Here is a 71574-nt window from a genome sequence, read left to right as displayed (position 1 = left end):
GCAGGCAGATTCTTTACTGCTGGGCCACCAGGGAAGCCCAAGAATTAATTTTTATTACATACCCTTTTGTATGTTTTTTAGCAATTATTAATATCTTTCTTTTTTAGTTTTTATTTTAGATGTGATGTTCTATATGACATAAAGAGTTATAATTGTGTCTGTGTCTGTGTGTGTGTGCGCTGAGTGGTATCTAACTCTTTGTGACCCCCATGGACTGTACCCCGCCAGGCTTCTCTGTCTATAGGATTTTCCGGGCAAGAATACTGGAATGGGTTGCCATTTCCTTCTCCAGGGGGGGTCCTCTGGAACCAGAGATTGAAACGGCGTCTCTTGCCTGCCCTGCAATAGCAGGTGGATTTTTTACCACTAAGACACCTAGGAAGCCCTTCCCTCATAGCTCGGCTGCTAAAGAATCCGCCCACAATGCAGAGACCTGGGTTCGATCCGTGGGTTGGGAAGATCCCCTGGAGAAGGGAAAGGCCATCCGCTCCAGTATCCTGGTCTGGAGAGGTTCACGGGCTGTATAGTCCATGGGTCTCAAAGAGTCAGACACGACCCAGTAACTTTCACTGGGAAGCCCGGTTTATCTAATTTTATGTGCGCACTATTTTATTGTGTAATAAAATAATTTAAACTGATAGCTGGACACCTGAATATATGGGGTTTTTTTTCCTTTGAAGTGACTTGTTTCTTTACTCATGAGGAAAGGAGGGAGTGTGCGTGCATGCTGGGGGTCAGTGAGAAGCAGCAGCCCCCCGTGGAGCTGAGCAGGCTCGCTGGAGAGAAAGTGCCCACAGGAGAGAAAGTGCCCACAGGAGAACTCCTGGGCAGCCAGGAGCAAGGCTGACGCAGAACCAGCAGGGGGCAGGCCAGGCAGACAGGTCCCTGAAGCAGGTCAGCGTAAGGAATTTAGTCTTTTCTCTAAGAATAATGAGAAGCCCTTGTTCTTTGCACCACATTAAGTATTTTTAGAAATCTTTTTTTGTTGCAGGCATTTGAAATTCTAAAACCACATTAGTTTATATTCCTTCTCTCCAAATTCATCCAAAATATTAATATTTTGCAATGGAATTCAAGTGAGTAAGGAATGGTATTATTTGGAGAGTAAAAAAAAACTGACAAGTTTATAGATTAATATGCATAGGCCTCCTCTTTCCAATACAGTAGCTACCAGCTCCACGCAGCTTACGGGTTACTTGAACTGGGGCTAGTCCCAGCTGAGGTATTCTGTAAGCATGAAATGCACATCAAATGTCAAAGAATTAATACCAAAAAAGACTGTAGATTATCATATTAAAATATGTTTACCTTGATCCCATGTTGAAGTATTGTTTCAGAGATATTCAGGTAAATGAAATACATTACTAAAACCTTTCCACTTGTTTCTTTTTATTTTTTTAATCTTGCTACTGGGAAATTAAAATTACCTATGTGGGTCGCTTCATATTTCTATCTTGGCAACAATGACATACTTCATGCTAGAATACACGTCACAATTTTTCAAAATCGTAAAATTCTCGGTGTATGTCTGGTACCCTTGTGCTCATGTGTTAGTGCATTTAATTATATGAATCCGGTAAGTTCGGCCCTGTGACCACCCCATTTTGCAGATTGATAAACTGAAGCACAGATGCTGCACAGAACATTCCGGAAGCGCACACAGGAAACTGTCAACAGCGGGGGCCTCCTGGGGAGGAATCAGGGGCTAAGACACGGAAATAAATGCCTCGCCCTGAGATGGCACCCCTCCTGCCGCAGCTTGGCAAACCAAAAGGTAGATGCTATTTGTACTATAAACGCCCTGCTTTACCAGGAACAAAGCGTGTGCAATCAGCCAACCCCCAAACACCAAGCCAACTCTTATTTACCTACTTCCTTGCTCCTTATTCTTTTCCCATAAAAGCTTCCTACCTTTGACCCCACTTCGCCATTCTCTGGACCCTTGGGAACACAGCCTGCATGCTTTGGGTCGTGTTAAAGTGTTTGCAGCACCTAAATTGTCTTTAACCATTTTTAACTAGGGTCAGGAATGAGAAGGAGGTTATTCCTCATTGTGTATCTCTTTGTACAGACTGAATTTATCACAGTGTGAATATGTTGTCTGTTAACCACTTTGGTATAACTATGAAAATAATAGAGACAAACTGCAAAACCACAGTGTTAAGAGCACAAACTCTAGTACATTAAGTACAATTGAGCACTTACTCAATTAGAAGTAATTGAGTGAAGACCAAGTAGAAATAAAAGCAATAAAAAACCATTAAAAAATTTGAACCTTCCAGTCTAATCACAGACATGTCTTTCTTGCTTATTACCTGTAATTTGCCAAAGTGACTGTTTCCTGAGTATCCAGTTGGTCTAAGAGCCAAAGCTTTCACACCAAGAAGCCAGGCTCAGCAATCATTTCCCAGGACTATGGTTCTCACTGAGACAAAAGGCCTGAAAAATACAAAAGCATATTGCTTCAGTTTATGCTTGCAGTCTTTAAAAAAAAAAAAAAAACTATGTAGTGTTCTTCCTTGATGCAAATGTGAATTGCAACTTCTTTTTCCTAAAAATATGGATTAGAAGTCCCATGAGCCAAGATTAGGCTCACGATGGTGCTGTTTCAACCACACTTCTACTATATTATCACCATTGTCAGTGAGACTCAGATTAAGATCTCTTCAATAACTGCTTGTAGTTACTGAAAATCCCTGCCCCCGCCCCATAGTCCTACCCTCCGTTGGCGCCTCGTGTGTATATTCCTCCGTGTGGGAGGCTCTTTTCTTGGGGCTGGGCGTGTAGCAGTGGTGGCCCAGACAGCAGCTTTTTCTCTCCTGGCTACTATTCTCCAAGAGGTGGAGAGAAAAGCAGGAATGAAAAGAGAGGTCAGACGTGGGAGGAGCTGCCAAAGTCACCGCGCCCTAGAGCCGCTGGAGCCGGCTGAGTCCGGAGAGGGAGGCGAGTCCAGGGACTGAATCCTCGCCACCGCATTAAATGTTCCTAAGCCAAAGTCACAAGTTTAGAATGTACTCTAAATTTAATTGGATGTTCAAGATTTCTATTTCAAAAGGTCCGGCACTCAAATACTGAGCCCTGGTTTAATGATGGACCGTCAAGTCACGGCCCAGAATCAGCCGGGGGCCCCCTCCCAGTATGGGTAACTCCCCAGGACTGGGCTGGAAATGCCCGACTCCTGTCAGGCCCTGCCCTAGACTGGATCCTGCGTGCCTGCAAAGTCGCTCAGTCGTGTCCGACTCTTTCCGACCTATGGACTGTAGCCCGCCAGACTTCTCTGTCCATGGGATTCTCCAGGCAAGAATACTGGAGTGGGTTGCTATGCCCTCCTCCAGGGGATCTTCCCAACCCCAGAACTGAACCCGTGTTTCTTGTGTCTCCTGCATTGGCAGACAGGCTCTTTACCTCTAGCGGCACTTGGAAAGCATTTTCATAAGCTCCCTAGGCACCCTTGGCTTCCCTGGTAGCTCAGCTGGTAAAGAATCTGCCTGCAATGCAGGAGACCTGGGTTCTATCCTTGGGTTGGGAAGATCCCCTGGAGAAGGGAACAGCTACCCACTCCAGTATTCTTTGGCTTCCCTTGTGGCTCAGTCGGTAAAGAATCTGCCTGCAATGTGGGAGACCTGGGTTTGATCCCTGCGTTGGAAAGATCCCCTGGAGAAGGGAACGGCAACCCACTCCAGTATTCTGGCCTGGAGAATCCCATGGTCTGTATGGTCCATGGGGTCACAAAAAGTCAGACACAACTGAGTGACTTTCACTTTCAGGGGATTCATGAGCAGATTAAAGCTGGAGTAGTGCTGTCTAACCTACGGATCTCAGCCTTGACTGTATTCTGGAATCACCTGGTGGGGATGTAAGAAACTGTTTGCAGCCTCTTTCCAGAGAGGCTGTTGTAACTGGTGGGAGCTGCAACCAGGGCACTTCGGACTTTGGAAACCACTCATCTCTCCAAGGTTGAAAATTACTGCCCAGAAGTCACAGTGTGTGGCCAGCAGCTGTTTTTCATGCTCAGCTGATTTCCTCCGTTCCTTTATTTTCCCTCCTAGCATTCCCCTGGGCTCCTCTCATTTCTCTGTGTTTGGGCACCAGCAAAAGTACTTCTCTCCCTGGGGGTTTTCAACTGCCCACACTGAGGAGAGCAGTCTGGTTAACCCAAGACGGACACACTGGCTTTTAATGGTAAAGATCAATTGCTTTCTCTACTAGGCCACAGGCTGTCAAATAAAACAACCCTGAACAAGATACAAAACTCAAAATGTTCCTACAAAAGTGATCCTTCGTCCAAAGTGCCAGTAGGAACCCTTAGTCTCTAGGTCATGCCTGAGTCTTTGCAACCCCACGGACTGTAGCCCACCAGGCTCCTCTGTCCATGGGATTTTCTAGGCAAGAATACTGGAGTGGGTTGCCATGCCCTTCTCCAGGGGATCTTCCCAACCCAGGGATTGAACCCACGTCTCCTGCATTTTCAGGCAGATTCTTTACCACTGAGCCAGCAGGGAAGCCCGTGTTCATTGTACTGTTCAACTGCCCAGCGGTGGCCAACTCTTGGCACGCCACGGACTGCACCATGCCACACTTCCCCGTCTTTCACCGTCTTCTGGAGCTTGCTCAAACTCATGTCCATCGCGTCGGTGATGCCATCCAACCACCTCATCCTCTGTCTTCCTCTTCCCCTCCTGCCTTCAGTCTTTCCCAGCATCAGGGTCTTTTCCAATGAGTCGGCTTTGTGCAACAGGTGGCCAAAATACTGGCACTTAAGCTTCAGCATCAGTCCTTACCATGAATTTTCATGCTTGATTTCCTTTAGGATTGCCTGGTTTGATCTCCTTGTAGTCCAACGGACCTTCAAGAGTCTTCTCCAACACCACAGTTCAAAAGCATCAACTCTTCATCACTCAGCCTTCTTTATGGTCCAACTCTCACACCTGTACATGCCTACTGCAAAAACTATAGCTTTGACTAGACGGACCTTTGTTGCAAAGTAATGCCTCTGCTTTTTAATACATTGTCTAGGTTTGTCAGAGCTTTTCTCCCAGGGAGCAAGCATCTTTTAATTTAATCAATGAAGTCACTGTCCACAGAGACTTTTGGAGCCCAAGAAAAGAAAATCTGTCACTGTTTCCCATGTTTCCCTATCTAATTTCTTATGAAGTGATGTGATCAGATACCATGATCTTAGTTTTTTGAATGTTGAGTTTTAAACCAGCTTTTTCACTCTCCCCTTTCATTTCATCAAGAGGCTCTTTAGTTCCTCTTTGCTTTCTGTCATAAGGCTGGTGTCATCTGCATATCTGAGGTTATTGGTATTTTTCCTGGCAGTTTTGATTTCAGCTTGTGATTCATCCAGCCTAGCATTTCACATGATGTACTCTGCATATAAGTTAAATAAGCAGGGTGACAAAATACAGCCTTAATATACTCCTTTCCCAATTTTGAACCAGTCCATTGTTCCATGCCAGGTTCTAACTGTTGCTTCATTGTACTCGACCTTCTTATATAAGGGACAAGAGCAGTCAAGGATTTTGATATCTGCAGGGTCCCGGGAAACCAACTCTCCCTCCCCTCCTGTAACTGAGCATCTCTGAGGAGTTGGTTCTTCCCAAATCCCACCCAGCAGAGGAATGAGGCCCCCAGGCATTTTTGGCCAGCCCTTTTCTGTCACTTCTGTGGTTAACTTCTGGAGCCAACACGTAGGGTTCCATAATCCCTAAGTTGCAGCAAAAGGGCTACAACATCTCCCCCTTCTTTAATAAAATGGTTTATTTTCATATTAGACTTCTCATATTGGGGCAAGATGAGTGTAAGGAAAAGAGAAAACAGACACTCTGATTTTTCACACAATGGTTTAGCCTCAGGGCTTCAATATAGGGCTTCAAAAGGTTTAGCTTAAATTACCTTTATAAAGGACCATTACCTAAGAGGAAACTGCCAAGAGAGCATCTCATTCTCTTTAGGTTTTCTGAACTTTCAGCCTCAACAAGTAGTTATTATTTAAATGTACTGCTTGACAACTTGTTAGCAAAAGCATTGAAACTATCAATGATGAATCAGAGTAGAAGGACAACTTTATGAAAATGCAAACTTCACTCAAAAATAATCTAAAATAATTCATTAGAAGGGGAATGGAAATTTTAGACACCTTTTCCTTACTAATGATGATTATGAATATTTACTGACCAATACTGTTACCTGAAAAAGGGAGTTCGCCTCTTGGTAGGCGTCAAAAAACACAGTAAAAGACACAAGTCAAAGATCAGGTCTCATTACTTACAGCAAGTAAGAAGGCTGCTGGGGAATCTTTCCTAAAGCAATGTTTCCCCAACAGCAAAATTGGGGAAGTTTTCAGCTAAGGGTATGTGAATATTCATGAAGGGACTTCAGCAGAAGAGAATTCAGCATAGAATTGGGCAAAGGTTGCCAAGGTCCAACCTTTAGTTGATTGAACTCTTGAGGATCAGAAAGGTCAACATCAGCATCTCTTAGGTTCAGACCTGTGTGAGGTCTCAAGTTGCAGTTACCCTCCTCCACCTGCTGAACACCAAAGAATTGATGCTTTTGGACTGTGATGTTGGAGAAGACTCTTGAGAGTCCCTTGGACTGCAAGGAGATCAAACCAGTCAGTCCTAAAGGAGGAAATCAACCCTGCGTATTCACTGGAAGGACTGATGTTGAAGCTGAAGCTCTGATGAGAAGAGCCGACTCATTGGAAAAGACTCTGATGATGGGAAGGATTGAAGGCAGGAGGAGAAAGGGACTAGATTATGAGACGGTTGGATGGCATCACTGAGTTGAGCAAGCTCAGGGAGCTGGTGAAGGGCAGGAAAGCCTGGTGTGCTGCAGTCCACGGGTTGCAACTGAACGTGTCTGACTCAGCAACAGCAACACCTCAGCGCAGGCGTTAGGTCCTGCAGAACTGGAAGGTACATATCAGATTGCTATGTATATCCTCTTAAAGAGGAACTAGGACTCTCCTTTATCACTGAACTATTATTTATTGATTGCTTTTCCTTTATCGGCTTTCCTGGTGGCTCATGGGTAAGGAATCCATCTGCCAAGCAAGAGATTCAAGTTCGATCCCTGGGTCAGGAAGTTCTCCTGGAGAAGGAAATGGCAACCCACTCAGTATTCTTGCCTGGGAAATCCCACGGACAGAGGAGCCTGGAAGGCTACAGTCCATGGATTCACAAAGCCATGAGTAAACAAACTTTTCCTTTGTTCCTTCATCCACTTAAGGTCATTAATTATTGAGACCTATTCCAGGGAAAGCACTGCGGCCAGGCTTAGATCACAAAATCGCTTAGGCCAAGAATGGTTTCTCTTATCTCAAGAATGCCATTCCTGATTCTCTTTTTCTGGGGACCCCCTACTCTATCTGCTTATAATACTTGCAAGAGAACTAAAATATTCTTCATGAAATATTTTTGCAGCGCTTCTTCAGGACTACTTCAAAATGAGAAGGGGGTTGTTATGAGCCATTGCCTTTTTAATAGTGATGTTATAGCCTGCCTTCTTCCTAACGTTCCATCAGTGAAAAAATACCTACTCTTTGAGTCCATTTGGATGGTGTTCTTATGTTAACTGTGAGTCTAGGCCAAAAATAATTGGAATTAATCCAGGAATTAGGTTTACTTCTTCTGTAACATCTGGGCCTTTGTCAGCTAGCCTTGCTTATTCTTGCAGTCACGGTGCAGTCGTCAGCACCACTCTTGGATACTTTGAATTTAATTGCTCTCAGAACTAGTTTTTCTACTATTAGTACTGTCAGTTTAAGCATATGTAACACAATCGGTGACTTTATTCAGTTCAGTTCAATCACTCAGTCCGGTACGACTCTTTGCAACCCCATGGACTGCAGCCCGCCAGGCTTCCCTGTCCATCACCAACTCCCAGAGCTTGCTCAAACTCATGTCCATCGAGTCAGTGATGCCATCCAACCATCTCATCGTCTGTCATCCCCTTTCCTCCTGCCTTCAATCTTTCCCAGCATCAGGGTCCTTTCTAATGAGCCGGTTCTTTGAATCAGGTGGCCAAAGTATTGGAGCTCCAGCCGCAGCACCAGTCCTCCCAGTGACCTCATTCCACGTGCATTATGTTTCCATGTTTGTCCCCCATCAAGATGATTTCTGCCCTAGGGCCTGAGCATGAGCTCTGTCCTCTGCCCAGAATGTTCTCGCCTCTCAGGTCTTCGTATAACTGGCTGCTTGTTATTTAACTCTCAGTTATATGTGGCCTCCTCAGACAGCCTTTGCCTGACTCCTCAGTCTAAAGTAGTCCCAGACACTCTCTATCACATCATCGCTTGCTGTTCTCCCCTATGCTGGCACAGCCTGAAATGGTTTTGGCTTCTTTGTTGGTCTCTCCTTTCCCTAAAATCTGTGTGGATCACAACAAACTGTGGAAAATTCTTCAAGAGGTAGGAATAGCAGACCACCTGACCTGCCTCCTGAGAAATCTGCATGCAGGTCAGGAAGCAACAGTTAGAACTGGACATGGAGCAACAGACTGGTTCCAAATAGGGAAAGGAGTACGTCAAGGCTGCATATTGTCACCCTGCTTATTTAACTTATATGCAGAGTACATCATGAGAAACGCTGGGCTGGAGGAAGCACAAGCTGAAATCAAAATTGCCGGGAGAAATATCAATAACCTCAGACATGCAGATGACACCACCCTTGTGGCAGAAAGTGAAGAAGAACTAAAGAACCTCTTGAGGAAAGTGAAAGAGTAGAGCAAAAAAATTGGCTTAAAACTAAACATTCAGAAAACTAAGATCATGGCATCTGGTCCCATCACTTCATGGCAAATAGATGGGGAAACAGTGGAAACAGTGGCATATTTTATTTTGGGGGGCTCCAAAATCACTGCAGATGGTGACTGCAGCCATGAAATTAAAAGATGCTTACTCCTTGGAAGGAAAGTTATGACCAACCTAGACAGCATATTAAAGAGCAGAGACATTACTTTGCCAACAAAGGTCCACCTAGTCAAAGCTATGGTGTTTCCAGTGGTCATGTATGGATGTGAGAGTTGAACTATAAAGAAAGCTGAGTGCCGAAGAATTGATGCTTTTGAACTGTGGTGTTGGAGAAGACTCTTGAGAGTCCCTTGGACTGCAAGGAGATCCAACCAGTCAATCCTAAAGGAGATCAGTCCTGAATATTCATCGGAAGGACTGATGCTGAAGCTGAAACTCCAATACTTTGGTCACCTGATACAGAGAGCTGACTCATTTGAAAAGACCCTGATGCTGGGAAAGATTGAAGGAAGGAGGAGAAGGGGACGACAGAGGATGAGATGGTTGGATAGCATCACCGACTTGATGGACATGAATTTGAGCACGCTCTGGGCATTCGTGAAGGACAGGGAAGCCTGGCGTGCTGCAGTCATTGGGCTGCAAAGAGTTGGACACAACTGAGCGACTGAACTGAACTGAACTGAACTTCCCTAAAATGAAGCTTCCTGTGCTTGGGGTCTTGTCTGTCTTCTTCCTCTTCTTCTTTTTTAAAATTTATCTGGCTGCCCCAGGTCTTAGTTGCAGCATGCAGGGTCTTTGATCTTTGTTACGGCATGTGGGATCTAGTTCCTTGACCAGGGATCAAACCCAGGTCCCCTGCACTGGGAGTGCAGAGTCTTAGCCACTGGACCACCAGGGAGGTCTGCTTGTCTCTCTTTTTACAGCTTTATTCCCAGCACCTAGAATTTGTTTGAGACACTGTGGGTGCTCAGTAAATACTGCTGACTATCTTTCAGCAAAATGGTGTGGATTTGCTGTCTTCTCATCCAGTTATGGTAATTGGGATGAAACATTAGGATTCTTTACTTTTAATGCATCAGAAAGACAACAAAATTTTCACGATAGTATTGATTTTTAGAAGACCTGAAAATTACAGTTCTTCAATAATGAAACACTGAATTACAGAAGTATACTTGCAAATCTGAGGAATTCTCTTCCCTCAAAGTAAGAGGATAACAAAAAGAGATTGGATCTTTAATGCCACTTTAATTTCTGTCACTGTGACTAAAACTCAAATTGGATTCACTGTCTCAGAAAGATATCCTGGGCCATAGTGATATAAAATATAGAGAGAATCAAGAAGAGAAATCTTGGCAAGAAAGGCATCTTAATATTATTGATAACTCACAGAGCATCTCACAAATAAACTTACCTCAAAGAAAAGTTTTATTACAGTTGTGGGTCTGTAACTCATTACCAATATATATTTTGTTCCCCCTCCCCCCAAAAAATTTTTATATATGCTTTGCCTTGTAAGCACTGCTGATAACTGATAAACCATAGCAATTTTAGGAGGAAGACAAATTTGCTGTATTTTATACTGTAAGCCACTACCAGAGTTACTACACCGTGTAAGTTTTCTATAAACTACCTTCTTCTCATATTTCTCACTGTTTTAATTCTAGCTGTGTATTCCACATATATTTAAAGGAGAATTTCTTCTTTAACTGAATCTGTTTTTCACACATAACATGACTTATATGGGGCTGTTACACTCCCGAGAAAGAAAAAGAAAGCATCTGCCACTTGGGCTTTTGTTTAGCTTGTGAGGTGTTTAACTTGAGTCTAATGGAGCAGATGTCATCCAGTTGGCAAAGCAGAGCTTTCTTACCCATCTGTGTGTGCTCATCTCTGCACCTGATTCTCCAGCTGTATTGCTCTCTGCCTCCTTGTGTAAATAACAGTGTTGAAATACTTCCCAAGAAACATGCCACTTTTTCTTGGCTTCTACTTCCTTGCCCACAAAGCACGTGGGAGTCATCTGCACTCACCTCCCAGCGCCCTCAGGATCCCTCGCATGGTACCCAAAGCATCACAGGTGCAGTAATGTTGCCCCATCCGTAAGCGTAAGAGACTTCTGAAGCGGACTCAATCAGCTGGGATTGTAGCCTACTTCTGAGTTCAGCTAGGCTTCATGAAGAGCTTTGGCAAAGATGCTTCCCTTTCCTGAAGGACGCGCATAGATTATTTCTGCAAACTAAGAGCGACTCATGCTGCACCAACATCAACAAATGGTGAAAGCATGTTGAAAAGCGCTTTCCCAAAAGCCCCAAAGCCACTGAAACATTTTCATGTCATTAACAAATATTATATATCGGAATAATCTACCAGGCTTATAAATCAATTATACCAGTAGAGCTCATCACTTTGAAATTCATTATTTAGACAATATCCTTCCTATTAGTTAATATCTGCTCTACAAATGCTCAAACTGAGAAGAAAGTAACCCCTGATTCACCAGGAGAATAGGGAAGAAAAACAATTGTTTATATGATAATAGTAATAACTAATATTAATTGGATGGTTACTATGTGTCAGGCCCTGTGGAAAGAGACTTACATCCATTACCTTTTTTCCTTTTTTTGGCCACCCTGCAGAGCTTGTGAGATTTTTAGTTCCCTGACCAGGGATTGAATCTGGGCCCTTGGCAATGAGAGGGTGAACTCCTAATCACTGGACTACTAGAGAATTCCCTACATCTATTATCTTCTTAAACCTCATACGGATCCTAAGATTGGTAATATTATTACTGCCATTTAACAAAAAAGGAACCTAATAATTACTTTACCGAGGGTCACATGGTGGATGGATAAGCCATGCAGGCAAGATTCTAAACAGAATATATATAAAGAAAAAATTACTTTGAATTTTTAAAATTTCAATAAATTCAATAATTTCATAAATTAGGGTTAAGAGAGGAAAAGCTATGGATGCTGGATTTCTCTTTCCATGTTTATTTTGACAGCTTTTAAATGAACACAAATTGGTTGTTGCTGCTTTTTAGGTACTAAATTATGTCCAACTCTTGTGACCCCCATAGACTATAGCCTGCCAGGGCTCCTCTGTCCATGGGATTTCCCAGGCAAGAATATTGGAGTGGGTTGCCATTTCCTTCTCCAGGGCATCTTCCCAACCCAGGGATCAAGCCTGAGTGTCCTGCTTGGCAGGCAGATTCCTTACCCCTGAGCCACCAGGGAAGGTCACACAAAGTGGAGAGAACACAATCGCGCATTTCCCTAAGCCAAATGTATCTTACCAAATGTCACCTTCCTTCATCTATCCTTCTTTTTCCTCTTTGTATCCCTATTTTAAAACAGATCCAGGGACTTCCCTGGTGGTCCAGTGGCTAAGACTCCACGCTACCAATGCAGAGGGGCCCAGGTGGGATCCCTGGTCAGGGAGTCAGATCCCACATGCCACAACTAAGACCAGTGCAGCCAAATAGATAAGTACTTTAAATAAAAAAATCTATAAATAAACAGGTCCTAGGTATCATATTATTTTGTATCAACATATTTTAGCATGCATCCCTTTAAAATGTGGCCATTTTCTTACTCATCATTCAAAAAATGAAGATCATGGCATCCAGTCTCCTTACTTCATGGCAAATAGATGGGGAAATAATGTAAACAGTGGCAGACTTTATTTTCTTGGGCTCCCAAATCACTGCAGATGGTGACTGTAGCCATGAAATTAAAAGACACTTGCTCCTTGGAAGAAAAGCTATGACCAATTTAGATAGCATATCAAAAAGCAAAGACATTACTTTGCTGACAAAGGTCTGTTAGTCAAAGCTACGGTTTTTCCAGTGGTCATGTATGGATGTGAGAGTTGGACCATAAAGAAGACTGAGGGCCAAGGAATTGATGCTTTTGAACTGTGGTGTTGGAGAAGACCCTTGAGAGTCCCTTGGACTGCAAGGAGATCTAACCAGTCAATCCTAAAGGAAATCAGTCCTGAATATTCATCGGAAGGACTGATGCTGAAGCTGAAACTCCAATACTTTGGCCACCTGATGCGAAGAGCTGACTCACTTGAAAAGACCCTGATGCTGGGAGGGAGGAGGAGAAGGGGACAGGGGGCAGGAGGAGAAGGGGACAACAGAGGATGAGATGGTTGGATGGCATCACTGACTCAATGGACATGAGTATGAGCAAGCTCCAGGAGTTGGTGAAGGACAGGGAAGCCTGGCGTGCTGCAGTCCATGGGGCCGCAAAGAGCTGGACACAACTGAGCAACTGAACAACAATTTTCTTTCTGATTTAAATGTCAAAATCAACCAAACGAAATTAAGAATCATCTTTGATGTTTACTAATAACCAGCCCGGGCTTCCCAGGGCAGTAGTAAAGAATCTACCTGCCAGGGCAGGGCACAGGGGTTCAATCCCTGAGCTGGGAAGATTCCACATGCTGCAGAGCTGGTAAGCCTGTGAGCCACAGCTACTGAAGCCTGCGCCCTCTAGGGCCTGCAAGCCGTGACTAATGAGCTCGCATGCTGCAACGACTGAAGCCCATGCACCTGGAGCCTGTGCTCTATAGTCAAAGAAGCCACTGCAATGAGGAGCCCGTGCACTACAGCTGGAGAGGAGCCCCCAGCCTCCACAACCAGAGACAGTCCTCACGGAGCCGCAAAGACTCAGGGCGCTCAAATGAATAAATAAAAATAAATAAATCTATTAAAAACATTCCTTCTTGCATTTAGCTTGTTCAAAACGAGATCTCCGTAAGATCCACGTGGCACATTTGCTCATTTTGACTCTTGAGTCTCTCTGAGTCTAAGGTAGACTACTCCAACTTTCCCCTGTGTCTTTAATTTGTCAGGGAGAATATGCCATATTCTGGATGTGTCTGTTCCATTCCCCGTGCAATCACTTAATTTGTCTCTTTCCCACACTGTTTTTGTAAATGAAAGTGTGCCCCAGAATCTTGATTAGATTCAAGTTCACTGTTTGGGGCAGTAATACTTAGTGTGTGGGTTAAGCACCACGATGTCTGATTGTTTCTCTATATTTCTGTAGGTATATCAGTATATTTGTGCAGTAACTACTGAATCCCTCCATTGTAAACATAACCATCAGCCTTTCACCTGGTTTCATTCAATGATGTTGCTTGAATTATTACATTAGGAGCTGCAAAACACTGACTTTCCAATTCTATCATTCCTTCCATTTTCTCTACCTGTAACTTCTGCAGAGGAGAACTTTCTGATACTTACTGGGACGATTTCTTAACTTTGTCAGGCAGTCTAATCACATTCTTAACACTGTAGGAGGGAAGTGTAATTCTTTTTATCTAATTGTCAAATTTAAGATAAAAGGCTGATGTTTTAGCAAGTTCTAATGCTGTGCCGTGAGTTGAAGGGGATGAGGTTGGTGGGGACTGAGAGAGGGGCTCTGTTTCCCTCCCATCTGTTCCATTATGACTTTATCCTTCTCTGTTAATAACTATTCATTGATATCATTGATTTCAGAAGTGTCTAGTGTTCCACTGTTTGTCTAGATTAATGGTTCTCAAAATGTGTTCCCTGGACCAGCATCATCAGCATTCCTTGGGAACTTATTAGAAATGCAAATACTTCAGCTTCACTCCAGCCCTACTGAATCAGAAACTCTGTGGGTGAGGTTCAGAAAGATATGTTTTAACAAACCCTCAGGGTGGTTCTGATACCCACCAAAGTTTGAGAGTCAGTGGGCTAAATCATATTTAAATTAACCACTCATTTATTGTTGCTATTATAACCTGCTTTACTTTAGAATGACAAGCAAGCTTTATATCCTTTTCTGGTGAGGCCATAATTATGTAATGGCTGTTTTTGATGGTGGGAAGAGGTGTGGGGACTTTGCTGTTTTGTTATTGCCTACGATTTCAATGTGCTCATCTCAGGGTTTGGCAAATATTGTTTTAGTTCTCTTTTTTTCTTGTATGACTTTAAAGTAGAAACAGTATTCATATGAATCATAAAAACAAGTATCCAATTTTCATGTTAGAGAATGTAATATATTTATTTCTCAAACAGACAATAATAAGGGTGAAGGAAGTTAGAGTTCATTTGTAACTGCTGCTTTGTTTAGCAGTGGCTGGAAAAAAATGCTTCCCAAAGCAAGGTCAGTTCTTTAAAAAACATGTACATTTAAAGTCTGTTTTTTAACCAATATATTACTTGAGATCATCATCAAATCCAACAGATACTATGTATCAGAATCACTGAGAAAGACACTTGCTTTAAAACATTAAATACTACCATTGGAACTTTGCTGAATCTTATGGACAATTATGAAGATGCCATTAAATTAAAGGAAAGTAAATGTGGAGTTTACAACTAGTAAAGCCCTAATGTTAATTTTTACTAAAGCTGAAATATTCTCCCTATGAAATAGAAGGTTGTTGAAAAGATTTTTAGGTAAGATAGATTTTATTATGCATTTTTTGAAGTAAGAGGAAATCTTTCAAAAAGAAATGATGCAATATAAGATAAATATGGGGTATCACATTGCACTGTAAAGCAAGACTAGCAAAGATTAAATGGGCATGCCAGCTTGAGCCGTTAGAGATTTGGCACATTCCCCTTGGATGGAATACTCTGCACTCCAGGACTTGTTCTTTGCATTTTGTATCCCCGTGCTTAATGCAGTTCCTGGTACCTATTACCTATTTAAGAATTAAGAAAAGGAAACTCAAAATTTGATCAGAATAGTAGAAGGGCATTAAAAATAAATATACCTGTATCTTCTATCCTGTTTTTCCTATGCTCGTCACCACGATAGCCTCCCCTAAGCTCATACCACCACCAACATCACCAGCATGACTTACTCACCAAAGACCTGACTTGTCACACATACTATACATCAGTACTAACTGGAGAGCAGTTTGAGCCAGTGTCGGGATTCCTGTGGCCAGACACCCAAACATCGTCTCAGTAGCAACGAGAAGGACTAAACCAAGCCCCGGAAAATTTGTTTGCTCATCCATTCAGTCATGTATTCATTACTTAGCCAATATTTGTGTGCAAGGCTCTTAGACATGGGCTGACAATACAAAGTTAAATAACGCAGAGTCCTTTTAATCTAGGAAATCCTAATCTAGAAAATTGTTATAGAATAAGAGTCCTGCAAGATCTGCAAAAGGCAAGGAGGGAAGAATTAAATGGGGTGAAGCAATTTGTCAGATAATTAACTAGGACATTTTTATCAAGCTGGTTTTAATTTGGACCACTAAATGGACTCCAGAATTTTCACTTTTCTTTAACAAAGAAAGATACATGATGATTCTACCTTCTATGCTGACCTCAGAATTTTAACCAAAGCCTGATAGATACTTGATTACATACCTTTGGATTTATTATATATCGGGTGGGTCATGGCAGGAAATAACACCTGTCGGTGGTTGCTAAGTGCTACAATCTACTTATTTATTTATTTGGCCGTGCTCAGTCTTAGCGGAAGCACGTGGGATCCAGTTCCCCAAGCAGGCATTGAACCCAGGCCCCTGCATTGAGATTGAGGAGTCTTAGCCGCTGAAGTACGACAGAGGTCCCTGAGCTGCCATCTTTAAAGTCCAGGACACGTCTCCCTTCCGTGTTCTCTTTGGTTCAAACCTGGTGTTAATCATACCACCATCTTCCTGGTACCCATATTTAAACTTCACTTTTATAAATAATTTCAGCCCCCCAATATTCCACAACATTCAATCCCCCAATATTTTTAAAACTAATTTCAATCCCCCAATAAGTTCCCATGGGATTTTACCTCATCATGCTTCACAGAATCTTCCTTGTCTCTCCAGTTCCACCAACAAAAGCTTCATTCGGGTCTTCGTGGTCTCTGTAAAAGAATCCCACACTCCTTCCTCACCAGAGTAATTTTCATAAAGCACAATTCCCATCATACCTGTCTGAGAAACACAGCTGTGCTCATCATTAAATTCCCGTCAGTGCTGACCCAGAAGCAGTCAACAAATGTTTGTTAGAATTGACCCCTGGCTTCACTAATGAAGTTACCGAGGTAAGCAGAAGGGATTTAATATTCACAGTATCTGCTTCACTGCAGTATCAAGAATGTTTATGTCCAGTAGCTGGAGTTTCTATCTCCTTTGGACAGTTGTAAATAAATTGAAGAACTGACACATTCTTTTTCTCTACTCACTCTTTGGTTTATAACAGGACATGACTGCACTGCCTCTCTGCATTTGTATCCATTTCAAATCAGGTTATAATTTTGAAGTTTACAGATTTTTTTACATTTTTTTTGAATTTCAGGTTGGCTACTTTCTAATGATTTAAAGGGCCAATATTTGTCTGAAAATTGCCTTTGAATCATATCAAATGAGTTATCATACCTGTATATTCTTGCATGCTTTAAAAAAAAAAGGTATTTACCATAAGAATTTTTGTATCCTTTTACCAAACTCATAGCTAGGTCATCTTACTTGTGAATCAGAATGGTTTTCACTGCCTATATAGAATATTCAATCTGTGCAAACAAGCTAATCACATTTGGTATTGTGTGGACTAATATAAGGGTCATGCGGGTTGAATGCTGTCAACTAATCTCTTTAAAACTAGCTCTAGGGACTTCCCTGGTGGTACAGTACATAAGAATCTGCCCGCCAATGCAGGGGACCCGGGTTCGATCCCTGAGAGGAAAAGATTCCACATGCTTCGGGCCATTAAATCCTGTGAGCCACAACTACTGTGCCCACAAGCCACACCTAATGAGTCCACATGCTGCAACTACTGAAGCCCAGGCGCCTAGAGCCCGTGCTTTGCAGAGAGAGAGAAGCCACAGCAATAAAACAAAGCAGCACCATGAGAGTGCCCTGCTCACTGCAACTAGAGAAAGCCCGCGTGCCGCAATGAGGACGCAACGCAACCAACAATAAAGTAAAATAAATTAACAAATACAACTAACTCTACGCATAGGCAACAGAGAAGGCAACGGCACCCCACTCCAGTGCTCTTGTCTGGAAATCCCATGGACGGAGGAGCCTGGTAGGCTGCAGCCCTTGGGGTCGCTAAAGTCAGACACGACTGAGTGACTTCACTTTCACTTTTCACTTTCATGCATTGGAGAAGGAAATGACAGCCCACTCCAGTGTTCCTGCCTGGAGAATCCCAGGGACGGGGGAGCCTGGTGGGCTGCAGTCTATGGGGTCGCACAGAGTCGGACACGACTGAAGCGGCTTAGCAGCAGCCCACATAGGCAATGTGGAAAACTTCCCGGATATGTCCTACACAAGGCTGTACTGACTCCAGTGTATTTCTACCACTATTCTGTGATTATTGCTAACTGACTATAGTAGTGCAGCTCCTTAGAATTGAGGAACTAAAAATAAACCTTAGGCCGGGATCAGTTCAGCTCAGTTCAGCCGATCAGTCACGTTCGACTCTTTGCCACCCCATGGACTGCAGCATGCCAGGCCTCCCTGTCCATCACCAGCTCCCGGAGTTTACTCAAACTCATGTCTATCAAGTTGGTGATGCCATCCAACCATCTCATCCTCAGGCGTCCCCTTCTCCTCCCACCATCAGTCTTTCACAGCGTTGGGGTTTTTTTCCAATGAGTCAATTCATCGCATCAGGTGACTAAAGTGTTGGAGTTTCAGCTTCAGCATCAGTCCTTCCAATGAATTCAGGACTGATTTCCTTTAAGATTGACTGGCTGGATCTCCTGGCAGTCCAAGGGACTCTAAAGAGTCTTCTCCAACACCACAGTTCAAAAGCATCAATTCTTTGGCGCTCTGCTTTCTTTATAGTTCAGCTCTCATATCCATACATGATTACTGGAAAAACCATAGCTTTAACTAGACAAAGTAATGTCTTTGTTGGCAAAGTAATGTCCCTGCTTTTTGATATACTTGTTGGTCATAACTTTTCTTCCAAGGAGTAAGCGTCTTTTAATTTCATGGCTTCAGTCACCATCTGCAGTGATTTTGGAGCCCAAGAAAATAAAGTCTGTCACTGTTTCTACTGTTTCCCCATCTATTTGCCATGAAGTGATGGGACCAGATGCCATGATCTCAGTTTTCTGAATGTTGAGTTTTAAGTCAACTTTTTCACTCGCCTCTTTCACTTTCATCAAGAAGCTCTTTAGTTCTTCTTCGCTTTCTGCCATAAGGGTGGTGTCATCTGCATATCTGAGGTTATTGATATTTCTCCCTGCAATCTTGATTCCAGCTTGTGCTTCCTCCAGCCCAGCGTTTCTCATGATGTACTCTGCATATAAGTTAAATAAGCAGGGTGACAATATACAACCTTGACGTACTCCTTTTCCTATTTGGAACCAGTCTGTTTTTCCATGTCCAGTTATAACTGCTGCTTCCTGACCTGCATACAGGTTTCTCAGCAGGCAGGTCAGGTGGTCTGGTATTCCTATCTCTTTCAGAATTTTCCACAGTTTATTGTGATCCACACAGTCAAAGACTTTGGCATAGACAATAAAGCAGAATTAGATGTTTCCCTGGCACTCTCTTGCCTTTTTGATGATACAATGGATGCTGGCAATTTGATCTCTGGTTCCTCTGCCTTTTCTAAATCCAGCTTGAACATCTGGAAGTTCACGGTTCATGGACTGTTGAAGCCTGGCTTGGAGAATTTTGAGTGTTACTTTCCTAGCACGTGAGATAAGTGCAATTGTGTGGTAGTTTAAGCACTGTTTGGCATATCCTTTCTTTGGGATTGGAATGAACACTGACCTTTTCCAGTCCTGTGGCCACTGCTGAGTTTTCCAAATTTGCTGGCATATGAGTGCAGCACTTTCACAGCATCATCTTTTAGGAACTGAAATAGCCCAACTTGAATTCCATCACCTCTACTAGCTTTGTTCATAGTGATGCTTCCTAAGGCCCACTTGACTTCACATTCCAGGATGTTAGCTCTAGATGAGTGATCACACCATCATGATTATCTGGGTTGTAAAGATCTTTTTTGAATAGTTCTTCCATGTAGTCTTGCCACCTCTTCTTAATATCTTCTGCTTCTGTTAGGTCCATACCATTTCTGTCCTTTATTGTGCCCATGGCTAGCAGTTACTTTATTGAACGTTATATTATATAAGGGGGCTTCCCAGGTGGCCCAGTCCACCTGCAATGCTGGAGAGTTGAGTTTAATCCCTGGGAAGCTCCCTTGCAGAAGGAAATGACAACCCACTCCAGTATTCTTGCCTGCAGAATCCCCTAAACTGAGGAGCTTGGTGGGCTACAGTCCATAAGGTCGCAAAGAGTTGGACACGACTAAAGTGACTGAGGATGCACATATGCAAGTTTCCTGGAGCCATTTGCTCCAGAGTGGGAGTGGGGTGCAGGTGGAGTTGTTTCCCACATCAACAAGTTATTCCCTGAAACCAGCTGGGTGTCCTACAATTCAACTCAATTCTGACACTATGTTACCAGAGAGACTTTCAGATCCCACAGTCCCACAGGACTCCCCCCTACCCGCTACTTCAGATGCCAGTCACAAGGGCAGGCTATCACCTGCATGTTTGACCAACCAGCTAGAGATTGGAGGTTAGAGCAATCACCTCCTCGTGTTCCATTAATGTATGAGAGCAGCTCACAGAACTCAGAGAAACATTTTACTTACTAGATCTCTGGTTTATTACAAAAGGATATAACTCAGGAACAGCCAGATGGAAAGGGGGCCTAGAGCAAGGCATGGGGAGGAGGTACAAGCTTCCAGGTCCTCTGCAAGGGTGTCACTCCCCCAGCGCCGCACAAGTCCAACACTTGATTAAATCAGTGGCTATTGGTGAAAAATTCAATCTCCACTCCCTTTCTCCTCCCCAGAAGTCAGGTGGGAGGGGAGGGAGATCCAGGAAGTTTCAGTCCTCCAATTCTCCAGTTGGTTCCCTTGGCAACCAACCCCCACCCCTAAGTACTTTTCAAAAATCACTTCCTTAACTTAAGAAAAGATGCCTTTACTGATCTACCAATTCAGAAACTTCAACAGTTTTAGAAGCTCTGGATAAAAAAGGGGGGAATGAAGACCAAATACACACAACTGATTTTTCTTTTACTACAGATTGTATGTCTCTGGCTAACTGGAGAGCCTCTTTTGGAGATCTTTCAGACATCTAAATGTGAGGCTCTTTGAGAATGTGAAAGCTGGATATCTTGGTTTTCTTTATGGGGGCCACAAAAAATCAGTGGAGCCAAAAAGAAGATTATAACCTGGGGACAGCCCCTTGGAAATCTCTAAGAACTGTTTTACCCTAGAGATCAAAGCACAAGTATGTAAGTTTCTGAGACAAATGGCTGTACATTGAATAATGTATTATTGACAGCTTGCACAATCCAGATCTACACATACAAAGCCAGTAGTGGGTAATGGGTCATTGTGGCCCTATACAAGATTAAGAAGGAAGGTTATCTCCTAAGGAGTTGTGACCCTTGATGAGATTAAGAAGGAATGTTATCTCCTAAGGAGGTTTGGTGAATGTGGATGCACACTAAAGGTGAGGGAGTAGGCCTGAACAGACGGAAAAAATGTTATGCTTAAATTTTTTTCATATTGCCATAAAATATGAATTTTATTTCATTAATGGTAACACCTGGTCTTATTTATCATGAACATTTTAATTATTTGAGGAAAAATATACTGTTTATTTTTGCTTATATTATTTTTTCTATGAGTGATTAACCATCAAAAATGCTCTTGTTTTTAAAAATTTATTTAGAGACTCAGAGGCTTGCTGTGTAATTTCTATTTTGTCAGGAATCAAAAGTGAATTCACATATAGACAGGTACTGTTCATGACTGTGTGGAGCACAATAAACTGGAAAATTCTGAAAGAGATGGGAATGTCAGACCACCTTACCCGCCTCCAGAAAAACCTATACACAGGTCAAGAAGCAACAGTTAGAACTGAACATGGAGCAACAGACTGGCTCCAAACCTGGAAAGGAGTACATCAAGGCTGTATTTTGTCACCTTGCTTATTTAACTTATAGACAGAGTACGCCATGGGAAATGCTGGGCTGGATGAAGCATAAGCTGGAATCAAGATTGCCAGGAGAAATATCAATAACCTCAGATATGCAGATGACACCACCCTTATGGCAGAAAGTCAAGAAGACCTAAAGGGCTGCTTGATGAAAGTGAAAGAGGAAAGTGAAAAAGTTGGCTTAAAACTCAACATTCAAAAAAAAAAAAAAAAAACACTCAACATTCAGAAAACTAAGATCATGGTATCTGGTCCCATCACTTCATGGCAAACAGATGGGGAAACAGTAGAAATAGTGACAGACTTTATTTTCTTGGGCTCCAAAATCACTGCAGATGGTGACTGAAACCATGAAATTTAAAGATGCTTGCTCCTTGGAGAAAAGCTATATGACCAACCTAGACAGCATATCAAAAAGCAGAGACATCACTTTGCTGACAAAGGTCTGTATAATCAAAGCTATGGTTTTTCCAGTAGTCAAGTACAGATGTGAAAATTGGACCAAAAAGAAGGGTGAGCACCAAGGAATTGATGCCTTTGAACTGTGGTGTTGGAGAAGACTCTTGAGAGTCCCTTGAATTGCAAGGAGATCCAACCAGTCAATCATAAAGGAAATCAACTCTCAATATTCATTGGAAGGATTGATGCTGAAGCTGAAACTCCAGTACTTTGGTCACCTGATGCAAAGAGCCAACTCATTTTAAAAGACCTTGATGCTGGGAAAGATTGAAGGGAGGAGGTGAAAGGGGCAGCAGAGGATAAGACAGTTGGATGGCATCACAGACTCAATGGACAAGAGCGAGCAAAATCTGGGAGATGGTGGGGGACAAGGAGACCTAGCACGCTGCTGTCCATGGAATTGCAAAGAGCCAGACATGAGCAAGCAACTACATAGCAACAATAGACATGTACTGGGCTTTCCCAGTGGCTCAGCCGTAAAGAATCTGCCTGCAAGGCAGGAGATACAGATGACTCAGGTTCTATCCCTGTGTTGGGAAGATCCCCTGGGGGAGGGTATGGCAACCCACTCCATATTTTTGCCTGGAAATCCCATGGACAGAGGAGCCTGGTGGGCTACAGTCCATGGGGTCACAAAGAGCTGGACACGATTGAAGTGACTGAGCATAGTCAGGTACTATGTGAACATTTTCAAGTCACCAAAACAACGCGAGGTTACAAACTCACCAAAGAAAGTGTGTAAAGAGGATCAGTTGCAACGTATTTCTGGAAACTTCTAGATCTATTATCAATATGCAAAAAAGCTCTTAGTAGTGCAGTTCGGGGCTCTAATAGGCATAATTTCCATCTCTGCCACTGAGCACACCCTGTAGATCTTTTGCCCCTGCAGAGTGACCAGGCCAACTCTCCTATGAGTTCTTGAAGTGTTAGCGTTGTGATTGAATACATTCTGGGGAGCAAAAGATTGTTTTATGTCCATCTTCATATGTGTATTTTTCCATCAGAACTTCAGAAAAATGTCCATCCATCATTCCTCATTATGTTTTTCTCCATGATAGCAAATGCTTCAGTGCAGCAAAGGCAGACAGTGCTCCGTCGATGTCTTCACACCTCGGGGTTGATGTTAGAGGGGAGAAGAAAGAAACCTGTGTTCAAAACCAGTACAAGCTGAATTCTAGAGATGCTTCAACTCCGTGTAATATTTGAGAAGGGAAACACTCAGGAACAAGGAAATTGCCTAGTTGTCATTTTCCACCGTGACACTGCACCAGCTCCCCGCCTTCCTTTGAGATACTCAGATGAAAGGCAGGCTTGTCTGAATGCAAAACGTTATTACCTATCTTGTCTTTGAGGTTGCAGTTATTTAGTAATCATTCTCATTTAAGTTACTCTTCCTGTTCTATGCATGATTATGCTTTTAGCTCAGGAGGAAAGCAGTTCTTATAAAAGCCACCGTACTTCAGAGCTGGGTAACATTTAAAGTCAAAGAGAGTGAATTATATTTAAAAGTAGTTAAGGCTTCTGAGAAGAAAAATGAATACATGCCACAGAATTAAATTAAGTCTGCCTTTCTACAAAATATCACTCCTAAATTCCTTGGGATGGTAGCTTAGGTAAAATTAAAAAAAAAAAAAATTCATGTATTCCTACTTCCTATTCCCTTTGTTACTAGAACTCTAGAACTGAAAGGACTCCGGGGGACACCATTCAGGCCCCTGTCTCCTAGTGGTCAGCACAGCCTCCTAGAGCAAGCCTTGTGTGAAGGGTGGTTTAGAAAGGGGAGACTGAATAAAGATAAGGAGAGCAAAAAGGAGGCTACGCAGTGCTTCAGGGGAGAAGAAATGAAGTCCTGAGCACAACGGTAGCTGGCAGGATGAAGAGGAGGAGTAGCGGCGCTGGGAAACGTCGAGGAGATGGACCCAACAGGCCTTGGTGCGGAATGAGGAGGAGGAGTAGGGATTTGTCTCTCACAACGAAACAGGAGCAATGGTCTCCTCACCGAGTCCAAGTTCACACTACTCACGGCACAACACACCAACAAATCGAGAGACGAGCTGCTGGGACAGGGAACAGTGTCGTTATTTGAAAAGTCAGCAGACCAAGAAGCTGGTGAATTCCTGCCCCAAAGAACCATCTTGCCTGAGTTAGGCTTCCGGGTGTTCCTTGGCAGTCCAGTCGTTAAGACTCTGCACTTCCACTGCAGGAGGTATGGGTTCGATCCCCGGTCCGGGAACTAGGATGCCCTCACACCTCACAGTGTGAATTCCGGTCTCTTTTATGCTAAAAGGGAAGGGAGTAAAGTCAGTCATTATCTGTTCAGCCTCCAGAGTGAGTGAAAAGTGAAGTGAAGTCGCTCAGTCGTGTCCGACTCTTTGTGACCCCATGGACTGTAGCTTACCAGGCTCCTCCGTCCATGGGATTCTCCAGGCAAGAATACTAGAGTGGGTATTCTCCAGGGAATCTTCCCAACCCAGGGATCAAACCCGGGTCTCCCACACTGGGGGCAGACGCTTTAACCTCTGAGCCACCAGGGAAACCTCCAGAGGGGAATGTGTTAATTTCTACCTCTCTGCAGTCATCTGTAGGTGGGCCTGTTTAGGATGTTTCCTGTGAGCTTGAACAAAGATATTTTAGCTTAAGGGTCACTACCTAGAGCTGGGTCCCCAGAGATGTGCCCTCACGTATAACTTAAGCTTATGGGCAACCTCCTTTTAGTGACTGGTTTATAGTAGACTACAGCAGGTTCTTCCCTATCACAGTTTTCGTCACCACGTCTGGTCCAACTCTTTCTACTCTCCTTGCTTTCTTTGAAGAAGGTCACTGTGTCTAGGTGAGTTTGTCTGATCACTAGTGTGAAGACTAGGATGGAACCAGGTATTACCCTGCTTTCAGTTGAAATTGGTTCAGTAAGGCCTGCAGGCTCACAGCTGCCCCTCTTCCCCAGTAACATACAAAGACTTGGTAAATCAACACTCATCAGTCTACAAACACTATCAGTCGGCTTGGTGAAGAACAACTTTGGGAAACATTAGTATCCTCCAGGCAGTGATGAATCTCTAGAGTATTGATGGATAAAATTTATTTTGGCTTCAAAAAGCATTTGAAGATGTCCTCAGTAACATATTTGAAATAAACCAGGGGGACTTCCCTGGCTGTCCATTTCGTTAAGAACCTACACTTCCACTGTAGGGGGCACGGGTTCCATCCTTGGTCAGGGAACAAAGATCCCATATGAAACACAGTGTGGGGAAAAAAGAAAAGAAATAACCAGGTACACCGAACTGCCAGAGTAAAAGTACATTGTACAGGCTGTGGCCTTCACACAGGAGCCACAGAGAAAGGATGTTAATTGAAGCGAGAATAAAGCTCAGAGGCCTCTTGCCAAGCCCTGCAGCCTCACTCAGGGCAGCATCAGCCTGGAGAAAGTGGCAACTTCTTTTTTCTAATTGGCCCACCTGAGTGGCTGCTTTTTTGCAATTTGCCAGCCCCAAAGTGTTTATCAGTTTCAGATGTATACTAAATTTCAAAGTAATTTCACAACGACTTTGGCACTTAGCATCTACAGGAAGATCGGAAGTTAGAACCCTAATAAGCAAGTAATGACTCTCCTGGAGCAGTTAACTGGAAGGAGAGAAGGGAAGCTGGGAAGGGGAAGCAAAGAACACACTAGATGTGATTGTCAAGAATGCTATTGTTTTGTGCAAACATTGCAGAATTTGTGAATCATCTTTGAGACAGAGCTACAGGACCTAAAACTTGTATAACTGCGGAGTTCCCTGTTTAAGAAAAATAATATAAAATTATGAACACACAACTGCTAGAGTCTTCACAGGAATTGGGATGAGCCAGTGTAAGTCAAGTACCTAGAACTTAAACTTTAGTGCCTTCCTGGTAAATCTGCCCCGATAAGCATGTTGTGTTCTTTAAAGTGGATGTCAAAGGAAACTAGGTATGTAATTCATGCCACTATATTTGCTCATGTTTTGGGAACTTCTACTGTGAAGGAAGAATTTAAACCACCTTCTTATTCAGTTCAGTTCAGTTCAGTTGCTCAGTCATGTCCGACTCTTTGGGACCCCATGAACCGCAGCACACCAGGCCTCCCTGTCCATCACCAACTCCTGGAGTTTACCCAAACTCATGTCCATTGAGTCAGTGATGCCATCTAACCATCTTATCCTCTGTCGTCCCCTTCTCCTCCTGCCTTCAATCTTTCCCAGCATCAGGGTCTTTTCAAATGAGTCAGCTCTTCGCCTCAGGTGGCCAAAATATTGGAGTTTCAGCTTCAACATCAGTCCTTCCAGTGAACACCCAGGACCAATCTCCCTTAGGATGGACTGGTTGGATCTCCTTGCTGTCCAAGGGACTCTCAAGAGTCCTCTCCAACATCACAGTTCAAAAGCATCAATTCTTCTGTGCTCAGCCCTCTTTATAATCCAACTCTCACATCCATACATGACCACTGGAAAAACCATAGCCTTGACTAGATGGACCTTTGTTGACAAAGTAATGTCTCTGCTTTTTAATATGCTGTCTAGGTTGGTCATAACTTTCCTTGTGCCTAATACAAGAAGGAAGGAAGACAGGGAGGAAGGAAGTTGGGATGGAGATTATAAAGAGACAGATTTTTTTTCTGCTTCATGATATCAGCTCTACCATCTACCTCCAGTTTTTTCCTTAAACAAGAATTATTTGCTTTTGTCTGTGCTCCATCTTCACGGCTGCATGCAGGCTTCCTCTAGTTGTGGCAGGTGGGGGCGCCTCTGTTGTGGTGCCCGGGCTTCTCACTGCAGTGGCTTCTCTTCTTGTGGTTGCAGGCGGGGGCTCAGTAGTTGTGGCTCAGGGGCCTAGCTGCATCGTGGCATGCGGAAGCTTCCTGGACCAGAGATGAGACCAGTGTCCCCTGCATTTGCAGGAGGATTTCTGTTTCCTGTACCACCAGGAAAGTCCCCAGTTTTTCCCTTTTTTAACCAAAGTTACTAACAAACCTGATGGTCTACTTTACTGTCTAGATTTATTTCTAAATGACTAGCCTGTTTCTTAAAATAAAATAACCCCATAAAGAGCAATAATTTCCCACTATGAGAGATATGATTTAAAAGGTAGGTGGTCACAAATTGTGTCATAATTGAATAATTAAACTGGTAAAAATCATTCTGGATAAGACTTGAATTATATGTACATTTTAAATGGGGCTTCCCTTTGGCTCAGCAGTAAAGAATCCACCCGCCAAGCAGGAGATTCAGGTTCGATCCCCGGGTCGGGAAGATCTCCTGGAGAGTGGAAGGGCAACCTGCCCCGGTATTCTTGCCTGGGAAATCCCTGGAGAAAGGAGCCCAGCAGGCTACAGCCTACGGTGTTCCGAAGAGTGAAACACGACTTAGTGGCTCAACAACAGCAATACATTTTAAGTAAGCCTAACTTTGAACATAGCATTTCTTTTTTTTTTTTTTTTTTTTTGAACATAGCATTTCTGTGAATACACAGTGCAGAGAGATTCAAACACGTTCTCCAACCAGCCTCCACAGTCACACCTCCCACGAAATCGCTGTCTCCTCAAATGTGACATGGTGGTTGTGTATGATATAATCCTGTTTTGTCTTCTGTGTATGAAGATTAACGACTTTTTAGGAGTCATTGCCTCCAGGTAAACCACTATAGGCTTCATTAACTCAGCTTCCTTTATTCAATCAAAATTTGGGGAGGAAGAGGAAATACAAAAACAAAGAGAAAAGAAAACCTGGCAGAAATACTCATGTCTCTCTAATCTGTCTTCTTTTTCAACACATCTCCACTTCTTTCTCCTCACTGCAGTTGAGAAATCGTTCTTTTATTTTTTTAAATTTAAATTAAATTTAAATTTTAATTTAAAAATTTAATTTAATTTTTTAATAAATTAAATTAAATTTTAAATTAAATTTAATTTAATTTAAAAAATTATTTTGGCTGCGCCAGGCCTTTGGTGCCGTGTGGGCTTTCTCTAGCTGTAATCAGCAGGGGCTGCTCTCCAGTCACAGAGCACAAGCTTCTCTTGTTGCAATGCACAGCCTCTAGAGTGGGGGCTGAATAGTTGTGTTTCACAGGCTTACTTCCCCTGCGGCAGGCGGAATCTTCCTGGGCAGGGGATTGAATCTGTGTCCTTTGTATTGATAGGCAGATTCTTATCCACTGTACAAGCAGGGATGTCCTAGAGAGATCTTTAAAATAATGCTCATCAGAGTCCACCCACTCCCATCCATCCCCACCACCATCTTTAATTTTTCATTAACTTTCTCTTGCTTTCAGCCTACAGATGGAAAGGCCACCCTGTCCAGACCCAGTTTACACTTTCCTCCTCAGAACAGGGTTGGGCTGGTCCCTCCCCACCTTCCTCTGTTCAGTTAGGTAAGCTCTACCTTCAGATCTACTTTCCTGACTTCCTCAATGAAGTCTAAACCCCTATCACGGCTGCCAAATGCTCCTCCTTTTCTTTTTTTTTTTAAATGTTGATTTATTTATTTAATTTATTTGTCTGCCCTGGGTGTTAGTTGTGGCATGTGGGATCTAGTTCCCTGGTCAGGGATTGAACTCGGGCCCCCTCCGTTGGGAGCGTGGAGTCTTAGCCACTGGACCACCAGGGAAGCCCCAATGCTCCTCCTTTCCAAGCATCATAATTGAATGTTTATTTGCTTGGATTATATATTTGTAATATATATATTATGTATATGTATATAATATATATAAATATGAAAAAGTTATTTGGCTTTTTGCTTCATTCAAGAACTCAGTAGTATTATTTTTAATTATGCTCAAAAATTTTAACTTATTCTAATCCTTCTTATTGTAAGACATAAGCTATCCCTTTTTTAAATGGTTGGTGAATTCTTTCAGAATTGTGTTTCCCCAAATGGTGGTTGGCCTAAGAATTTCTAAATTATAATCTCAACACACACCCCATTTATTAACACACAAATTATTGTATCTTGCCCAGGATTAGGCATCTCTTACTTTAGAACTCAGAAACATTACCTTCAGTTACACTGGGAAAATGAAGATGATTCAATCAAGTACTTCAGAGTTACTCAATCAGTTGTGTCTGACTCTTTGCAGCCCCATGGACTATAGCCCACCCGGCTTCTCTGTCCCTGGGATTCTCCAGGCAAGAATGCTGGAGTGGGTTGCCATTTCCTTCTCCAGGGGATCTTCCCGACCTGGGAATCGAACCTCAGGTCTCCCATATTGCAGGCAGATTCTTTACCATCTGAGCCACCAGGAAAGCCCATTTTAAGTATAAATCTTGAGTAGTAAATGTATACTGTTGTTTAGTAGCTAGGTCGTGTCCAACTCTTAGAGTTGGAATTGTAAGTGTTCCCTTGGAATTTTTCTGAAGGAGCTTTCAATTTCCCAAAGTCTCCGGAACCACACCCTTAATGATAATGTTAAAAAACTCACAGGAAAGGGCCTCGAATATATTCATTCATACAATAAAGTGAAGTCACTCAATCGTGTCCGACTCTTTGTGATTCCATGGACTGTAGCTCACCAGACTTCTCCATCCATGGGGTTTTCCAGGCAAGAATACTGGAGTGGGTTGCCATTTCCTTCTCTCTTCCCCACCCAGGGATTGAACCCAGTTCTCCTGCACTGAAGGCAGACGCTTTACCCTCTGAGCCACCAGGGAAGTCCCATTCATACAACAGTCACTCATGAATGAGAAAGCAGGCAAGCTTGGCTTTCACATGTTACGGGGGAGGGGCAGAGGGGAGGAGGAAAAGGAAAGTGCTTACGGCGGCAGCGGAAGGAGGAGGAGACTTTTTAAAGAGCAATCTTGGGCCGGAGCCATTTCAGCAGTAAGGAGAGCCTTCATTTTATCAACCTTGACCTTTCTGAGCATGGGGAGCACAAACAAGGAGGTGAGTACAGTCTGAATGGGTTTGCTTCTGTCTGTCTTGGTGAATCGTTGTCGGGCACACTTACTCTCTCTTTTGAGGAGAACAGAAGGCGCCTTAAGAATTGGAATTCTGAGAGTTCTCTTAGAATCCCTCACTTCTTTTTGAGGAGAAAAGAAGATGCCTTGATTCTTATGTTAAGAATTTCCTTCTCTTGTTAAAAAAAAGAAACTCCTGGATAGGATCATCGCCTGGTATATTGGATGAGATCCTTTAGTTTCCCTTCTATAGACACAGGTTCGAAACCAAAGTCGCTGAATCTGCCTTCACTGTTTCCCTGAGTCATTAGGGCCAAGGAATAATCAGAAATCAGACATACAGAGGAGCACTGCGGACAGCAATTAAGGCTGGAGAGGCTGTGGGGCTTGTCTAGAAACAAGCTACTCTGCCAGAGAAACTTGAGCCTTCTCCAGATCTCTTTCCCAGAACCAGGTCATTTTTGCCCTCCCAATTTTAATTAAGACTTTTGTAAGGGGGTAATTTTCTGTGTGGTCCAGTGGTTAAGACTCAGCATCCTTCTTGGGGCCAGGGTTTGATCCTTGGTTGGGGAACTAAGATCCCACTAGCCTCTTGGTGTGGCCAAAAAAAAAAAAAAAAACCCTTTTGTGCAGCCCCAAAGTTAGTAATTTGTGTAAGGGCTACGCAAATGTGAGATTTGAGTATGAATGTAAACCTGCTATAGAGATGTAAAGATGCCATACAAATGTTAATTTGTCCCATACTTCCATTTTGGAGGTAACAGGATTTAGATTTGGGAACAAAACTGAGATTTTTAATAATGATTTGTGGTTTGATTTCCATCTTAAATGCTTACCTGTGTGTCCTTAGTTATATAACCTCTGAACCTCAACTTCTGCATCTGAAAATTGAAAGAAAGAAAAGGAGTGTTGTCCTGTGGAACAATACCTGATAGAAGGTATAGACTCAACGGATGTTAGTTTCTTTGTCAAACAGTTTTATCCCTACTGTTCTCTTGTTTCTTTTGAATTAACCAGTATTTCTTACAACAAAAGGGAAAGGAGTAAGGGATGGTGGTGTGTGTAGAGTTGAGTGATATCCCTTCCGGCAAAGTAAATAGTTTGGGAAGGAGTTTTCGTGACAGTAGCTTGGAGCAATAGTAAAGGAGAGGTTTATCTGGTAGAGGTCAAGGAGGGGAATAGGGGAACAAAACCTTCCAGGTGAGGGAGAAAGGATATGGTGAGAGATCTTAGGGTTTTCCCCAAAGCAGAGGCTAGTTTCTTCTGTCTTTTTTCTTTTCTTTCTTTTGGGGGGAAGGGAGCTGTGCTGATTGGCTTGCAGAATCTTAGTTCCCCCACCCCCCAGCCAGGGATTGAACTTGGACCCTTGGCAGTGGAAGCACAGAGTCCTAACCGCAGGGCAGCAAGGGAATCCTCTCTTTTCTTGCACCTTCAGATCGACCTTCCATGTCCCCATCGCGGCTTCCCTTTCTTATAAAAAAAAACCCTAGTGTTAAGATGATGTCCGGAAGGGATTCCACACTGCCAACACAGCTCAATGATTGTCTCAGTACCTTGGACCGGAGGTACCTGAGGTTAGGCAGTGGGTGCAGTGGGTCGGACCCCAAAACAATGACCGCTTCCTCTGTCCCCAGAGCAACTCCACAGAGAAATCTGAAGAACATATGAGTTGCAGGCTTACATCAGTAGAAGTTGAAGAGGGACCGGGAACTTCTGCTGAAACAGAGATAGCAAAAAGCTCCGCACAGGGGACCAAAAGGAAAAGAGACACACAAAATAGCACAGGTAAGAGGGCCACCGTTCCCCAAATCGTGTTTCCTCGGGTCTGAGAAGACTGAGGGGTTCTTCTGAAAATGTAGGAAAGACATTTTCATCCTGTAAATCCGACACTTTGAAGCCTCCCTTACGTCTCACCTCCTGGTTCTGAGCATTCTCTCTCCTACTCTGCGCTGGGAGATAAGGAGCTCAATGTGTAGAGATCTGAGTACAGATGGGCATACATTTGAAATCCCACTGTTGAAGCTTCACTTTATGCTAAGCTGAGTCAAGGTCAGGGTGGAGGGTCAGTTGTCATTCACTCAGAATAATTAGGTAAATAACCTATGCTCAGTGTCACTATAGTTGTGACTGTTCTGGAGGCGTGTCCTTCGAAGCTTTCCTGGATGGTAAGAGGATGTGAGGGGCATCAGGAAACCGGAGCGCTGCCCCGCTGGGGTGGGCTGCAGGAGTTCTGGGCACGGGTAGCTGTGTGGCATTGCTGAGTGCTTTATTTTGTCTGATGGTGAGAGGGCCAGGTATCACTGAGCATTGATGACCTCAGTTCTAAAACTTTCTATTATTGCGTTGGGAATTGGAAGTGCACTCTCTAGGTCAGCCTTGAGAGAAGTGCAGTCTTGGACTGCACTTGGGTCTTGGGTCCAAGACCTCTAGAGTCTCAGCCTCTTCAGAGTCTGTGGCTTATTGCTCTCACAAAAAAGCAAGTGTGTGTGAGTAGTAGGGGGTTTTAGGAAGTAAGAAAACAGGGGTTCAGAAATGTCGTCAGCCTTAGGTTTGAGGTTCTGTCCCTTGGAGTTTGTGGCTTTCCAGGTGGCTCAGTGGTAAAGAATCTGCCCGCCAATGCAGGAGATGAGGGTTTGATCCCTGGGTCAGGAAGATCCCCTGGAGGAGGAAATGGCAACCCACTCCAGTATTCTTGCCTGGGAAATCCCATGGACAGAAGACCCTGGAGAACTACAGTCCACGGGCCGCGAAGAGTCAGCCGTGACTGCACACGCACGCCCTTGGAGGTTAGGTCATCTTTTGGGAGTCGCTGAATGGTACGGTGAGGATTAGACTACTGAGAACTGAAAGTGATTGCCCTCTTGACAGGGTAAAGGTCTACATGAAAGTTAACTGCTGCTCCTTCTCTCCCATTCCCCTCAGCCTGCGGTCCAGGAGACACGTCACAACGTGACGGCGTGAAACCTCCGAGGACCCCGACGCGGATCCCCATCCCCCCTCTTCCTTCTGTCCTGCCGCCTGTCAACCTGGTCCACAGGGATGTCATTCGAGCTTGGTGCCAGCAGCTGAAGCTGAGCACCAAAGGCCCGGTGAGAGTCAGGGTGGGGTGAGGCTCCTGGGAGGGCCCGCGAGCCTTAGTCTGACTGTTAACTCGCTCATCCTCTCCTCTTAGAAACTGGATGGATATAAACGACTCTGCGAATATGCTTACCCTCATCAAAAAGTGAGTAATCTGTAGGGAATGTGGCTCAGTAGAAGGTTTAGTTCTCATCCTAATTATTTATTTTCACATCAAGAGATGAGCAGAAGAATTGTCTTTCATCTTTTCAACCCTCTTTGTAGAACTTTCCTGCCACGGCACAGGAGGCCAGGATCCTGTCACTGTCGAAAAGGATAAAGATAGAAAAGGGGGAGCTACCCCTGGAAGGCTCCGAAGGGGCTGCTCCTCCTACAGGGGGGCCACCTGCCCTCGAGGGAGCTCCTCCGCCTCCTGAGGGAGTTGTCTCGACTTCTGCCCCCAACTCAGAAGCTGTGTTTGCCGCCTGGAGCAGGATGACAACCAGGGCCGTGAAGACGGAGCCAGTACACTCACAAGAGACTGGTGGTGAGCTCATTATTAAAATATATATATATATATATATTTCTTTGCGGTTGCACTGGGTCTTCGTTGCTGAACATGGGCTTTCTCTAGTTGCAGTGGGTGGGCTTCTGTTTTCTCTAGTTGCAGTGGGTGAGCCTTCCCTTGTCGAGCACAGGTTTGCAGGTGAGCCAGCTTCAGTACTTACAGCACTCGGACTCCAGGTAGTTGTGGCATCCAGGCTGAGTCACTCCATGGCTTGTAAAGTCTTCCCGTACCAAGGATACAACCGTGTGCCCTGCACTGGCAGGCGGGTTCCTATCCACGGGGCCACCAGGGAAGTCCCAGTAAGCTCTTTTTTTTTTTTTTTTAAGAACAGGATCTGGTTCAGGTGGGAAAAGAAGCTTCATTGATATTAACCACTGACTCACTTCAGGACATTATCAATGTCACCTGAAGGCATGGTGATTCCTAAGTCCCAGTCACAGATTTTTCTGATTCAGGTCTGGGTAGGGCCTGGGAATTTACATTTCCAGAATTTCCCAGGCACTGCTAATCTGGGGACCACACTTTGAGAAATACTGTTCTGAATGAATGATGTCATCAGAAGAGGACAGCAGTCTGGCTTAATTTTTTCCCCCTTTCTTTAAAGAACTTCAAAAGTAAAAGCAGGCTGTAAAATCAACTGCCTGAGCTAAAACCCTGTATCTCCTAGCATCTGTTAAGTAAGTGACATTAACAGCTATTTAATCTAGTTCCCAGGTTGCTCTGGGTAAAGTAGGTTAATAATAATATACCTACTTCGTGATGTTTTTGTAAGAGTTACAGGAGATAAAATTCAGTTCAGTTCAGTTCAGTCTCTCAGTCGTGTCTGACTCTTTGCGACCCCACAGACTGCAGCACGCCAGGCCTCCCTGTCCATCACCAACTCCTGGAGTTTACTCAAACTCATGTCCATTGAGGTTGGTGATGCCATCCAGCCATCTCATCCTCTGTTGTCCCCTTCTCCTCCTGCCCCCAATCCCTCCCAGCATCAGGGTCTTTTCAAATGAGTCAGCTCTTAGCATCAGGGTGCCAAAGTATTAGAGTTCAGCCTCAACACCAGTCCTTCCAATGAACATTCAGGACTGATTTCCCTTAGGACGGACTGGTTCAATCTCCTTGTAATCCAAGGGACTCTCAAGAGTCTTCTCCAACACCATAGTTCAAAAGCATCAATTCTTTAGCACTCAGCTTTCTTTATAGTCCAACTCTCATATCCATACATGACTACTGGAAAAACCATAGCCTTGACTAGATGGACCTTTGTTGGCAAAGTAATGTCTCTACTTTTTAATATGCTATCTAGGTTGGTCATAACTTTCCTTCCAAGGAGTAAGTGTCTTTTAATTTCACGGCTGCAGTCACCATCTGCAGTGATTTTAGAGCCCAAAAAGTAAAGTCAGCCACTGTTCCCACTGTTTCCCCATCTATTTGCCATGAAGTGATGGGACCAGATGCCATGATCTTAGTTTTCTGAATGTTGAGCTTTAAGCCAACTTTTTCACTCTCCTCTTTCACTTTCATCAAGAGGCTCTTTTATCAAGGAGATAAAATTAAGGAAGACCATGTACTGCTTAGCTCATTACAATGTCTGTTGAGACCCTTGTCCCCTAGTGACCTCCCCTGCCCCTCAGGAGCAAAACCTGGGACCATATCCTGCCCAGTGTCTTTTGCACACAGTGGGTTGTTAGTCCAGGACTTTGCTTCAGATGTGTAAGATACCCCTCTCCATTAAACCATTGATGTCACTAAAAAAATTTTTTTTTAATTTTTTTTAAGATATGAGACAGCTGAACTGATGGCCTTCCCAGACCTAATCTGGTTTAATGTTTCTCTTGAAGGGAACCAGAATGAATGCTTTTTGCCACAAAAATCTTGAGCTGAAGGCAATTAAGAAGCAGCAAACCCAGAAAAGGTTCTCCCTTTCTCGCCTAAAGGCAAGATATCCATTTTCCTTTTGCTGGAGACAGATTTATCCAGAGTAACCTGCAAACATACCTCATCCATGAGTTTCCTCTCATATATTTACCTTACCACTGTTTGCCACCCGTGGGAGCCTCAAACTGCTTCCCTTTGTCCTGTCACTTCTCTACAAATGTATTGTTCTTTGTCGGAAGTTGTTATATAAGAAGGAATATTCTAAGCTGCCATTTTGAGCCAGTTTTTGCTTTTTTCCCCTGAATTGTGTGTGCTGCCTGAACTCATCAACTGTTCTCCCCTTGTTAATGTTTTGGTTAGAATCCCAGCTGGGCAGAGGTAAGGTTTGACCCCACCCCCACCCCAGAACACATGGCCATCTGCCCACTTGCCTCTACACATCCAACTGTATTATTTTTTTCTTTTAAAACAAATTTCCCAGGAGCTGTTTTTGCATTATTTTCTAAGAGGAACAAAATGGAATAAGCATGTCTCCAGTGTTGGTGTCTGAGAGCTGGCACTTGAGAAAGACAGTTAGCTGTATCACAGGCCACGGTGCAGACTCAGACATCAGGCCTGGGTCAGTTAGTTGCATCACAGGCCGCGGTGCAGACTCAGACATTAGGCCTGGGTCAGTTATTTGCATCACTAAGGCCGCGGTGCAGACTCAGACATTAGGCCTGGGTCAGTTAGTTGCATCACAGGCCGCGGTGCAGACTCAGACGTTAGGCCTGGGTCAGTTAGTTGCATCACTAAGGCCGCGGTGCAGACTCAGACATTGGGCCTGGGTCTTGCTGTGCTCATCCTTGCCTCTCTGTTCCTCCCGCAGAGGTCCGGTGGTGCGTGGTCCACGGGAGAAGTCTCCCAGCTAACACAGGCGGCTGGGCTCAGTTAGAGTTTCACGCTGGGCAGGCCTGGGTGCCTGGAAAGCGAAGGAGGGTGTCCGCACTCTTCCTGATACCTTCTGGCGATTTCCCACCCCCACACCTGGAGGACAACATGCTGTGCCCTGAGTGTGTACACAGGTAATTACCCGGTACTTTTCTACACTGAATGTGGGCATCCGGTTTTTAGTTGGAGGGAGAAAGGAGATACGTATTTATCTCAATTAGCCCTGCATTTCAAGCACAAGTTGTCAGTAAAGAGTTTCACAAAATTTCTCGCTAGGAAAGTATATTCCTAGGAAAAAGAACATTTTTGGTCAAGGCTTAATGCATCTACCTGGAGACCCATAACTTTGAGGCAGTAACCACTGTATAATTACTATATCCCAGGTATATGTACTACACAGAAATAACAACTAGCGAAAAAATCCTTCATTTAAGTGGCCTACAGTATAATGCGGATAACTGCTATGTAAACAACTGTGTCACCATGCGATGACTGTGATCAAACGGGAAGTTTCTTAATTTAAAGGAAGAATTATCTAGATGTAAAGGAGGCTGTAAGATCATTTTTCAGTATAGGGATCAATGCCAAGGTTGTGAAAGGACTTTATCCTAAGAAATTGCCAGTAGTGACAGAATGTCGTGGAAAATAAGCTTCAGACCATCCCTGGGTGATGGACCACTGAAAGGTTTTAAGCAAGGAAATGAACCGAGGCTTACACAGCCGAGGAGGGTAGGATACAAGATCTATTAGAGAAATCATGTGGGATAATTCAGTTTCTCGTGTTTAAAGGGCCTGGCACCTTCTATAGGTGCCAAAAAAGAAACCTGGCTACTAGATAATTATTTGGGAATTACACTTAAACAAGAATAAGGATAAGAGCTGCTTTGGGGCTGAAGACAGCTTCAAGGAACAGCAGTGGCATATCAAATGAAGCTGAAGAAGAGACAGATAACATCATAGACTGGAAAGGACTGAAGCAGTGGAGAATGTAGAGGATTTGGGTTGGTTGAATAAGGGGAGGAGGGAAGCGCAGGCTGCAATGGGAGGACTTTTCTGAAAGGCGCGAATGGGGGAGTGGCAGGATGCTCAGAGGGAACTGTAATGTTTTCTGCTGGACAGGGCTGAGTGTGCTTCTGGGCTTAGCTTAGGAGAGGGGCCTATGGAGGAGGCGGATGGAAAGAGATCCATCCCTCTGAATAGAGGGGCTGGCTCAGCCCAGACTTGGTTCCCAGGGATCCATCTCCTCACCCCACAGTTGTGCAGGAAGCCATCCTGGGCTTCATTCCAAGCTCTCTGTTGGCCTGCTAGGGGCCCACGTTTGGTATCATCATGACTGAACGCCAGAGGTCTGGGGCAGTTGGAAAACTAAAGACTCAGGCGGTGGGGGGAAGAGTCTCCAGCGAGACTGTCCCCATCCACAGCCAGAAGCGCCAGCCTTCAGGCCCTGGCACAGGTACCCATCCCACAGGAGGAAGGATGTCAGTCTGCACTCCTCTTTCCCATTTCGGCTGTTCTGTTTCCTGCCACAATCCTTTGTCAAGCAAGTTGAATACAATGGAGGTCACTTTGGGTAGCCTTTTAATAACATTCTTGGGCCACTGGGCAAATGGTTTACATTCCCAGTGGGGTCTCTCCTGCCCATGAGCTGCACGGGAGGAGAACATATTAGAGAATAATATAACTTGAATATTGTCATTTCTTGATGGCATGGCCACATGCTTTCCACACATGGTCCTAAAGTTTAAGGGAGATTTTATTGGGATTTCAGGGTGGGTTTCTTGGTTCTTTTCAAGAATGCAACTGATATTTCCTCTCAATTCTGAAACATTTCATTTGCTTTGTAGGAATAAAGTTTTAACAAAAAGCCTGCAGTGAGATCATAATAGCAGGAAAAGGGTACAGCTATGATTATAATTAATGATAGAGAAGTGACTACAATCAACTCCACGGTGACTTTAGACAGCTGGACTCAGGGCCACTCCACTCTCTCCATGCCTCCGGCGTCCAGGGTACACAACCTGCTTACAAGGTCACGTGAAGAAAGAAAGTTGATGGGAAACACAAGCAGAAGTGACTGTCTCTCCAAAGATGACCAGCCCTAAGGGAGCAGAGGATAAAGGAGATGGGGACATTTAAAAATACTAAGTCACCGAATGGAATTAATTTGCTTGAAAATGCCTCAAGTAAATTTCTACATTGGACAAGACAGATCTTATAGGCAACAGTTGCAATTTGGTCATGTACACCTCAATCAGATATTCAACTTTATCATCACCAGGCATGGTACAAGCAGAAACGTGTTGTCACTGACAATATTCTTGCCCCAAAGACTCTATTCTCAGGGAAGTAATCAGTCCTGACGATGCCTCTTGTCTCAGCGTAATTAGGTGAGCTTACCTTCTGTTTGGTGTCAGTTACCTAGATGCACCCATCCGTATGTAAATATTCACAACCTATGCACTTAAGACGTCTATTTTATGTATATGTGAGTTATATATAATTTTTTTTAAGTGTTCTGGATTGAATGATACATTATAGTGCATCTAGTAAAAAGGCAACTAGAAAATTTTAAAATTAAAACTTTTCTTTTAAAATAAAAATACTCTAGGCCGGAGCAGGACTGAGGCTGGGCCAGGGCTGAGGCAGCCGACGCCCCTCCTTCCCATCTCTGGATCCTGCCCAGAGTAGGGGGCGGCTGCAGGCGAGGAGGGCGGAGGACCGCTGGGCGGTGCCGGCTGAGACAAGCTGTTTGCAGTTACAAGGCAGGGATCGCGGCAAACACCCACCACAGAAGCGCTGTGGCATTTGTTCCCCCGCCCGCCTAGCAGCCCCCAAGGAGACTAACTGCTTACTCACACAGAAACTAGTGGAGACTCTGAAGCCCTTTGGGGTTTTTGAAGAGAAGGAGGAACTTCAGTGCAGGATTTTAATTTTGGGAAAGTTAATTTGGGGAAAGACTGGATACGAGAAATCGGCAAAAGCAAGAATCTTCCGCAATCTGTAACTGAACATGCTGATGGGGAAATGTTTACATCTGGATCTTACAGATTAGGAGTGCATACCAAAAAATGCCGATATCGATGCGTTGTGTGTTGCACCAAGACATGTTGACTGAAGTGACTTTTTCACCTCATTCTATGATAAGTTGAAATTACAGGAAGAAGTAAACGATTTAAGAGCTGTTGAAGAGGCATTTGTACCAGATATCAAACTGTTTGATGGGATAGAGATTGATGGTTTGTTTGCAAGATTAGCACTGCAGACCATTCCAGAAAACTTGGACTTAAAACATGACAGTCTGCTTAAAAATTTACATGTGTATAAGAAGTCTTAATGATTGCAGGGTTTTGATTTCATAGCAAATCAATGAAATGGTTTTATGAGATGTTTTACATCTAGTATCAAACATTGACAACTTCAGGTTAACCCTGAGGGCTAACAAACTGTGGGCCAAATGTCATAACATCTACTCCAATATATTAGGTTTCCTCCGTGGTATCTCCTGGGATATGCTCGTAGCAGGAACTTGCCAGCTTTGTCCAAATGCGATAGCATCAACACTTGTACATACATTTTTCTTGGTATTTTCTAAATGATATGTGTTTAGATTATATTAAAATAAAGTTGATTATAGACACTGAAAAATAACATACTCCATTGTGTATGTGAAGTGATCCTTCTGAAATATACTGGATCATGACAATGCTCAAAACCCTTTCTTGAATCCTATTGATTCAGAGGGAAAACCAAAGTCCTTGTAATGACTTACAAGGCCTTGCTAAAGTGCCTTATACCCCACACCCCCTTTTCCTTAATGCTTATCTCCTCTAATTTATAATTTGTTTGTCTTCCCCAACAGTATAAAAAGATTTGTCAATTTTGTTTGTGCATGTGGACATCACAGCCTCCTAGAACTGCCAAACACATGGTTGGTAACTCAATAGATGTTTACTCAATGAATGATGAATGAAAAAGTTTGAAGTGAATTAGGAAAGGAGACAGATTGCAACTTACTTAGAAATCTATATTTTAAAATAAACTTCTGCCCTGTCTATATTCTTTTGGAAAGTAATTGCTGTGAGTTACCTCTTGGACAGGAAAAACTCTGTTGTGTTGACGCCGTGTTCTTCCTCCGTAACTCTTTTCATCATCTACAGTCTACTACCCAAAGTGAAAAAATAACACTTCTCTTTATTCAACTAATGCATAGGGTGGGAGTCATTGCCTGGAAGGGGCAAAAAGAGACTTCTTTGGTGAGGGAAGTATTTTCTGTCTTGACTAGGTAGTTGACTACCATTTTTCAAAACTTATCAAATAGGACACTAAAAATCTGTGTATTTTACTGTAAATTTTACCTCGAAAAGGGTTTGGTGATCAGAGAGGAAATGGTGTCTGTCACAGGTCTGTACTCCTAGGATCTGTATACTGAGACCTCAGTATATATTATATATATACACATATATATATAATATATTGAGGAGGCCCTCTTTTTTCTTATGATGGATGACAAAGGAGGACATGAGGAGAATTTATAACTGAGGAGGGTTATATAAGAGGCTCACAGAGACTGGGCAGGATTTTCTCTGTCTCAGGACTCATGTAGCTCTAACGAAAATGAATGTCAGAACTTCTTCTGCTCTTCCTCAAAAGCCCTGATTAAATCTTGCTTCATTGGTATCATTCTTTGATATATTCTGATTCTTAAAACTACTAAAATTATCTTTTTTATCTATACTGGATTGAAAGTCACTTATATCTTACTGTTAAGAAACACAAAAGGGACTGGCCTGGTGGTCTAGTGATTAATACCCTGAGCTCCCAATGCAGGGGGAAGGGTTTGATCCCTGGTCAGGGAACTAGATACCCACATTCCTCACCTGAGCGTTCACATGCCACTTTCCACTTGAACTCATGTATAATTGTCAAACCAATGCTTTCACATACTTCTATCATACAGCTATCCCTTCTTATAGGACATCTTCAGATTTCATTGTGGTTTTGAAATTACATTCTCTGAATAAAAAGCTCTTCCAAAAAAAGTTTGCATGTCACAACTAAGACCTGGTACAGCCAAGTAAAATAGTTAAAAAAACGGGGAAAAAAACACAAGAGCTTAAACTTTGAGGGCAGCTAGATAAAAGTTAAGTTTCTATCCTCAAAGCCAGTGAAGTTAACAGCTCACCTTTGCTAGGTTGAAACAAAGTTTCTTTTTCAAAAATTACGTTAGGAAAGTGACAGGCACTCAGCAAGAGTAATTGCTGTAATATCTACCATGTTTTGCCTCTACCTTTTCTACATGAAGTGATCTGTAATTACCAAGCACTTATTAGCCACTTCAAAGTTGTGTGGCTTTCGGAATTTATTTACTCTCTCTAGCCTTAGTTTTATTGAACATACAGTTTTATTTACATACAGTTAAATTTACCCATTTTAATGTATGTGTGTGTGCTAAGTCACTTCAGTCATGTCCCACTCTTTGCAACCCTATGGACCATAGCCTACCGGGTTCCTCAGTCCATGGGCTTCTCCAGGCAAGAATACTGGAGTGGGTTGCCATGCCCTCCTCCAGGGGATCTTCCCAACTCAGGGATCAAACTCAGGTCTCTTACACCTCCTGCATTGGCAGGAGGGTTCTTTGCCACTAGCGTCACCTGGGAAGCCCACTTGAGTGTACAGCAGTATCTTAATTGTGGTGTTAATTTACCCTCCATATAGATTCTTGATGGAATAGCAGTTAAAGAATTTTGTTCTTTTGGGGAGAAGGGATTATTTGTTGTATTATTATTGACTTAAGGAATCCTTTACACATAAATTCAGAATCAGCATGCCACGTTTTGCAACAAGAATCCTGCTGGGATCCTGATGAATCTTCCGGGCCAACGTGTGATGAGAAAAGTGGTATGTTGTAGGCCTAGAGTTATGGATTAACTCTAGAAAAATATCTGGGGTTGCGTCATAATGTGGTTAATGATAGCTATGTTTCTTGCAATAAGAATGCATTTAAATATGTTCCTCTGTAAGCAAATATCTGGCCTTAAGGAGAACGCAGTGTGTAAGAAGTTATGTAGAGTGAAAGAAGGCAGTAACGGAACGCTAGTGCTGGGGAAGACTCTTGAGAGTCCCTAGGACAGAAAGGCAATCAAACCAGTCAGTCCTAAAGGAAATCAACCCTCAAGATTCATTGGAAGGGCTGATGCTGAAACTGAGGCTCCAATACGTTGGCCACCTGATGCAAGGAGTCAACTCATTGGGAAAGACCCTAATGCTTGGGAAGATTGAGGGCAAGAAGAGAAGCAGATGACAGAGAATGAGATGGTTGGATGGCATCACTGACTCAATGGACATGAGTTTGAGCAAACTCAGGGTGATAGTAAAGGACAGGGAAGCCTGGAGTGTAGCAGTTCATGGGGTCAGAAAAAGTCGGACACAGCTTAGCAACTGAACAACGACAAATGGAATGCAGGTGGGTTGTATGTAGTGTGGAGGGTATTGTGAAGTGAAGGTAATCATCACCTGTGTTAATTCGAAGACTTTGTTAATATAACTCAACTAGTATCTAATGCAATGATCTGACCTGTGGGTGGGGCCTATAAAACAAAGGAGATGATACATATGTGCGTTTTGTAAAGTGTTAATAACTCGCAAAGACTAAGGAAGTCAGGAGTCCAACACCTAGGTTTGAGACCACATGTGCCATTTTAGTAGATGGTTGATATTATCCATTACCTAAATAGTAATGATGATGATATTTATCTCAGGATTATAAAAATAAATGAGACACATTAATATATTAACATCTCATATAATTAATTAGAGATGTATAATATACTTCATTCATTGAAGGTCTATGCAAATGTTATTTATGACTATTTTATTTCATTCTTTCTTAGTTTCTGTTGCCCCAAAGAGAATATCAACTATTAAGTTGCTCTAAACAGAATATTTCCCTGGCCAACCAGTCTGCTCCTATGGATGGGCTACCTTGAGACACTTTATGTAGCTGGTGCCAACAACATAATTTGAGTAGTGATAGCAAGGTTAGTAAATTGGGAATTTGTGCTGCTTAGAACAAAGATGGGAATGTGAATTCTTTTATTAACTTTTTATTTCTCTCTTATTCTCTGCAGGAAAGAAAAAGCAATTTTGTGTAAACACGCGTTATTTTTTAAAGTCACTTTTTGGAAAGGCATTAGTGGTATAAAATCATAATTCTTACACTGAATCATTTTGCCTAATTTTGGCATAAAGAAAGGCCATAAAGAAAGCAGGCAGATAAAGAAGGGGAGGACATTATTCCTAGTGTCTATTCTCATACATTACTCTCTCCACATTCCATGTTGAACTATTGAAATAAATAGCACTCATTAAAAAAATGGTAGTAGTATCTTACTTTTGGACACTGATCATGAGAGAGACCTGTTTGTAGAATATGCTCACCTTAGCAGAAAAGGTCCAGAAATTGTCACATTTGAGAAGAGACCTGATATTATCTTGCTAAGAATGAAAGAAATATATATATATACACATATATCAACTAAAAGAACCAAAAAGAGAGAGTTCAGCAATGCCTCAGCAACGCCCTACATGAGGCGAGAAGATTGAAGTAGTCACTACCTTTCACATGGCTAAAAGATTTGTGATAAATAACTCAGACTAAGAGTCTGTACAATTATTACATTTGAGAAAAAGATCAAGATGGGAGAATCCTGTTGCAGTTGCCCTAGCCGCTGGTAGTACCACTTCTGCGTTGTGGACCCAGAAAGTCTCTGGTAAGACTGATAAAAGTGCTGGTCAGAAAAGGGGCAAGAAGCTTCATTTTAATTAGCTTCAAATGGAAATAAAGTGATGGAACAAGACACTTACCATTTAACCGTTCATAAGTTGGAAAATATTTTTTCCATAAAGCTTCTCTTCACTGGCTGTAGCTCACTTACTACCGGCAGATGTCAATGCTTTTCCTGAATTGATTTCTAAGCCAAGTGATTTGGCCCATGTTCTTTTCTCATCACTGAGTGTAATTATAATTTCAGAGAAAAGAATAAAGTGTTGATGTGCTCAGAAGAGGGTGCCACAATCTGAGTGTCCTCTATTTCTCTTCTTTCTTCAAGGGATTCTAGTGAAGGGAGTATAGCTCTGTGGTGTGACAATCATGCAAACGTGCCTTTCAACTCTGTACTGCGGGTCACTGGCCCCATCTTGCACACCACTGCTATGAAGTTCACACCTGCTCTATAACTTCCATCTATTCCTCCCAGCCACTAAGAGTAGCAGGGATTCTAAAGTTGGGGCAGTCTTATGCCTTAGACTCAAGGACTCCTCGTCAGCCTTGCTGAAACACCCTTAGAATGGCCCTGTATATCAACACTCTTCTACCCAAACCCCCTTCCTGCCCTTCACATGGGTCAGACCTACATCACAGTCTTACAGCTCTCCTGGCCTTCTGTCTCCCTTCTTATTTTCCTTTGCGGTTGTTTTCTATACCAAGTCTCTTGCACACCCAGTCCCTTCATGCCATCTGCTTCTTGAAAGACATGAACAAATACATACCATGCCAGAAGCAGTCAGAAGAAAACAAGCAATGCGATTCTGGAACGGGCTCACTGATCTGCTGGTGAACACAGAAAGGCAGCATTCTGAGCTCTGTGCAGAGGACGGACAGTCCCTGGCACACAGCGGTGGTCCAGTCGCTGAAGGTATCACTGGAGGAAGTCTGGCAAAACGTCCTGGTAGGAGGGGAATGCCCTCATAAGTGCTATAATTCAGGCATTTGGAAAATAAAGGTGTCAAAGATCCTATAAAGTTAGTGGAGTTGGCTGCTTACTGGTAAGTTGTATTAATGTCCATCAATGGGATAATAAGAAACTGAGGGCCATTAACAAGCCTTGGAAGACTAAATATGAGATGTGAGAGCCAAAAAGCATCTAGTAATTTCCAGAGGCCCGCATCTCCTGCTGTTAGATGAGTGGACACAGCTGAACGGCAAACAGGAGCTCTAATAGCTAAAGTTGCAGAGCTACAGAGCCTTAACATTTTAGCCAAAGCAGGTCTAATATGCTAAAGTCAGCAAACTGATTGGGAAAAATCTTGGACCCTGAAACATCAGGTGGGGACATTGGGATGGACGCCCGTGAAAGTGTTGGCTCTGTACAGCCCTGTGAATTCTCAGACTTCTCAGAGCTGATCTGCAGTCCCCTAGTAAGAGCTAACACAACCTGCATGCTGGAGGATGCTGCACAATGCCCCCGCCCCCCTCCTCCCAAAGATAGTCATGACAGGTGCTACCATCAAAAGTGTCCTCCAGATTCCTCTCCCAGCTACTAGGCCAATAGCTGAGAATTACATTCCAGCATAACCCAGCTGAGGACGTGATGGGTCTGGCAAGGGAGGAAAGAGAACACACACTGAAGGATCTGTAGACATTAGCCAGCATGTACTGGCAGGAGTTAGGGGGATAATTCTTTCGCTAGTTTTTAAAAGCAGTTGATCAAAAGGACTGGACTATGACATTAGATCGGAGAAGGCAATGGCAGCCCACTCCAGTCCTCTTGCTTGGAAAATCCCATGGACGGAGGAACCTGGTGGGCTGCAGTCCATGGGGTCGCTGAGTCAGACATGACTGAGCGACTTCACTTTCACTTCCCACTTTCATGCATCGGAGAAGGAAATGGCAATCCACTCCAGTGTTCTTGCCTGGAGAATCCCAGGGACGGCGGAGCCTGGCACGCTGCCATCTATGGGGTCACACAGAGTCGGACACGACTGACGCGACTTAACATTAGCATGACATTAGATAAGCAAGAATTCACTGGGTTGGGGGAATATTTTCTCTTTGCACAGGATTTAAGCTCTTAGCAAGGATCTCATGAGATGGGACAGAGTCACAGCTAGGATGATTCTTAGAGGTCTGGGGAGAGGGGGAAAATAATAGCCAAGCAAAGTATAAATGCCCAAGCTTCCCTGGCAGAGGGTGGAGGAGGGAATAAAGAGGTGAGCAAAGTGGACCTGCAGGGCAGGAATGTTACGTGAGGCTGGAAACCCACCAGAGGATGCTCCATGGGAGGGCCCAGCTTTCACCATGGCCATCAGGAATGTGATGGAGAAGGGGAGGCAGTATTGCTGAGAAGGTCAATGGTCCTCTGAAGATCAGGATGATGGTAGGTGAGGCTGGCACAGAACTGGGCTAGTTAATGTCATTCTGGGGGTGATGGGCCCTGAAGTCAATGAGCCAGATGGTGCCACTTAACAAGCAGAAACCAGGAGGCTACAAATACCAGGAGGGTTGGAGGGAAGCCAAGGTGGCTTGGTTCCCAGGAGGCTGTGGAGATGGTTAATAGACCGTGGTGCCTAGGGTCAAAGTAGATGGGAAGCCAACAAGGATGCTTCTTCATTTTTTTTTTTTTTTTAATGTAGAGGTGAGCAAATACTTTTATTTTAAAAATTTCTAGTTTTATTGAGATGTAATTGACATAAACCACTGTACAATCTGACTCATTTGAGAAGACCCTGATGCTGGGAAAGATTGAAGGCAGGAGGAGAAGGGGATGACAGAGGATAAGATGGTTGGATGGCATCACCAACTCGATGGACATGGGTTTGGGTGGACTCCGGGAGTTGGCAATGGGCAGGGAGGCCCAGCATGCTGTGGTTCATGGGGTCGCAGAGTCAGACATGACTGAGTGACTGAGCTGAACTGAACTAAATTGTATAAGTTCAAGGTGTGTAACAATAATCTGATACATCTGCTGGTGAGTACTCAGTCGTGTCTGACTCTTTGTGACCCCATGGACTATAGCCCACCAGGCTGCTCTGTCCATGGAATTCTCCAGGCAAGAAGACTGGAATTCATTGTCATTTCCTATTCCACTGGTACACTTACCTATTGTGAAAAAAGATGCTTCTTAACACCTACAATTAAAGTCAAGAATAGAGGAGCAGGAGGACTTCCCTGGAGGTCCCAGGTTGGGGAACTGGGATCCCAGAAGCCAAACAGTGTAGGCAAAAAAAAAATAGAGAATCAGGAGGCTGAGGGCAGTCACTCTAATAAAAAAAGTCACCATCTCTTGCTTAGTTCCCAGACATGAACTGATTTTTAGATCTAGAATCCACTAGTTGATGAGATGGTTGGCTTCCTATGAAGGACTCTATAACCACCATAAAAAGCAAAGTATATATTGCTTATGTTCATTCCTCCAGTCTTTCCCCAAAGGGATATATAGCCATTTAATGATGTAACTGTACACTGGAAAAGAGAAATGAGACCTTTAAAGACTATTGGACACAGGGTCTGTATTGACTATGATCTCAAATTATCATCATGACCCTCTTCTTCTTAGCTTGGGGGCTTAAAGGAGCCCAGTAGTAGCTGAGTCCTGGCTAAAGTCTAGCTCGAGGAGGCCCATTGCTTTTTATGAAAACCAGGGATTGTTTGTCCAGTCTCTGAATGTAAAAACTGGAATCGATGTATTTGTCACGTGAAGTAACTGTCATATTGGGTCCTTGGCATGAGGAATAAGAACTATTGCAGCAGGAAGGCCAATTTGAAACTTCTCAAACTGCTTCCTATCCCACCTTGGTGTGCATAGATTCTAAATTCCCTAGTCATGAAACTCAGCTTGAGGTAACATATATTGGTATTTCACAGCATCAAGAATGGGTTGAAAAATTCTGTAAAGCAATTATCCTTCAATTAAAAGATAAATAAATTTTTTTAAATGTACATGCTAAAAAAATACTGGGTCAAATCTGAAAAAGAATATGTATATATGCATATATATATACATACACATATATATATACACACATACATACATACATACATATACAAAATCAAATCACTTTCCTGTACTCTTGAAACTAACCCAACATTGTAAATCAACTGTATTTCAATTAAGAAAAAAGAATAGGTTGGCTGGGAGGTATTATGGTCAGCAAGAAATTTCAATAAATGATTAGAGATGCTTTAGACAAGAAATAAGACAATGGCAGTAGAATTAAGAAGAAATAATAGGAAGCAAGATATGTCTTTGACTCCACAGGACTTAAACCTATTGGAATTTAAGGAAAAGGGGTGTTTTATGTTTTCACCTTTAGATGGCTAGGTGGATGATAATACATCTCAAGGAGAAGAAATACCAAAAGTGGTAAAAATTTGGTAGGGATGTCACTGAGTTTATTTCTCTTCTTCAATTTTTTTTTTCTTTTTTACTCCACCATGCAGCAGGTGGGCATGCAGAACTTCCTCAAGCAGGGATAGAGCCCATGTCCCCTGCAATGGAAGCGTGGAGTCTTAACCACCGGACTGCTGGGGCAGCCCACTGCGTTTATTTCTTGTTAGGTTTGAAAGGCATAAGCAGGATATACCACAACTTGGGTCAGTAAGGCAGGCAAAAAGACTGGGCTAGAAATATATATGTAGGACTCATCAGCATGTAGATGGAAGTTGAAATTGGAAAAATGGATGAAACTGTTCTACAGAAGCATAAAACATGATCAAGAATAGATGGACATCAATATTTTAGGAGTGGGAAAGGAGACAGAAAAACAATTAGACGAAGGTGGAAAGGAACTAGACAGAGTAAAAAGATGTGTACAAGGCTTCCCTGGTGGGTCAGTAGTTTAGAGTGTGCCTTCCAACGCTGGAGACACTGGTTTGATGCCTGGTCTAGGAAGATCCCACCTTCCGCAAGGCACCTAAGCCCAGGCGCGACTACTGCTGAGCCTTTGTGCTGCAACTGCTGAAGCTCACGTGCCCGAGAGCCTGTGCTCGACAACGAGGAGTCACCGCAATGAGAAGCCTGCAACTAGAGGGTAGCCTCCACTCGCCAAAACTGGAAAAAGCCTGCACACAGCAATGAAGGTCCAGTGCAGCTAAAAGATAAAGAAAAGATGTGTTCAGAAAGTTGAACTGGGAAAGAACAGAGAGAGAGCGAATAGTAAGTAAATAAAATGATCGTGTTAAAAGAGCTGAGTGTTTTAAGTGGGATGAAGTTAAACACCTTTGAGTGCTAGTAGGATAGAATTTGTAAAGAGTGAGAGGTGGAAAACTCAGGAGGGAACAAATGACTGATAGCGACATAGGAGGAAATAACTTCAGTTTACATTTCTTGGCCTGAGTCCCCATCCTTCCTCACCCACAATCCTCATATAGTGGCCATTGCTCAGGGCTCCAAAAATTTTTGGCACCGATCTTCAGCCATGTCAAGAGGACAACATGAATCGTCAACTTGTCTCATAGCTATTCCATGTCTCATAGGAGATTTATGTTGGTGAAAATGCAGAATGCATTCAATATGGAAAGAGGAAGGTGAAACAAGACTTGGTTCGACTGGCCAAGATCACTTGCTGCTGGGGCTAAATTTGCAACTATTATTGAAGAATCTACAGCCAGATTAACTCCCTATCCATTCATTGAAAGTTTTCCTTGCTTCCTCATCTCACCTGACTGTCAGGCTCTGTCCTAACCACATCCTCTGAGTCAGTACAGAACACAAGATAGCCCTTATTAGTTTGGATTCTGAATTTAAGATTCTCCTAATTGTGACTGTTGCTTCCTGACAGAGATTTTTTTTTTTCTGTAAAAACAAAGAAAGAAAAGAAAGAAAAAGAAATCGGCTAATATATTCTTGATCAGAAGGTGAAGATCGGCAACTAGTGCTGTAAAGTAGAAATAAAATTTCAGTAATCCTTGTAAGTGGGGATTCTTGAAATGAAGGATGATGTAGCAAGGTTGGGAACATCTTTCAGAGTGCAAGTTATTCTTTCCTCCTCAGGAAATGGAAGAACTCAGCAGCTATCCCTTCTGCCTGAGAGGGACACTGTGCCACAGTGCCCAGAACTGCTGTTTCTCAGAACCACAGTGTTCTGGGAGCTCTCTTACAGGTTTTTAACTTTCGACCAGAGTGCCTCCAGTTTTCTCTCTTATATGTTAGAACTGCCTTGCAACGCAGGGGTCAAAATTATAGAGTATGTTCCTTTGACTGAAAAGAAAAAAGCTTTTGAAAAACATTTATCTAGACAAAACAATACAATGCTTTACATATTTAACTTATGTAGTAAGTAAAGTATATTTGAAATAGGTAATGCATTTAAAAAAGACTTTAGAAATGTATTATAATTTTGTTTAGTTGGTGGGCGGGGGCCCCTTGACTCCTCACTGCAGGGGCATTTTTTGTAAGAGTGTGGGCTCTCGGTGCAGGAGCTTCAGTAGTTGCAGCCCTTGGACCCTAGAGCACAGGCTCAGTAGTTGTGGCTCACGGTCTTAGTCACTCCCTGGGATGTGGGGTCTTCTTGGATCAGGGGTCCAACTGGTGTCCCTTGCCCTTCAAGGCGGATTCCTAACCACTGGACTATCAGGGAAGCCCTAGGTAATGCATTTTATTTCATAGGTCCATATATAACTGTGGTTAGAAAAAGTCCTCTTTTCCTGAATTTGTGAAAGATACTAAGTCTGGTATTTCCTTCAAAATAACCCAAGGGAGGGAGAGTAGGTGGCCATTCAGATTAAATCAGACTGCGTGCATGCTAAATTGCTTCAGTTGTGTCCCATTCTCTTCCCTGTAGCTCAGACGGTAAAGAATCTGCTTGTAATGCAGGAGACCTGGGTTTGATCCCTAGGTTGGGAAGATGCCCTGGAGAAGGGAACGGCAATCTACTCCAGTATTGTTGCCTGGAGAATCCCATGGACAGAGGAGCCTGGCGGGCTACGATCTGTGGAGTCGCAAAGAGCTGGACACGACTGAGCGACTAACACTTCTATGGACTGTAGTCTGCCAGGCTCCTCTGTCCATGGGATTCCTCAGTAAGAATATTCTAGTGGGTTGCCATTTCCTTCTCCAGGGGAATCTTCCTGGGAATCCCAGGGATCTGAACTGGGGTCTCCTGCATTGTAGGCAGATTCTCTAGCATCTGAGCTAATAAGGAAGCCTGAATCAGGTTAGCTGGGGGTCAACAGTTGTCAAAGCTTGATGACTGATCCATGAGGACTGAAGATATTACTGTCTGTTTTTATATGTTTGAACTTTCCCATAGTGTAATGTTTTCAAAAAGCAGGAGATTAAAAAGCCTAAGAAAATAAATAAGATAATTACATTGTAATAAATGCTAAGAAATACGGTAATGAATGGTCTTTCCACTCAAAGTCCTATCTTAACCTAAGGCACTGGACTCATTCTGTACTGGCTACCAGATCAACTCTCTTCTAAATCATCCAGAAAAAGCCTGTCAGGTGGGGCCACACCCAAGCGGAGAGATGAAGTGTTTTCTTGGCTGAATCTCTATGGGCCAATTCAGTTTCCACCCTGAAAGGGAGGAGCCAGGATTCCAAGCATTGTCTGCTTAATCTAAAACCATTTGGTCACACCCTGATCTAGCCAAAGTTTATAGATTTTAGGTGCAGGAAGAACTACCCTGAGGGCTTTCAAAGCACGGATTTCTGGATCTTGTCTTGTGCTCAAGGATTTGATTTTGAGAGTCTGGTTGGAGTTTCATAGTTTACTTTTCCAACCATGCATTTGTGTGTGCTCAGTCGTGTCTGATTTTTTTCGACCCTATGGACTGTAGCCTGGTAGGCTCCACTGTCCATGGGATTCTCCAGGCAAAAATACTGGAGTGGGTTGCCATTTCCTCCTTCAGGGGATCTTCCCCACCCAGGGATTGAACCCAAATGTCCTGCATTGGCAGGTGGATTCTTTACCACTGCGCCCCCCCAGTTCTTAAGCAAATCGAGACTGAGTCCTTGCACTTTGGATACTTTATAGTACTAAGCTAAAGCTACCCGTCAGATATGCAGATGACACCACCCTTACAGCAGAAAGTGAAGAAGTAAAGAGCCTCTTGATGAAAGTGAAAGAGGAGAGTGAAAAGTTGGCTTAAAGCTCAACATTCAGAAAACTAAAATCATGGCATCTGGTCCCATCACTTCATGGCAAATAGATGGGGAAACAGGGGAAACTGGCTGACTATTTTTCTGGGCTCCAAAATCACTGCAGATGGTGATTGCAGCCATGAAATTAAAAGATGCTTCCTCCTTGGAAGGAAAGTTATGACCAATCTAGATAGCATATTAAAAAGCAGAGATATTACTTTATCAACAAAGGTCTGTCTAGTCAAGGCTATGGTTTTTCCAGTGGTAATGTACAGATGTGAGAGTTGGACTATAGAGAGGGCTGAGCCCCGAAGAATTGCTGCTTTTGAACTGTGGTGTTGGAGAAGACTCTTGAGAGTCCCTGGGACAGAAAGAGATCCAACCAGTCCATCCTAAAGGAGATCAGTCCTGAATATTCATTGGAAGGATTGATGCTGAAACTGAAACTCTGATACTTTGGCCACCTGATTTGAAGAGCTGACTCATTTGAAAAGACCCTGATGCTGGGAAAGATTGAGGGCAGGAGGAGAAGGGGACAACAGAGGATGAGATGGTTAGATGGCATCACCGACTCAATGGACATGGGTTTGGGTGGACTCTGGGAGTTGGTGATGGACAGGGAGGCCTGGTGTGCTGAGGTTCATGGGTTCGCAAAGAGTCGGACATGACTGAGGGACTCAACTGACTGAAAGTTACCCGGGCTCCCTGGGTCCTGAGACCGATGGCCTCTGGGCAGAGAAAGCCTGTTATGGATGACCAATGGATGCCAGGGCTGCCCTATTGCTTGTGAAGGTTTTCCTTTAGAAGCTCTGACTCATCAGAATGGCCTATGAAAACATCTGTGACTTCTCCAGCCTCATCTCTTGTCACATCCTCCCCCCAACATCATCCTCCAGCAGTTCCCAAGAACTGCAGTTGCGCAGTTCCGTCTGCATTCATTAGCAGGTCTCTTGCCTCGGTGTTTTGTCTCCTGCTGTTCTCATTCTAAATTGCCTAACCTTTCCCTTCTACTCAGCTCACCATTATTGTGGGCTTAAAATTTGTGTTTACAGCTAGATCTTGGAGTGATCCTGTTATCTAAACACTACAATCTGAATCTAATCTCCTGGTGAGTAACACACCCTCAGCCATAAATCAGTTACAAAATACCTTTGAATTTCTATTCCCTCCACAAAACATCCTTCAATCTATCATTAATATTATTTTTTGTTGTTGTTTTTTTTTATTTAAAAAAATTTTTTTTTCATTTATTTTTGTTAGTTGGAGGCTAATTACTTTACATATCATCAATATTATTTACAAATATTGTTCGTTTGTAACTTAACAACTGTTTTTCATTTTTTATTTTCTAAGTCTCATCTTAAAGAAATAAAAACCAAAAATTTTGAAAAAGATCAGGAGTGATTATTTATTACCCAGTAACTTAACTCTCACCTAATAGACAAGAGTGTGTATAAATTTGATGAAATTATCACACTGAGAGATAACAAGGGGGAGGGGGGAAGAGGAGGAATACAGCTCTTCTGGGAAAGAGGAAGTAGGGACATTTACTTACAAAAGGAAGGAGAAACTGGACGAGAAACCCTCAGGTTAAGAGGATTAAACTGCAGAGATTGAACACCGTGACTCTGCCTTTCTCTGAGCATTCCTTGAAATGGCATACTCAAATTACGGGAAGGTAAGTTTGGTTTTGATTTCATTCATTTCCCACAGATTCACTTTTTAAAGCTTTTCTAGAACTCACTTCTCTTTCTTTCTTGCCACAAGTCTTAATTTCTGGATGTGAGAAATCTCTGAGAATCTCCTCTTTGCAAGTGAATTATTTTCTTTCATGGGGTTGGGTGAAAGTAAAAGGGAGAAATTAAATATTTCTCTTTCTAGTTCTAAGTAAGATACTTTTTTCATAGAAAGACATGTTGTAGCTGAGCAAGATAAAATGGTAAAGAAATGGCCGGCTGCAGTGGAAAGAGCGAAAAGGGTAATATGCCTAAGGTCAGACAGTGAATTGACTAGTGGTTTCTTTCCTTCAGGGATAAGAAGCAACCCACTCCCAATGCCCTTGCTACAAAACAGGTTTCCTGACTTTGCTTGGGTAGTCATTAACTAGATGAGAATATAAATTGAGCAGGTTTCATTCACAGGAACCACTTGGAGAAGGGAATGGCCACCCACTCCAGTGTTCTAGCCTGGAGAATCCCATGGATGGAGGAGCCTGGTGGGCTAGAGTCCACGCGGTCGCATAGAGTCAGACACGACTGAGACACACAGACACACACGGAGACCACAGTGTGGGCTGAAGGACAGAATGGGCCAATATTAAGAATAGAATTCATGGGCAAGTCGTAGAGCTTTTACCTCTTGACTGGAATGATACTTCTCCCAATAATGCCAGTTTGTTTTTTAAAGCTGACCAGTGAAGTATGTCCCAGAGTACTTTGAAAAAGTGGTGTACAAATGCAAAATCCCTAGTTGCAAGTGAAGTGTGGACGCAAGGGGAAGTCTTTGAAAAGATTTAAACAGGGGGAGGGAAGCCTGGTGTGCTGCAGCCCGTGGGGTCGCACAGAGTCAGACGCAACCTGACGACTGAACTAACAGAGGGAAAGGCGTGTCAAATGCAGGTGCGTCTAGCTGCTCAGAGAGTGAATCACAACTGAGCTGGAATGGAGTTTATTTGCCCTTGGATTGAGAGGAAAAGTTAAGAAACTTAAGCATATGTGACTCTGTGGCATCGATCATTTAATTTCTGAGCCTCAGTTACTTCTCTGCTGGCTCAGACGGTAAAGAATCTGTCTGCAATGCAGGAGATCCCGGTTCTGGGTGGGGAAGATCCCCCGAAGGAGGATCTTGCCTGGAGAATTTCCACGGACAGAGTCTATAGGGTCACAAGGAGGAGGATATGACTGAGCAACTAACTCTTTCAGTTGCCTAATTTGTAAAATAGGAAAACCAGTAAATTACTCTAAGTATGTTATAGGATTAAGTGAGAGCTATAGACAGCTCCTAGCACAGTGCATGCATACTGTACAAAACCCATAAATATAGCTCCTTTCCACCTATCCACTTTATCTTTCATTCATGAAATTGTTAAAAGAACACTGACTGTCCACTGCGTACCCTGTGATTGCTGTGGAGAGTGAGACAGATACACTTGCTTCCCTCAGGCCATGGGGCTTAAACAAGGTTGCTATGGCTGAAGGTCGGAAAGCTCAGGGGTCTTAAACTAGAAAGGAAGGCAGGGGCCCCGCGGTTCAAGAATTTACAGGCTGCATGAGGGAATTTTGTCTTTAATGGAAATATTTTATTTTTAAAAATTATTATTCTAATAATTAAATTATTATTTACTTTTAAAAATTGGAGCATAGTTGCTTGGCAATGTTGTGTTAGATTCTGCTGTACTATACGGTGAATCAGCTATGAAAAGCGAAAGTGTAAAAGTGTTAATCACTCAATCGCGTCCGACTCTTTGCGACCCCACGGACCTTAGCCCACCAGGCTCCTCTGTTCAGGGATTCTCCAGGAAAGAATATCAGAGTGGTTGTTTATATATAATCCCTCTGTGTTTGAGTCTTCCTCACAACTGAAGTATTTTAAATAAGCTTGAGAGCAGTCTGTAGAAAGGGGCAGAGATGGATTTTGGAATAACAAGATAATTGCTCCAGCCAGTGAGAGCTGATGCTTACGTGAATCACACAATAGAAGATGAGAAGGCAGAAACACTTTCCACACAGATTTAGGAGATAAAATGAAAATATGTTTTAGCTGATGAAGAGAAAGGCTATGAGGGAAATGGTTTCCCCAAACCCAAGATCTACGTTCTAATTTCTTCTTATTGGTCAGTTCAGTTGCTCATTCGTGTCCGACTCTTTGCGACCCCGTGGACTGCAGGACGCCAGGCTTCCCTGCCCATTAGCAATTCCTTACTCAACAGCTTACTCAAACTCACGTCATTGAGTCGGTGTAAATCTGCTTTTGCTCATTTCCTCATTGTTTTTCTTATCTAATAAAGGGTCTACTAGGGGCTTCTCTGGCGGCTCAGATGGTAAAGAATCTGCCTGCAATTCAGGAGCGGTTCAATCCCTGGGTTGGGAAGATCCCCTGGAGAAGGGAATGGCAACCTACTCTGGTATTCTGGCCTGGAGAATTCCATGGACTGAGTCCATGGGGTTGAAAGGAGTTGGAAATGCCTGAGTGACTTTCACTTTCACGCTTCACAATAAAGGGTCTACGAATCAATGTCAAATTCAGGAAATCTCGGTCTTCCCATCCGACTGCTGGCTTCGCAGTCTCTTATCCATCAGTTGCGCCGTGAAGTTACACATCCTAGTTTACAGCATTAAATGAGAACAGTCACTGACACTTCCTTTTCCAGAATTTCTTTGAGGGACCATTAGAAGAAGAAAATGTGATTCTTACATTGTATCCAGTTAATGAGGAAATTATTGAAGACCATCAAGTGGATCCAGGTGTTTCTTCAACTTCAGAAGTCAAAGAGGCACCGAATACAAATGATCAAGGTATGAAGACCACAGGGTTAGCTCCCAGGAAAAGTAGGTTCCCCTGACTTCTAGCTATGTGACACCCAGCTGAATTCTCACCTTGATAACCTGTGGGAAGAGATTTCTCAAACTCTCGTACTTCTCCTTCGCTAAGCACCCTTACTGTCTTACTTTGGAAAAGACAAAAAAAATAGTCATGTGGAGTGTTTTGAATAGAGCATGATCTTATGTGGCAAGTAGATGTGAGCTCAAATTCCCAACCGACGAAGCTCAGTCTTCTTTTCATTTTGGTGAATATGCTTTTTACATACCTCTTATGAAGACCAAATCATTTTTTTCTGAGTTTTTTTGTTATACATAATTGACACAGAAAACATTGTATAATTTTAAGGTATATAATGTGATGATTGATGTATGTGTCTATTGCAAAATGATGACCAAATAAGATTATGAACAATAGTAAGAAATTAAGAAATGATGACAAAATAAGAACACATTCATCATCTCACAGTTAACTCCCTTCACCATGGTGAGAACATTTTAAGATTTACTCTCTTAATTTTTCAGAATACATTATAGCATTAACTATAGTTACCTTGATATGCATTAGATCCCTAGAACTTACTCATCTTATAACTGAAAATTTGTACTCTTTGATCCAGGGAAACTCCCCATTTCCCTTGCCCCCAGTTCCTGGCAACCACCAATATACTCTCTGTGCGTGAATTCAGCTTTTTAGATTCCACATATAAGATCAGATGGTATTTGGGAGGCTAAATCACTTTGAAAACATCTAGTGTTTTGCTTGGTGAGTAATTACTGATGAAATATCTAGTAGACTCTTCGTATCTGTTCTTGGGGCTTCGTATAGAGGCATCAAAGAAGTATTTTTAGAATGATCTTATTTGGCAGGGGCAAATAACGAGGGCTTCAAGATAGAGCAGATAGTGACAAGTTAAAGCTAGGCAAAGCGATGTGAGACAGGGTAACATTTCTCTGTTGAGGAAAATGAGGCAGGTGGACAGAAAGGAGGACTGTTGTGGGACGGTGTGGTTTTAATGATTTCTACAAGGACAGATAGTTTGTGGACCCACATCCAGATGTTTTGGAGAGCAATCCAATGTAATGTTCTATTCAGGAGGTTGGTGATGGCTGTAAAAAGTAGTTTACTGAAAGTAGTATAAAAAGTTTATAATTTCAAAATGTGGGTTTGAGTCCTAGGTCTGCCATTTTCATGATGGTGTGATCTTGGTTAAGTCCTTGAATTCTTTAATCTATTACCTTATTTGTAAGATGAGGACAAAATACTGGATACGTATATGTGCAAATTGAGTTGTGGGGAGTGAGAACTTTGCAAAACTAGAAAGAATTTTACAAATAGATTAATGTATTGCTATTTTGGTCCCCTTCTTTCCTCAGTTCCTATTCCTCAAATAAATGAGCTTGAGGAAGATTGTCCAAGCTCCAGCTTTAGAAGATCAGTTTGCCCCTTGCCGACCACATTGCCTCCAATTAACGATGTGAGTCGGGACACTCTGCGGTACTGGTGCCAACAGCTTAAGCTGAGTACCGACGGCCAGGTGAGTGCACTGGTGGGAATCTCTGGTGCTCGGAACAAGCATGGGAGCGCTGCCAGCTTTTAATTTTTATGAGAAGTGAAGTTGCTAAGTCGTGTGCGACTCTGTGATCCCATGGGCTGTAGCCTACCAGGCTCCTCCATCTGTGGAATTCTCCAGGCAAAAGTACTGGAGTTGGTTGCCATTTCCTTCTCCAGGGGATTTTCCTGACCTGGGGATCAAACCTAGGTCTCCCGCATTGCAGGCAGACGCTTTATCCTCTGAGCCACCAGGGAAGGCCTTTAATTTTAATTTTTATTTCCCTTCTTAATTTCCTTAGAAAATAGAAGTTTATCGGAGACTCCAGGAACATGCTTATCCTGAAAAAGATCAGGTGAGTGAGGAATGTGGTGATGTAAGTGCTGTAAATTTCCCCTCTTCTCCACCATCTCTATACCTTGTACCTTGAAGGCAAGGTTTCTCATTCAAGACAATTGGCATGTGGGGCCAATTAGTTTCTTTTTCTCCTGAGGGTTGTCCTGTGCATTTTATTTATTTATTTATTTGTCCTGTGCATTTTAGGATGTTTAGTAGGCTAAATATCCCTGGATTCTACCCACAGCGTGTCAGTGGCCTCCCTCCTCCTACACACAGTTTAGCAAACAAAATGTCTCCCAGCTGAGAATCAGTAGTCTGAGGGAACTGACATTCCTAAACCATTTCTACACTGACATACACAGGTCAGGCATGAAGGTCAGTGCATGAAGAATGGTAAAATCGGCACTTATTGTGAATTCCATTTGCAGTATATTCCTAAATCATCACGGGAGGCCCGAATGCACTCGTGTTCAAGGAAACACAACGTGGTGACCAAGGGAGGAAGCGTACAGAAAAGGAAGATGAGGAAGGGTGAGGAACAGACCAGCGTGGTTGAGGTGGTAACTTCAGCTCAGGCGGCCATGCTGGCAGCGTGGTCAAGAATTGCTGCAAGGGCTGTTCAACCAAAGGCTGTGAATTCACGTGCCCTTCGTACCTCTGAATCCTTTCTGCCGCAAGCCTCAGGTAAGATCAACCTTAAAGAGTGGTTACCACGCCAGAGAAAGAAGGCAGTCTTTTTAAAAAAAAATTGCTTTATTTTATTTTTTGGTTTCACTACATGGCATGTGGGATCTTAGTTCCCCCCACCCGGGGATTGAACCTATGCCCCCTGCATTGAAAGTGTGAAGTCTTAACCACTGGACCTCCAGGGAAGTCCCAGAAGACACACTTTTTTAGTCCAATACTAATGGTAGTTAAAGTGAGAGTTAAAATATCTGCTGATGCAATGTTAGCTTCACAGAGGGCTTAGCTTTTGATTGATAGTCAAGTTTTGCCTGAATGGCTCTGAGTCAGGTGACTGAGTTGGGGATATTTTCTCACCACTAAACAGAAGGTGGGAAGAAAGCATAATCTGATAACGAGGCCAGCCATGGCCAGAGATCTTCCCCTTTCTCTCAGAGAAACCCAAGGTTTCTCAGTGTAAACCCTAATATCCTGATTTATAAAACTGAAGATATCAACTCTTCAACTTCATAGAATGACTGTGAGGCTTATGAGATACAACTTGGCTTATTAAAAGTAGGCAACAAGTAATTGAATATGTGGGGCCCCTGTCCTCTTGAGAAATCTTGAGTGAGCATAACTGGGCTTCATCTTTCTTCAGTTCCTGCTCCTCCTTCTGTTTTCATTTCCAGGACAACCTCCCTCAGGTCAGTACACAGTCACTGTCTTCTGTGGCTTGAATTCTTTTCCTCCCTCCACCCCATTTCCAGAGGCGTCTGAAGCCTGTTATTCAGGACTGACTTGTGTGGCATTGTTCGCCACACAAAGACCCAGATGGAAAAAGAGAACAGATTGGGAGCTAAAACGGGTCTGCTGGCTGCCCCCCACCCCCAGGCTGTACTTCCTTCTGTGAGGAGAAACGAGCGCCTTTTACTAGTGTTCAAAAGCAGTATCCAGCCACAAAGCTGTCTCGGAGACCTGCTTCCCCGACGAGAACACCTCTTTCTAATTTTCATTAATGTGCCATATGAGCAAGTGGCACCCAGACTTACCCTTTCAGCTCCTCTTCATCCAGTTTATCAAGGTGCTTCATGCAGTTATCAAGCACCTACTGGGATACAGGGAAGTGCCTAGCCACCATGTATATTGTGCCGTAGCATCTTTACTCTTTTTAAATTTATTTCTTTAAAATTTATTTTATTGAAGTCATAGTTGATTTACAAAATTGTGTTAATTTATAATGTATAGCAAATGATCCAGTTACATATACTCATACATGCTTCTGCATATTCTTTTCCATTATGACATCACAGGATATTGAATATACTTCCTTGTACTATACAGCAGGACCTTATTGTTTATCCATTCTATATATAATAGCTTGCATCTGCTAATCTCAAACTTCCCATCCATCCCTCCCACACCCCTCCCCCTTGGCAACCACAAGTCTTCATTCTCTACATCTGAGTCTGTTCCACTTTGTAGATAAGTTCATTTGTGTCCATATTTTAGATTCCACATGTAAGTGGTATCATATGGTGTTTGTCTTTCTCTTTCTGACTCACTTAGTATGATAATCTCCAGGCCCATCCATGTTGCTGCAAATGGCATTGTTTCATTCTTTTTTATGGCTGAGTAATATTCCACTGGGGCTTCCCAGATGGTGCAGTGGTAAAGAATCCACCTGCCAATGCAGAAGACTTGGGTTTGATCCCTGGGTCGCAAAGATCCCCCGAAGGAAATGGCAACCTGTTCCGGTATTCTTGCCTGGGAAATTCTTGCCTGGTGGGCTACAGTTCATGGGGTTGCAGAGTTGGACATGACTGAGTGAGTGAGCACAATATTCCATTCCATTCCATTCCATCTTCTTTATCCATTCGTTGATGGACATTTAGATTTTTTCCCCCATGATTTGGCTATTGTAAATAGTGCTGCTATGAATACTGGGGTGCATGTATATTTTTGAATTACAGTTTTGTCTGAATATATGCCCAGGAGATGGATTGCTGGATTTTATGGAAATTTCTACCTTTATGGTGTCATGTCTTATATTGAAGTCTTTAAGCCATTTTGCATTAGTTTTTGTATGTGGCATAAGGATGTATTCCAACTTGATTGATTTACATGCAGCTGTAACTTTCCCAACACCATTTCCTGAAGAGACTGTCTTTTCTCCATTATACACTCTTGCCTCCTTTGTCAAAGATTAGTTGAGCCAAGTGTGTGGGTTCACTTCTTGGCTCTCTTTTCCATTCCATTGGCTCAGATGTCTGTTTTTGTGCCAGTACCATGCTGTTTTCATTAATGTACCTTGTAGTGTTATCTGAAGTCTGAGAAGGTTATGCTTCTACTTTGCTCTTTTCCCTCAGCATTGTTTGGTAATTCAGGCTCTTATGGTTCCATATCAATTTTAGGGTTACTTGTTCTAGTTTTGTGAAAAATCTCATAGGTAATTTGATAGGGATCACATTAAGTCTGTAGATTGCTTTGGGTGGTATAGCCATTTAAACAATATTAGTTCTACTATCCAAGAGCATGGTAATCTCTACTCTTTTATAGTGTGGGGAGCTTTTATAGCTACTTAAGCCTACATTGATTGATCCTTTCTCTAAATTTCAGACACTGGATATCTACTCCCAGTAGATGGGATTTCCTCTGTTGTCTCTCAAATATCCCATCTCCCCAATTAGATTGTTCCTCTGACTTTTAAACAAAGATCTTTCTGCCTGTTTTCTACGGTTGAGGTAGTACAATGTAGTGGCCAGGAAAATGGACCGTGCATCTAGAATACCTATATCCTTGTTTTGGTTGTGGGAAAATTATGTTCTTTTCACACTGTAAGCTTCATTTACCTCACCTGTAAATTAAAGCAAATACTAATAATGTCTTAAGAATAAATATATTAATACGTGTGAATTGCTTAGCAAAATCCTAGACACAAAGCAAGTTTTCCTGAAAGTCGATTGCTGGTGCCCTGTGTGCTGTGCAGTTTGTGAATCAGATTATGGTGCCTTTGGTCTACATTCTTTATGCTTATTCAGTTGATTCATCAACAGGACATAAGAGTGAAATTAAGAGAGACTCACTGAGGGGTTGAATTGGGATGCTGTTATCTGATCTTAGCCGTTTACATTTGCTTGTTTTTCCCTGTCTAGGTGTCCGGTGGTGTGTGGTCCATGGCAGACCGCTCTTGGCAGACACAGAGGGTTGGGTTCGCCTGCAGTTCCAAGCAGGTCAGGCCTGGGTGCCCGATACCCCCAGGAGGATGACCTCTCTCTTCATGTTACCTGCCTGCATTTTCGCACCCCCAGACCTGGAAGATAACCTGTTATGCCCTGAATGTGCTAAGAGGTACCCCTTAAGTATATATATTTTTTTCTTTTTTATTTATTTTTATTAGTTGGAGGCTAATTACTTTACAATATTGTAGTGGACTTTGCCATACATTGACATGAATCAGCCATGGATTTACATGTGTTCCCCATCCCGATCCCCCCTCCTGCCTCCCTCACCATCCGATCGCTCTGGGTCTTCCTAGTTCACCAGCCCTGGGCACTTGTCTCATGCATCCAACCTGGGCTGGTGATCTGTTTCACCCTTGATAGTATACTTGTTTCAATGCTGTTCTCTCAGAACATTCCCACCCTTGCCTTCTCCCACAGAGTCCCAAAGTAAGTATATTTTTAAGTATGGCTAGATGGCTAGATGGGTTTCTGAATAATTTGGTGGGAGAAGGCAGAGGGGAAGCATGCTGTTTCATTAATTTGTCATACAGATCAGAATCCATATGCCATATATCCAGAAAGCCATATAGAATTCACCTGCAATGCAGGAGACCCTGATTTGATTCCTGGGTTGGGAAGATCTGCTAGAGAAGGGATAGGCTACCAACTCCAGTATTCTGGCCTGGAGAATTCCATGGACTGTGTAGTCCATGGGGTCACAAAGAGTTGTACATGACTGAGCGACTTTCGCTTTCAGGGAAATAGGAAGCAAAAATAATTTAGTGGTAGATTAGAACTCAGATAAATACGGCTTCTTCTTAGCAACCTTAACAAAGCATCTGACAAGTTGGACCTTAACTGTCTCAATTTTAGAGAGATCTATTCCTTTTGTTGTTATTGATTTTTGGTTGTGCTGGATCTTCTTTGCTGCATATCGGCTTTCTCTAGTTGCATTGAGCAGGGGCTACCCTTCATTGCAGTGCACGGCCTTCTTGTTGTGGTGGCTTCTCTTGTGGGACATAGGCTCTAGGCACAGGCTTCAATAGTTGTGGTGCATGGGCTTAGCTGCATCTCGATATGTGGAATCTTCCCAGACCAGGGATTGAAACCTCGTCCCCTGCATTAGCAGTTGGATTCTTATCCACTCTACCACCACAGAAGTCTGAGAGATCTGTTTTAAGAAAGAAAAAATTAGAGTTCTTACCATATGTCAGATACTTAGCTGGGGATACAAAAATTAATAAGACAAAACCCATTTAGCATGCCGGGATGAAAATGACTAAGAGATGCTATAAAAATATATGGGTAGTACTTATATTGGAGTGACTTAGGGAAATTTTAGAAGGGATTACATGTACTGAGGAAGAGCTCACCAGTTAGAAATTAACAATTTGGGCATTTTGGTAGTGAAAACAGCCCATACCAATACCTGAAAGTGGAAGAATATGACCTACTTACGGACTGCAAATAGGCCAATAAATTGAAGCTTATTGATGAGTAAGTCTATAAAGGGAAGGAGCAGACTACTGGTTTTATATCTATATTAAAGGTCTCTTATATTATCCTGCAGGTCATAGTCTCCCAGTCACTTTTGGGACATAAGACTTCTTTGAGAAAATAATGATAGTGACATACCCTCCATCCAAGAAAATACACATTAGGAATACACACAAGCAGTGCCTTAGGTTTTATGTAGACACATAATTCCCAATGGTCATCCATAAGTACAAAATCCAGCTTACAGTGATAGAATTGGCTGGAGGTGATTCAAGATTGGTGTGAAGGGAAATTATAGTATTTTTTTTTTTTTGGATGGTAGACTGAAATCTTGCAACAGAGACTAGATTGGAAGGTAAGAGATTATTGTAATAATTCTGGGAAGATGTAATTTATGACCTTGACAAAGAATTTAAAGAGAAATGTAAGCGTTGCAGGAGTGTAGAGAAACAGATGCCATCTTATTAGAGGATAGGTATTAATAGAAGTTCCTCTGAGCCACCAGGGAAGTCCATTAATAGAAGTTCAATTCGATGGCCAAAAATTACATGTGGTACATGCTTGACATGTGTCCAGTGTTCAGAAAGTATGGGTTAGAGAGAAACATCTTTGGGAATTAGAAGGGACTGCAGAATAATCTCGAAGGCAATGGCACCCCACTCCAGTACTCTTGCCTGGAAAATCCCATGGACGGAGGAGCCTGGTGGGCTGCAGTCCATGGGGTCACTAAGAGTCGGACACGACTGAGCAACTTCACTTTCATTTTTCACTTTCATGCATTGGAAAAGGAAATGGCAACCCACTCCAGTGTTCTTGCCTGGAGAATCCCAGGGACGGGGTAGCCTGGTGGGCTGCCATCTATGGGGTCGCACAGAGTCAGACACGACTGAAGCAACTTAGCAGCAGCAGCAGAAGAAGAATCTTAAAGAGAATCAGCTTATTGATGACAAGTGAGCAATGAAGACTGAAAAAGTGCAGCTACAGGTTGGGAGATAAGTGAGAAAGCCAAGGGTAGAGAGTTTCAGAAGGAAATGGTTGGCAGTAAGATAGCGATGCAGTGCTGTTGCGAATGTCAATTTGGGATGCTACTGGTGGTCTTTTTCAGAGCAGGTTGAGAGGGTCAGGTGATAGTTAGAGGAGAGCATGTGAAGAACTAGGAACAGTCATACTGATGACCTCTACTACTTGAACTGAGCAAGAGGAGATAGCAGGTGAGGCAATAATACCAAGGGAGCTTGCTTGTGTCTTTCCCTCCTTCCTTCCTTCTTCTTTTTTGTTTTTAAAGGGCATACCAAGAGCTTTGTGGACAGAGAGGGCATTTGGAGAGAAGCTGTGAGGAGGAAAGGGAGGGTATAAAGATAAAGGTGGCAGCACCAACTGTAGTGTACAGAATAGGAGCCCTGATATTAAGCGGACAATCTTTCTTTTGTTTGCCACATAAAATCTTGTTACTTTTTAAAAATCTTTTTAATTTTAAAATCTTTTAGGTGGTAGGGCAAACTACTCAGACTCCAGAAGTGTATTCCTTATCGATCATTTTCAAGGATTTGGTATGGGATAATCTATCTTATTCTAAACATTTTTTCAAAATTCTTTTCTGATTTGCTTTATAGGAATAAGAAGATTATGAAAAGGTTAATCGCAATGGGGAGGAGGAAGAAAGCTGGTTTGGATACACCAACATCATTGCTTTCAAATGGGCCATGTCTTAAGACAGACTAAGTGATCACCAGAGGGGAAGGAATGGGAGGTGGGGAAGTGGGTGAAGGGGTGATTTTATGGTAATCATGGTAACTAGATTTTTGTAGTGTCAAATATCGAATTACTGTGTCGCATATCTGTGGTGGGTGTGTGCATGTGTGTGCTCAATAGCTCAGTCCTTCAGTTGTGCTCGATTCTTCGGGACCTCACAGAAGTCTGCCAGGCTTTGCTGTCCATGGAATTTTCCAGGTGAGAATGCTGGTGGAGGACTTGCCATTTCCTTCTCCAAGGGAAACTTCCTGACCCAGGGATCAAACCTGCATCTCCTGCATTGGCAGGAGGATTCTTCACCACTGTGCCATCTGGGAAGCCCTGTACCTCTCTAACGTAATGTTTTATATGATTTTACCTCAGTTTTTAAAAAGTTAGAATCCACCACTGAAGTCATCTGGTCTTGGACTTTTGCTTGATGAGAAGATTTTGATTACTGATTCAATCTCCTTACTAGTAATCAGGGGGGAAAGGATAAATGGTGGAGAGCCCACAGTTAAAGTCATTCACATCTGGATGACTACTATTCTCTGTTCTCACCGTCCTCAGCGTGGCCTGATGCCTTAACTACGATGGGAATGTCTGTATTCTGTACTTAAGGTTTACCTGAAAGTTATTGTTACTAGCTATGTGTTGATAGAATGTAATTTGGTTTTGTTTTAGTTAACACATTTTTTTTTTAGCAGTTTTTGACTTAATGCTGAATACTCCATTGTCTGGATGTACCATGATATATCCATTCATATCTTGAAGGCCACCTTGGTTACTTCCAAGTTTTGGCAATTATGAATAAAGCTGCTATATACATTTGTGTGCAGGTTTTTGTGTGAACACACAGTTTTCAACTCATTTGGGTAAATACCAAGGAGTGTTATTTCTGAATCTTATAAATGTATGTTTAGTTCTGTAAGAAGCTGCCAAACTGTCTTCCCGAAGTGGCTCTCCTGTTTTGTATTCCCACCAGCAGTGAATGAGACTTCTTCTGCTCCACATCCTCACTAGCGTTTGGGGATGTTTGTTAGTGCTTTGGATCTTGGCCATTAAAGGTGTGCAGTAGTGCCTAATTTGCAATTCCCTAGTGATATATGATATATGATTAGGACATCTTTTCATGTATTTTGTTAGATCAACTAAGAATAAGAAAATAAAAGATTTTTAGCTTCTTTTATTTCTTCTCTAGAAATCTTTCTTTCTTTGGAGTTGAGTTTCTGACCTATATCACATTTTTTTCTAGAGCTTTTTAAAAAAAAGAATCCAGCTCTATTAAGCCAGACATTAATTTGCAAGAGGTTTGTCAAACAATGTAACTCTTCTGGCTAAATTTATTTTAGAGAAATATATTATGTTTCATAAAGATATTTAAGTAACAGGTTTATTGTTACTTTTAATAAACAAATATTTTAGAAAAATTTGTTTTAATGTCTCATCTGGCAGTTAGTGATAGACAAGCAAAATCTCAATAATTCTCAATTTTTAAGTGTGCAAAAGCTATAAGACTAAACTGGTGAGAATCATTGAACTAGTTCAACCCTCTCTTGTTCCCTCGATTTTTAGAGGCTTGGAGTGAGAAGAAGTCCAGGGAGGTTGTGGCTCTGGTCCTGACAGTCTTAGTTGGTGTAAACCTTTGAAAACAGTTGTGTCTGGAACACCTTCTCGCCAGTGTATTCAGTGTCTCTCTTCATTGGATCCTTATCTGGTTTTAAACATCTATGAGGTTTTTTGTTTTCTTTTTAAAGCCCTGTCTCTATACATGTTCCTCCCTCCACATTACAACTGCTAGGTCCTTGTACCAGACATTGTTCACACTCACATTCTTACTTCCTCATCTTCCACTCACTAATTCAATATATATTTATTGCAAGCCAACTACGTACTGTGTATAGTTCTACATGCTGATAACTCAGCAATGAGTTAAACAAAACCCTTATTCTTTTAAATCTTAGAGTCTAGGGATTATATAGGTGTCCAGAAAATATTACCCAGAACTGATAAATAGGCAGTAAAGGATTATTCTTTATGCCCAATGAAAGGAGTATCTTTCATTGCAATGCTGGGGTATGCATGTGTGCAAACTCAGTCATGTCCTACTCTTTGTGACCCATGGATTGTAGCATGCCAGGCTCCTCTGTCCATGGAATTTTCCAGGCAAGAATACTCAAGTGGTTTGCCATTTTCTTCTTCACCTGGGGTGTATCTTTGACCTTATGTTGAATAAGCTGTCTTAGAACTTTGTAGGAGTAGAGGCCAACTTGGCAGAAAACTGATAGAAATAATTCTTGTCTGAGAGCAACATAAATAATTCCTATCCCTAGTAATACAAATGGATTTTGTTAGTAGAGGTGGCGTTATTTCCATCTGGTAGTAGAAATAGCTGCTGACATTACAGTTTATTGCTTAATAGGATATTAGTGTTTTTGCAACTATTAGCAAATTTATTTCAGCTTCCCTTTGGCTGATAATCTAAATCTTTGATACAAATTCTCATTTGAACAAGTCTTATGTACCATATTACTGGTTCCCTCATTATTTAAGATAATAATGGATGAATAGTTTATTATGATGAGTACACTCTTTGTCATGTGTTTATTTTATACTTTTTTGAGACATTTGTTTTCAACCTTTTGAAAATTACTTAGACTATAAGAAAATAAAATACCTATCAGGTGGTAAGAAGTCAAAAGAATAAAAGCAGGGTAAGATCACAGCTCCTAACTGCTGGCATAGTAGGTACTGTTTTATTTATAGATGGGGTCAGTAAGTCAACAAGTCCTGCACTTCTCTCTCTCAACTGTATGTGGAATCCATCCTCCTCTCTCCTTTTTCACTGCCACCGCAGTAACCAAGACCACTGTCTTTTCTCATCTGACCTCCCCACCTTACTCCTACCTACTCCAACTATCGCCTATCAGATGATCATTCTTATAAACAATTATCTGATCATGTTCCTCTTTTCCATTGGCTCCCTATGTGGAGTCGTTTGGGGAGGTCTAAACCTTACACAATTCGAGAGTTCCTCTTTGAGAAAAATACTGCAGAACTTAGGTACCGAGCCTTGAAAGTAGCGCAAATGATAGGTTCTGAAACTTCAGGTTCATTTAGCTTCATTATAAATCCGCCTCTGCCTACAAGTCTAGCCCCGCTTTTTTTCTACCTTTCTCCGTCAATTTCTGCCCAGAAGGCTCTTCCCATTCCTCTTTGCCTAGATAACTCTTTCAGTACTCAGCTTCCGATCCTCCCTGAAACCCCAGTTGGATTAGGGACCTCTATAGAGTCTCCCAAGCCCCAAGCATCCCCTCAGAGCTCGCTTTCTGGCAGACGTTGCTCTTTCAGCACCTTCAAAAGGCCCCTGGCTGGGCGGGGCTTGCTGCTGAAATGTGTCAGTGGGCGGGGCCCCGGCAGAGAGCGCGCCGGGGTCCGCTCTCTCTTTGGTCCGGAGGCGTGAGCCACCTTACCGGAACCCGCGCGTCTCGCATTGCGGCTCCGGCCGGAATTAACCCGGAAGCACACGCAGACGGGGCCGCACAGGTTCCTGGGTTGCGCGGCAGCTAGTGGCCTTCGCGACGGGGAAAGAGCGACGTCAGGACTTGGCAAGGTCCAGTGATGGCAGCCTCTTGCCACCACCCTTCGGAAAACTTTTTTCAGCCTTTCCATTCTTTCCGCACCCTCCTCTGAAAATTTTCTGACTGTTCTTTGGAGACAGATCTACTGGTGACCAAGTCCCTCCGTTTTTGTCTGAGAAAGTACTTCCCCTTCACTTTTGAAGGATAATTTTGCCAAACACAAAATTCTATTTTTTTTAAAAGTACTTTAAATATCACTTCACTCTTTTTCTTACTTGCATATTTCCTGAAGAGAAGTCATGTTGTTGTCCAGTTGGTAAGTCGTGGCCCGCTCTTTGTAACCCCATGGACTGAATCCTGCCAGGCTTCCCTGCCCTTCACTATGTCCAGGAGTTTGCTCAAATTCATGTCCATTGAGTCCATGATGCTATCTAACCATCTCATCCTCTGCTGTCCTCGTCTCCTTTTGCCTTCAACCTTTCCCAGCATCAGGGTTTTCTCCAATGAGTTGGCTCTTCAAATCAGGTTGCCAAAGAAAGTATCCTGGCGTCAGCTTTTGCATGAGTTCTTCCAATGAATAGTCAGAGTTGATTTCCTTTAGGATTGACTGGTTTGATCGCCTTCCAGTCCAAGGGACTCGCAAGAGTTTTTTCCAGCACCACAATTTGAAAGCATCAATTATGCGCTCAGCCCAACCTTCTTTATGGTCCAACTCTCGCATCCTACATAACTACTGGAAAAACCATAGCTTTGTCTGTACAGACCTTTGTCTGCAAAATGATCTCTTTGCTTTTGTTTTTCCTGTAGTCATTTATGGGGCAAGCCCCTTTGCCAGGACAAGGCTGTGATACATTAAGGGGAGAGAAATCATAGATTTCCCCTTTCTTCTCCAGACCTTCATTATGAAACTGTATATGAAACAGTGAATAGTATGTTCCTAATTATCTCCCTTTCCATCCCTGATAGCTCAGTTGGTAAAGAATCCTCCTGCAATGCAGGAGACACCGGTTTGATTCCTGGGCTGGGAAGATCTACTGGAGAAGGGATGGGCTACCCACTCCAGTATCCTTGGGCTTCCCTTGTGACTCAGCTGGTAGTGAATCTGCCTGCAATGCGGGGGACCTGGGTTCAATCCCTGGGTTTGGAAGATCCCCTGGAGAAGGGAAAGGCTACCCATTCCAGTATTCTGGCCTGGAGAATGCCATGGACTGTATTGTCCATGGGGTCACAAAGAGTTGGACGACTGATCGGATTTCACTTCACTTAATTATGAAAACATTAGAATACATAGAATTGAAAAAGCAATTTGGTGAATACCTATATTCCCTCCGCCTAAATTTAATGTGTTAATATTTTTCTATATTTTGTATGTATTATTTTAGCATATACAAATTTTTACTAAATTATTAAACATTGTAGAAATCATGATATTTTGCCAAGAAAGTCTGCATGTAGTTCTTTCTTTTCTTTTTTTTTATATGGAACGCTTCACAAATTTGCGTGTCATCCTTGCGCAGGGGCCATGCTAATCTTCTCTGTATCGTTCCAATTTTAGTATATGTGCTGCCGAAGCGAGCACTGCATGTAGTTCTTAAGAAAAAGATAGTCGTTAAATGAGCATAATACCATTATCATCCTGACGAAAATAATACACATCCATAATATCTAGTAACCAGAGTATTTCATTTTGACATTTGTTCAAAATGTTTCTAGGCAAAATCCAGCCAATGTTTACACATTATATTGTTATTAAATCTTTTTTCAGAATCAATTTCTCCATTATTTTCATTATATTCTTTTGGGGTGGGGGGGCCTCACTATGTGACTTGCAGAATCTTTGTTCCCCTACCAGGGATTGAACTGCTCTGGAGCAGTGAAAATGTGGGGTCCCAACCACTGTATTGCCAGTAAATTCCCAATTACAGTGTTTTTTGAAGAGTCTAGTCAGCTGTTTTGCAGAAGGACCTACTTTATTTTTTTAAAGTATAGTTGGTGTATAATATTTCAGGTATGCAGCAAAGTGGTTCAGTTATAGGTATACAGATTTGTTGTTGTTTAGTTG

At 42.8% G+C, this 71574-nt stretch overlaps 2 protein-coding genes, 1 non-coding gene and 1 pseudogene across 3 annotated transcripts; 3 read left to right on the top strand and 1 right to left on the bottom strand.

The window, feature by feature from the left end:
* Positions 1-29971: 29971 nt before the first annotated feature.
* On the top strand, positions 29972-38527 carry DPPA4 (developmental pluripotency associated 4). Its single transcript, XM_043892561.1, has 7 exons — positions 29972-30083; positions 31732-31882; positions 33020-33186; positions 33270-33320; positions 33440-33701; positions 36463-36658; positions 38369-38527. Exons 1-7 carry the CDS (start codon positions 30063-30065, stop codon positions 38397-38399), a joined length of 879 nt encoding a protein of 292 aa, XP_043748496.1. The 5' UTR covers positions 29972-30062; the 3' UTR covers positions 38400-38527.
* A 171-nt stretch (positions 38528-38698) lies between these two features.
* LOC122687396 lies at positions 38699-40120 on the top strand (annotated as a pseudogene).
* Positions 40121-53968: 13848 nt separating this feature from the next.
* On the top strand, positions 53969-66092 carry DPPA2 (developmental pluripotency associated 2). Its single transcript, XM_043893032.1, has 7 exons — positions 53969-54064; positions 56756-56900; positions 58302-58462; positions 58779-58832; positions 59245-59500; positions 62635-62830; positions 65814-66092. The coding sequence occupies exons 1-7, from the start codon at positions 54041-54043 to the stop codon at positions 65920-65922; spliced, it is 945 nt and encodes a 314-aa protein (XP_043748967.1). The 5' UTR covers positions 53969-54040; the 3' UTR covers positions 65923-66092.
* Positions 66093-70984: 4892 nt separating this feature from the next.
* LOC122687640 lies at positions 70985-71091 on the bottom strand. Its single transcript, XR_006339205.1, has one exon. It is a non-coding gene; the product is annotated as a U6 spliceosomal RNA (small nuclear RNA).
* Positions 71092-71574: the final 483 nt, after the last annotated feature.

Source organism: Cervus elaphus, chromosome 31, assembly GCF_910594005.1.
Source record: "Cervus elaphus chromosome 31, mCerEla1.1, whole genome shotgun sequence".
Lineage (NCBI taxonomy): Eukaryota > Metazoa > Chordata > Mammalia > Artiodactyla > Cervidae > Cervus > Cervus elaphus.
This window is presented reverse-complemented; position numbering and strand designations above follow the sequence as displayed.

Coding starts and splice junctions, on each gene's coding strand:
- DPPA2 (XM_043893032.1), top strand. CDS start 54,041: ATGGCATACTCAAATTACGGGAAG. Junction 58,833..59,244: donor CTTATCCTGAAAAAGATCAG/GTGAGTGAGGAA, acceptor TTCCATTTGCAG/TATATTCCTAAATCATCACG. Junction 62,831..65,813: donor TGCCCTGAATGTGCTAAGAG/GTACCCCTTAAG, acceptor TTTGCTTTATAG/GAATAAGAAGATTATGAAAA.
- DPPA4 (XM_043892561.1), top strand. CDS start 30,063: ATGGGGAGCACAAACAAGGAG. Junction 33,187..33,269: donor AGCTGAGCACCAAAGGCCCG/GTGAGAGTCAGG, acceptor CTCTCCTCTTAG/AAACTGGATGGATATAAACG. Junction 36,659..38,368: donor TGCCCTGAGTGTGTACACAG/GTAATTACCCGG, acceptor TTTGCTTTGTAG/GAATAAAGTTTTAACAAAAA.